Source organism: Moschus berezovskii, chromosome 12 (assembly GCF_049115385.1).
Source record: "Moschus berezovskii isolate FMDL1 chromosome 12, NW_MosBer_1.0, whole genome shotgun sequence".
NCBI classification, from domain to species: domain Eukaryota; kingdom Metazoa; phylum Chordata; class Mammalia; order Artiodactyla; family Moschidae; genus Moschus; species Moschus berezovskii.
In genome coordinates this window covers 96,682,430-96,751,965 of record NC_142471.1, presented here as the reverse complement: position 1 = coordinate 96,751,965, position 69,536 = coordinate 96,682,430, and the positions used below count along the sequence as shown (strand labels likewise).

At 55.4% G+C, this 69,536-nt stretch overlaps 2 protein-coding genes across 2 annotated transcripts; one reads left to right on the top strand and one right to left on the bottom strand.

Annotated features, from left to right (window-relative positions):
• Nucleotides 1-31,901: 31,901 nt before the first annotated feature.
• On the top strand, nucleotides 31,902-42,759 carry BNIP3 (BCL2 interacting protein 3). Its single transcript, XM_055424383.2, has 6 exons — nucleotides 31,902-32,086; nucleotides 38,388-38,538; nucleotides 38,835-38,919; nucleotides 40,295-40,404; nucleotides 40,557-40,712; nucleotides 41,829-42,759. Exons 1-6 carry the CDS (start codon nucleotides 32,041-32,043, stop codon nucleotides 41,872-41,874), a joined length of 594 nt encoding a protein of 197 aa, XP_055280358.2. The 5' UTR covers nucleotides 31,902-32,040; the 3' UTR covers nucleotides 41,875-42,759.
• Nucleotides 42,760-44,964: 2,205 nt separating this feature from the next.
• Nucleotides 44,965-61,644, bottom strand: LOC129555930 (uncharacterized). Its single transcript, XM_088842020.1, has 5 exons — nucleotides 61,474-61,644; nucleotides 52,227-52,836; nucleotides 50,610-50,929; nucleotides 48,773-48,877; nucleotides 44,965-48,402 (listed from the first exon to the last, which is right to left on the bottom strand). The coding sequence occupies exons 1-3, from the start codon at nucleotides 61,642-61,644 to the stop codon at nucleotides 50,703-50,705; spliced, it is 1,008 nt and encodes a 335-aa protein (XP_088698146.1). The 3' UTR covers nucleotides 44,965-48,402; nucleotides 48,773-48,877; nucleotides 50,610-50,702.
• Between the last annotated feature and the right edge of the window lie 7,892 nt (nucleotides 61,645-69,536).

Here is a 69,536-nt window from a genome sequence, read left to right as displayed (position 1 = left end):
ATGCCATCCAGCCATCTCATCCTCTGTCGTCCCCTTCTCCTCCTGCCCTCAATTTTCCCCAGCATCAGGGTCTTTTCCAATGAGTCAGCACTTCGCATCAGGTGGCCAAAGTATTGGAGTTTCAGCTTCAACATCAGTCCTTCCAGTGAACACCCAGGACTGGTCTCCTTTAGGATGGACTTGTTGGATCTCCTTGCTGTTCCCTCTCCGTAGACGCCAAAGAACACCGCAGAAAACTGTACCGACCAGCCTAACACTAAGATGTGTGTTCATCCCGCTGAACCACCTGGTCACACCTGCGGAGAGGTCCTTGGGCATGGAAGGGCTTCTGTCCCATCCTGCCATCACCTGTCTCCTCACCCACCCCCACCTCAGTCTGGGAAACCTTCCATCTGTGGGCAGCTCTGCTGAAGCCCCACAGTTTCAGGCAAAATTCGGTGGAGGTGGTGTCCCGAAGGAGGCATGAAATAGGTCCCTGGACAGTGCTCCTGCCTGAGGAGCCCCTCCAGCAGTGCCCCCTCCACACATGCGAGGCTCAACCAGTGTCTCCTCTGGGGCAGAAGCTCCATGAAACCCTGGTGCCCTCTTGGGTGCACCCCACTAGCTCCTGGCTGCACATGGTCTGGGGGTCCCGGCTCAGGGGCCGAGGCCCAGAGGGGACACATGCTGCATGGAGGGACTTCCCCCAATTAGGAGCATTTTCACCTAGAGGAACTGCTGTGCAGCAAAACCCTTGGAGTGAGCTGGTTTCGACCTGGAACATCCGCTCTCGCGCCGGCGAGCGGCGGGGATCAGCCCGGGGATCCGAGAGTGGGCTCTAGTCCAGCCGTGGGCGTCGGCCTCGAGGTTGGTCCTCCAGGAGACATGTGGCAGAGGAGACGGGAGGGTCAGGAGTGGCTCCTGGTGAAAACCCACCAGCAGACTCTCATTTCTTTTGTTTTAATAGATACAGAGAATCGTGCTGATTCATCTAATTAGACCGTGCTGGGTCTTCCTTGCTGTGCAGGCTTTTCTCCAGCTGGGGTGAGCGGGGTCGCCCTCCAGCTGGGGTGAGCAGGGTCGCCCTCCGGCTGGGGTGAGCGGGGTTTCCCTCTAGCCACAGTGGCTTCTCTTGCTGTGAAGCAAGGGCCTAGGGCGCTCAGGCTTCAGTGTCTTCAGCTCGTGGGCTCAGCAGTTGAGGTTCCTGGGCTTTAGAGCCAAAGCTCAACAGCTGTGGTGCCCGGGCTTAGCCGCCCCATGGTCGGTGGGATCTTCCTGGACCAGGGATCGAACCTGTGTCTCCTGCATTGGCAAGCAGATTCCGTACCACTCAGCCTTCTGGGGAGCCCCAGACTTTAATTTCTGACTTTATCTGCTGCTTTTAGAAAACAGTCCCTCTGTTCCTTCAAGGTTTTTTTAAAAGGCCCTCCTCTCCCCTACTACACAGAACAAGAGAGAGGGCAGACCTGGTGGGCAGAGAACCAGGAAGCAGCTGGTTTGCCCCTGCTGACCAGGGTCCCAAGTTTAGATGGAATTAAAAAAGAGAGAGAGAGAGAGAGAGAGAGAGAAAGACAGTGAAGCCGGAGCAGGCATTAATTAAAACTCAGGCGGCCGGTTCACAGGGCTGGGACCCACCAGCGGTGCGCCAGCTTGCTGACGGCAGGCGCACTGACTCGTCCTTCGGTCTCCTTCCAAACCTGACTTCATCGCGGCCTGCAGGCTTCTTGGCAAAGCTTTGCTTTAATCTCCTCCCAAATGTTGCCAGGAAAAAAAAAAAAAAAAGATGTTGGATTTTAATTGATTCACGCCGTTTCTCAAGCCAAATGCTCTGAGCAGCGCTTCTCAAGACGAGTCACCCACACGTGCGAGCAGCCGTGTGACCTCCCCACGGCGTCCTGGGGACGTGCTCGCTAGCACAGCACTCCAGCTTGAGCAAGAACGTGTGCTACCTCCCAGGGAAGAAGCCGCCCTTCCCAACTGCTGCTCTGGCTCCAGGAGGAAGAACGGAAAAGTAAATAGCTGCGGTCCCAAAGGAGCCGACACCCTGCAACCCAGGTGGAGGGCTTGCCTGCCTCCTCAGTGAAGGTGGGGGTTCAGGACTCTGGAGGGCCTGGTTTGGAAGCGGGGCCAGAGGGGGGGGGCGCGGGAGTGTGTGTGTGTGTGTGTGTGTGTGTGTGTGGTGCTGAGCTCTCCCACCTCTTCTCAACCTCACTCCCCGACCACGCCCAGGGGTGAGGTGACCCCACCCGAGTGGATGCTGCAGTCAGCACCGCTGGTCCCTGACTCACACCTGGCTTTGCATGTCAGCCTCGCAGTGGCTCTGCCTGGATTCGTCCACAGCCCGCCTGCCCGCCCAGTCAGCCCAATAGCTCTCCCACCCTGTGTCTGCCAGCGCCCAACCTCTGGCTGGGCCTCCTGGTTGGTCTGCGCCTGTGGGTTGAGAGGCAACAGGAGCATTAACCCAGAAACTGCTCGCTGAGCTTGTCCACGTGGGGAGCTCCCTGATGGCTCTCACATAACCACCCCCCTTTCTAAAACTCTTGGTGGACAGCCCCTCCCAGGCATGCCTTTCATATTAACCGAACTCTTCCCAGAAGCCCTGCTGGTTTCTCCAAGCCGTGGCTGACACCAGCGCTGGCACTGGGGTAAGGAGCTGTTTCAGGGTGCAGACACCACACCCCCTTCCAAGCTGACAGGGTAAGGTCTCCTGGTCCACGCAAGGTCGTTACAAGTGTGACCTTGAAGCCGTGACAACATGACCTCAAGTTTGAGCCCCACTCCATGCCAGCTTTCTGTTCATGGCTCCAGCCTAGACAGAAACCATCATCTCCAAACTCTGCAACACTCCACAGGGGCAAAAGAGGGTGTCCGGACCTTTCCCAGGTAATGGTGGGCTGGTTAGGTGAGAACTCACTCACGTCCCATCTAGAGGCAACAAAGATCGTGAGAGGCCAAATTCCAGGGCCCGTCTGGACAGAGAGACAACACGTTATGGAAAGACCAAGGCAGCTTTCACTTACAGCCAACAGCTTCCAGGAGGAGAAGGAGAGAGGACCTGCTCCAGGCCCGGCGGGCTGGGGTCTCCCTGGATACCCTCCCAGGGCTAAGAGAGGGCCAAGGGCTAGTCATCGGGGGCAACTGTCGGGGGCCGTTGAAGAACTGTGCTCACCCCACTGCCCGCCCATCCCATTCCACGGGGCTCAGAGGGTGTGCCGTGGATGGAGAAGCAGCTACAGCAGAAGGCCCAGCCCTGAGGACCCCGGACAGCAGAGGCCTCACACGACACGTGACCAGTGGGCAGGGGCCTCCAGTGGGCAAGCAGTCCCTCTGAGAAGGGTTTGCTGACCTGAGGCCTCAGGGGGACCCACGAGCCGACTCAGGGGCAGTGACGAACATGCAGCTCGTGACGCCAGGGAAGCCAGGGGCAGATGAGCAAGAACCAAGTTTAAAAAAGAGCAAGAGACCCACACCACCTTCAGACAAAGAATTAACAACTCTGATTACAGAGCACCAAGTCTTTCTACGTTTTAAATAGGTTTCAATTTTTGGAGCAGCTTTGGGTTCACAGCACAACTGAGCAGATCAGCGTCCCAGACACCCCGCCCCTACGAAAGTCTCGTTCTTTTCTTTTCTCCCCATCGTGCAGGATCTCAGTTCCCTGACCAGGGACTGAACTCAGCCCATGGCAGTGAGAACTCTGAGTCCTAACCACTGGGCAGCCAGGGAATTCCACGGTTCCATTTATGCTTTTTTTTAAAGAAATAAGTTAGAACCTTGAAACCAACTGCATGGAGTATAAAACAATGAGACATGAGGTCCCAAACCTGAGTAAAACAGAGAGCACGCTCAAAAAACAAGTATAAGGCTGGACTTTAAACCCAACGGACACCTGATGGCACAGGAATGAACAGGTGATGGAAGGTGACCCAGAAATGAGCACAGAGAAGGAGAACCCACAAGAGGAGGGCGAGGCAGAGCCGGGAGGGGAAGGCCTCTCAGGAGGGGAAGCGGGGAGGCCTCGGACGCAAAATCTGTGCAGGTGTGACTGAGAAGCCTCTGAACTGATGAAGACGACGATCCGAAGACTCAACGCATGTCAAAATCTAGACACATCACGATGAAACGTGAGGAAGAAAGAAACAAAGAGAAAATAATAAAATCTGCCAGAGGAAAAGCTTATGTTCAAAGGAAGGACACTTAGACAACTGACCCAGTTCTCATCAGAACAGCAGAAGCCATAAAACAATGGAATAAAGGAGTAAATGTGCTTTTTTAAAAAAACAAAACCTGCCGAACAAGAATTCTATCCCCAGTAAAAATGCGCTTCGCCCGCATTCTTTTTTTTTAATGTTTTGGCCGTGCTGCACAGCATGTGGATGTCAGCTCCCCAACCAGGGATCACACCCGGGCCTCGTGCGTCGGAATCACAGAGTCTTAAACACTGGACTGCCAGGGAAGCCCTTTCACACTCATTCTTGAAAGAAAATAATTTTCAGACAAAACAAAAAGAGAAAAGAGAAATTGAGAGTGGATACCAATGCTGAAGAAAGGAAAGGAAAGGATTAGCCTCAGGATGCCTGGTCCCAAATGGACCTTTGAGAGGCCAGCAGAACAGAAAGGCAGCACAGTTCTAACTACCCGAGGAGCTGTAGAAACTAGCAATGATTTCCAGGGCTGCTTCAAAGCAGACAGTAAAAGCTAAATGCCAGACAACAAAACATCAAAGCTGCTAGAGGGAGAAACTGAGGTGAAGTGAGTATTCCAAGTCCTTGCATGACCTGGGAGGAGGTGCTGGCTCACTGCAGCCTTGGGAAGGTAACAGTGCTGCTAGACTTCTCTGGTCACTCAGTGGTAAAGAACCTGCCTCCCAATGCGGGAGACCCGGGTTTGATCCCCGGGTTGGGAAGCTCCCCTGGAGAAGGAAATGGCAACCCACTCCAGTATTCTTGCCTGGAGAATCCCATGGACAGAGGAGCCTGGCGAGCTGCAGTCCACGGGGTCGCAGAGTCAGACATGACTGAGCACACGTGCTCATGAAAATAATAGAAAGCAGAATATACAAGGTTTAAAGAGGAGATGGAAAAAAAACCCAGTCACTGCAAATAAAGGGAAGAAGGGAGAAAACAGGCGAAGCAAATAGAACACAGGACATAAAAGAGACGTCAACGCAAATACGTCAATAGCGCCAGTAAGGGGACACGGAGAAACACATTTCTGAGCTGGAGGCAGAGTGGCAGTGACGATGTCATCATTTTTGAAGCTCCTCAAGTCTCCTCTCAACACAAAATATATCGACCAGAAAAGCAAAACAATAAAACATCTTCCGCAAAAAGATGACAAAGCGCTGCCTCTCTTATGATCGCTGCTGTTGCCTTAACAAGGGCTTCCCAGGTGGCTCAGAGGGTAAAGCATCTTCCTGCCATGCGGGAGACCTGGGTTCGATCCCCGGGTCGGGAAGAGGCCCTGGAGAAGGAAAATGGCAACCCACTCCAGTATTCTTCTCTGGAAAATTCTATGGGCAAAGGAGCCTGGCGGACTACAGTCCATGGGATTGCAAAGAGTTGGACATGACTGAGCAACTTCTCTTCACATTGCCCGAACAAGGTGCCAGAACACCCCTGGCTTAGGACAGCCTTCTTACTTCCCAGGGGCCACGTGGTGAGGCATGAGGACAAAGCTCAGCGGGGTGGGGGTCGTTCCTGCCCCCGGCAGTGTCTGAAGCGGATGCACCCCCACCAGCCGCCCGCTCCCACTGCCTAGGCTCTGAGGGGTCTGCTTTGGGCAGAGATGAGAGCTCAGGGTCCCTCGCCTGCTACCCGTGAGGTGCCTGTGCCTCAGGGTGGGCACCCCCGGAGCAAGCCTGCCGAGAGGGCTCTGCAGAGGCTGCTGGCTCCCTGACACCCAGCCCGGCATCTTGCCGCATCACCACGACACCCTACAAGGGGCCCAGACTGAGCTTCAATCCGCCGCCCTTATCTCCAAACCACCCCCACTAAGAAACTGCACAGGAGCCAGTGAGGGTGGGAGAGAGCCTTAGGACTGGGCACTCGGAAACCACCAGCGAGTGTGAACCTTGAGATGGAGCGGGACCCCTGGGGGCGGAGGCCGGGTGGGACAGTCAGCCGGGACCAGAGGATAAACACGTTTGCAGTTTCGCACGAGAAAAACAGCAACCAGACAAAAGCCTGCCATAAGCAGAGGTCAGTGATAAACGGCAGAGCAGAGAAGATACACACACCTGCGTGTTCACTCGCTCAGTCGTGTCCGACGCTGTGCGACCCCACGGACGGCAGCCCGCCAGGCTCCTCTGTCCACGGGATTCTCCAGGCAAGAACACTGGAGCGGGGAGCCATGTCACCCTCCTGGGGATCTTCCCTGCATCCCCCGCATCCCCTGCATTAGCAGGCAGGTTCTTTTACCACTGAGCCACCTGGGAAGCCTATACATGCAGCTTACATCATAGGTCAAAAGCTAACATATAAGGAACTTCAGAAAATTGAGAAGAAAAATCCAAACAGGCCCAGAGGGAAAAAGGGGGAAAATAGGCAAGAGCTTTGAATAAACTGCTCACATAAAATGAAATGCAAATAGTCTTTAAATGCATGAAAAGATGCTCAACTTCACTCATGGTAAGAGAAATGCAAATAAAATACACTGACATCACCATTTCTCCCCTACCTGGCAAGCCCCCAGAAGTTTGACAACGCTGTCTGTTTCGAGGCTGTGAGAACCGGACTGGCAGAATGCCACACGACACTGGGACTCCTGGGGAGGGGGTTTTGGCAACATGTAGCAAAAGTACACAGTCATTTTACTTTTGGCCTAGAAATTCCACTTCTAAGAATCTAGTTAAGATATACTCAAAAATGTATGAAAACCACATGCGCACAAGGATACTCACAGAAGCACTGTTTCTAGCAGCAAAAGACAGGAAACAACGCAAATATTCAGGGACTGCGCGCTCACTGGTGAGGCTAAGATCCAGCCCCTTGGGGAGTATTGCACAGCGGAGAACACGGATCAGGCAGTGGCGCTGAGGTCTGGGGCAGACTGAGCACAGCAACAGCACAGCAGGGCACAGCGGGTCACTTCTCCCCTCAAACAGGACAGGGGAACCAGGAAGACACACGCACGGCCTGTATGATTGCCAAGCGGAAACATTAGTTAAAAACGACTCAAGGACTCCCCTGGTGGACTGGTGGTTAAGAATCAGCCTGCCAATGTCGGGGGCACGGGTTTGACCCCGCAGAAGTCATGAGCTCCCCTGCACCCCACTGCCTGTGGTTTTAGGCATTCCGCTGAAAAGACCAGGAGCGCCCAGGGATAGCAGTGATTCCAGCCTCTGCAGCACACGGGCCAGGTGAGCCCCTCAGACCAGAGCTGGAGGAGACAGTCCAGGACCACAGGGGTCTGGTCAGAAGGGTGCAGGGAGAACACGCAGGAAAAGATGCTTGGACGTGGAGGCCGGCAATTCTCTTAGAAAAGATACAAAAGGAAAGAACCACACACACACATATACAACACACACACACAAAACCTGATCAATCACACTTTATGAAATGTAAAACTTTTGCTCATGAAAGGTCCTCTTAAGAAAACTGGGAATTCCCTGGCCGTCCAGGGGTTAGCACTTGGTGCTTTCACTGCTGAGGTGCAGGTTCAACTCCTGCTCGGGGAACTAAGATCCCACAAGCTGTGTGGCACAGACAGAAGAAGGAAAAAGAGTCAGGGGAAAGCAATGGCGCAGAGCTAATATTTAAAGCTGAAATCCAGGGACACTTTCCACGCACAGAAAAAGACCTGAAATCTGCACATCTCAAGGTGGGGACTGTGTGCCTGGAAAAATAAACCTAGACCAGTCAGCTTTGAAACATTTCTAGTAAAACTGCTAGACTTCAAAGCCAAAGACAAAATCCTCAAGGCCTCCAGGCAGCGAGATCGGAGTTGACTGTGACCAATGTCACGTAAAACCAACTCAGAAACAAAGAAACAATGGAAAATGTTTTTTGAAAAGTTAAAACACCACACACACAAAACCTCACTGAAAGAAATCATGAACCAAGGACTTTGGAACGAGCCAAGCCGAGAGCATCTTGTTGTTCCAGGAAGCAAGAGAGGAATGAGAGGGGAAAAAAAGTAACTTTAAAAAAAGGAAAAAAGAAAAAGATGGGGCTGTTGGGAGCCCAGCAGCAGCCTGAGGCTGCCCCTGAAGCCAGGGTTGGATCATCTTGTCCGGATCCTAACCCACAGAGCAAAGCCGTCCCTGTGTGCCCACAGATGGGGACAGACAACCAGGTAACCGGGCGAGGCCAGGACAAGGCTTCCCCCGAGGAGAATCCCACCGGCGAGGAGAAAGGGAAGCAGGGCCTGGGGGCCCCGCGGCAAACAGCGCGGCCACAGCTCAGCCGCAGGACGTGAGGTGCTGCGCTGGTGAGTCAGGGTCCAGGGACCAGGGTTTGCGCATCTCAGAGCATCTCCCCAAGGTGCGCACCGACCAAGAAAGGAAACCAGCATGGCAGCCCAACACCACTGTCAATGGGCCGAGAGGACACGGCAGTTCGTGAAGCCCGGCGCGCAGGCACCGAAGGGGGTGGGGCGGGGGTGCAGTGGGAGGTGTCTGGCTAAAAATGCACATCACACTCCCGCCCCAAGAAGGAGCAGAGAGACTCAAATCGAGGAGCCCAGTGACTCAGACAGTAAAGAGTCTGCCTGCCGTGCAGGAGATCCGTTTGATCCCCAGGTCGGGAAGATCTACTGGAGAAGGGAATGGCAACCCACTCCAGTATTCTTGCCTGGAGAATCCCATGGACGGAGGAGCCTGGCGGGCTACAGTCCCCGAGGTTGCAGAGTCAGACACGACTGAGGCACTTTCACTTTACAAAACAGCTAGTCGGTACACAGTTCAGAAAAGTATCAACCTTTGTAAGAGACAAGGCAAGGTCTGGAGGCTCACAGACTGTAAGATACCAGGCGACAGAACGGGGCGGGGGTCCTTGTAGACCCTGGGACAGAAAACGGGGTCAGTGGGGAGCTGGGGCCGCGTAGAAGGCCCGTCTCCCGGTGGCCCGTGCGGGAGTGCCCGTGCCTGTCCGGTTCTGAGCACACGCCACGTGCAGACGCCAGCGCCAGGGGAGCCTGAGGAACTTGGTGCTATTCTTGCCACTTTTCAGTGAGTCCAAAATTAGTTACATGTAAAACTTCAAAAAAATATATCTGGAACATGTACACCATGGGAGGCTCCTCAGAGAAGGGGTGAACTCCGCTCAGTTGCGTCTCCGAACCCCTGCGAGGCAGACGCAGGCAGAAAGTTCCCTGACCTTACCCTCCCCAATCACCTCCCAAAGACCCCATCTCCACAGATCATCCCCTTAGGGGGCAAGGCTTCAAATATGCACTTGGGGGGATGTCACTCAGTTCACAGCAGTGCAGGTGTTAACTGGGAGCAGTATTGATTGTCTTGATCACCCTTATCTCTGATTTCAGAACTGCCTTTCTAATCAGGGACGGGGGAGCCAAGGGGGTCCAAGCGCTCACCTGGTATACCTGTGAAGACATGGGAGGGGCCCACCACACATGGGGAGACTTGCACAGAGGGTCCCCGAGATCCTGCAGGAGCCGAGGGGACCCAGTGCTCATCTGAGTCCCGGAGGAGGCCAGGAAGGAAGGCCCTGGCCTGCGGGGTCTTCGCTGGACGCTGCTGTAGGGGACCTGGCCGGCCTGACGGCCCAGCATCACAGAGGGAGCGGGGCCCAGGGCTGCTTGCACAGAGCACACCTGTGTGGCGGCCTGAAGACACCTATTCCAGGGGCCGGTGGGCTGGGAGGCTTGACCCTATCACTGAGGTCAGCGACAGGCAGGTCACCCTCAACAGGAAATGCTGGCTGGGCCTTAAGGACAAGCCCTCACACCTTTGCCCTGGACTATGCCTGGCACAGCATGGTACTGGGGCTAAGTCCAGCTCACAGCCGACCGAGCCCTGATAGGAAGGGTCCAGGCCCAGGGCCCTGCTGGGTGGCAGGGGGAGCATGCAGGCCAGGCAGCTCTGCTGGGAGAGGGGGTCTTCAGAGCCCCAGGCTGGGCAGGGCAGAGGGGAGGGCGCAGGCCGGGGGAGTGTGGAGGCCCAGGTGGAGGTCCCGTCTCTGGACTGTGCCTGAGAGACTCGAGGCGCACTGCTTGTCTGTGACTCGGATAAGGCCTCCCAGCCCCAGGCTCAGGTCCCTCGCTTCCAGAAGGTTCACTGTGAGACCATCCCTCTGCACGTTCCAGCTCCTGAGGACGCGCCCCGAGCCTGGCTTCCTGGCCGCAGCCCCCTCGGGCCTCGCCTGAGCCCGGCAGTGCCCTGCTCTCCGGGTGGCAGCTGTGCACAGGGTGAGGGCCGGGGCGGCGCCTGGCGCGCGGCAGGCTGTGCACCGCGCGACGTTTGGTCACCATGCTCTTTTTCTCAGTTTTCTTTAACGGTGTTTACTGTTGCGCCATGGTCACAGTTGCTTTGACCTTGCAAGTATCATGAACGCAAACTCAGGGTTTCTAAATTCCAGACCCAGAGACTTGCTGGTGGTGATGCCACCAACCGCCTCCTGAAGGCGCACCAACCTTCTGGTGACGTGTTCTGGAAACGCTCAGAGGAGAAAGTGAGTGTTAGTTGCTCAGCCATGTCTGACTCTTCGCGACCCCATGGACCACATACCCCGCCTGGCTCCTCTGTCCATGCGATTCTCCAGGCAAGAACACTGGAGTGGGTTGCCATGCCCTCCTCCAGGGGATCTTCCCCCTCCCAGAGATGGAATCCGGGTCTCCCACATTGTAGGCAGATTCTCCACCGTTTGAGCTACCCGGAAAACACTCCTTAATACAAAGGAGAAACGTTGCTCTTTAATACAAGAAGGTCTACCTGCCATAACTGTGCGGGAAATACTGCAGGTATTAATAGTTGCCGAATGAGTCTTAATTCACGGACACAAATCAGCTTTCAGAGGCGCGCAAAGGGCTAGGAGGGTCCCAAGACCCCGTGTTTACTCCACTCTGGGCCGAGCAGACACCCTGCCAGGCAACCTTTCCCTCCCCTCCCCAGGTGGGCTGTGGTCCTCCCAGCCCGACAGCCCTGCTTCGTGGCGGCTGGAGGTCGAGCGGCACTTCCCACTCCCGCTGTCCTGCAGCTCAGAGCCAGGACCTGCGGCGTCATCCAGGCCCCGATAGCTGCAGACAACAAGCGGTAGGGAAGCTCCCGCGCGCTCGGCAGCGCAGGAAGAGGAAAATGAATCAGAACCTAAGATGCGCAGCAGGAAGGCGCTGCCGAGAAGCGCATCCGCTTCTCCCAAGACGCAAGGTCAAAGGGAGGGGCAGGTGTTTCTAGGAAAACGGGAGGCCGCGCCTCCTCTCTGGCTCCTGACAACCAATCAAACCCTTCATCCCGTAGCTTCCGATTCTGTGAGCATCCGACAGCTGCGTCGCCACCCCCGGAAACGGGAATGCAAGAGGTTAAAAACTGGACAAAAAAAAAAAAAATCGCCAGGGCCGCGCCTTCCTGAGGTGGGCGACGCATAAACGCCGGAGTCGAGGCCCCCAGCGACCACCTGCGCGCCTACCCAGGCCCCGAGGCCGCGGCGCAGTGGGGCCTGTGCGCCCGCCGCCGCGCCCCGCCGGGTCCCGGGAGACAAGCACGGCCCAGAGCGGTGGCCGAGAGCCCGCGAGGGCGCCTGGAGACGCAGAAAGGACCCCTGCCCCCGGCGAGGGCGCCTCGGGGGCGCAGGGCCTCGGCCCGCGGGATGTCACCCCGCCACCTGCCAACTTCGGGCCACCCCCGGACCCCCTCCGGGTCACCCCCAGGCCACCCCCGACCAACCCTGGGCCACCTTACGGCCACCTGCAGACCACTCCCATCCCAGCCCTGGTCCACCTCCGGGCTGTCTCCCGGCCGCGGGCGGGGACGAGCGTGCGCTGCCGGCCTGCCACCCCGCAGCCGCCCTGCCGCGCAAGGCGCGGGGGACGCACGGTGCCAGGCGCGGGCGCTTCGCGGAGGCCGGGCCGGGTCGCGGCGGCGCGCGGGGCCGGGGGCGGCCGGGGCTGCTCACCGAGGCTCCCCGCAGGCGGGCGGCTCCGGGGCTCCGGGCGGCGGCGTCCGACGGCCCGGCTCAGCCATTGCAGTGGCGCTGCGGCGGGCTGGGGGCGCGCGTCACCGCGGGCGGGCGCCCCGAACCCCGGCGCTCCCCGCCCTCCCCGCCCCGGCGCGGCCCCGCCACACCCCCTCGCCTCCGTTTCTGCCCCTCCGAGTCCTTTCAGGGGCAGGTCTGCGGTCTGTTAAAATCCGGAGACCTCGTGGCCGAAAATAACCCGGCTGCGGCGGGGAGGGCTCCGTGCGGCCCGCACGCCGCAGCCGGGCGCGCGGGTTCTTGGGGACGGTCGGGGGGGATCGCTCACCCGCACTTCAGTCGGAGAGCAGCCGCACGGGATGGTCGCACGTGTGTGTCTCACCGTTAACTCTCTCGGCAGCCCGTCTCCAAATGCTGCCTGTCTCCGCTCGGGGGAGAAGTGGTTTTTGGAGCCTCGCGGGGAGCAAATGAGCCCTGGCTCCGGATACACGGTTAGGCCGCGCCTCCGGGCCCCCTGGCTCCAGGACGCCCCGCCGCCGCCGCTCCATCCTCCGGGGGCCCCTCTGCAGAGCGGGGAGCGGCCTCACCCCCCCTTCTTGAAGTTGCTGGAGAAAGCACAGTTAGCAAACGTTGGCAGGAAGGAGGAGTGAATCCTGTTTACCAAAACCTGTGTGCAGGGGGAGCTTCCCGGCGGGACGCGTTCCTTCCCCGATACCAGGACGTCCAAACGGCCGATGCCAGCATCAGGAGCTCTGACGGCAAATGCGGGCCCTAAAGTGTGCGGGAGACGGGTCCTCGCCCTCGGCGTCCCGGCCGTGCTTTCTGGGCACAGGACCGCCGGTGCGGTTTATCGGCTGCCGGCTGAGAACACGTCTGAGAGACAGCAGCTTGGGCCCTCAGGTCGCCCGTCTGAATGACGCATCCCAGGGAGGCTGGGGCGGCCTGGGTGTCGGGCCCCTTGGCCCCTTGGTGGGCGGCGGTCGTGGGTGGTTACTGTGAACTGAAGAGAACACTCAGGAAGGCTCGCCACGGGAGGGAAAACCGCGGCCACCACAAGCGTACCCTCGGGGAGGCCCCTGGAGGAGGCAGCGACAACCCACTCCAGTATTCTTGCCTGGAGAATCCCATGGACCGAGGAGCCTGGTGGGCTGCAGTCTGTGGGGCCACAGAGAGTTGGAATGACTGAGTGACTAACACACACATGCAGGAAGGTCCCATGGGGTGGAGCGGGCTGGAGCCCAGGGTGGGACCCCACACCACCCACTGCTCCTTGTGGGTCTCACAGCCCACAGACTGTGCCCTGGGCGGCAGCAGCAGCCAGACTGCCCTCGGTGGGGAGAGACCCAGGTTGGTAACCTGCAGATGGCATGCATCTGTGCCTCCACTGGCCCTTCTGTCATGGGCTTTTTGTGCAAATAGTGGGCTGGCTGGACAAGGCAGCTGGCCGACACGGGCAGAAAGGGCCATCTTCTCCACCTGACTGTCCAGCACGTCCTGCGCAGCAGGACATGCAGTGAGATGCGTGTGGGATGCCTGAAGGCCATCCGTTCCCATACTTCTTCCCCAGACCCCCTTCACCCTGACCCCCCAAACCCATTCCTTCAGTCCCTGACCATCAGTGTAGGCAAATATCTCAGTCACTTCTCCCCCCGCCCCCAAGGAAAAGCAGGTGACACAACCAAATCGACCACTTGAAAGTGGCCCACTGGGTAGACCTCCCGTCCCTGCCATCACCGGGGCCAGTCAAGTCAGGCTGTGACACCATCAGTCCAGCTCAGCGTGATTACAGCAGACTCTATTTTCATTGGTCAGCAGACTGTTTTAGGGAACTCCCCATAAAACCAGGGGCTTCTCTCGTTCAGTCGGCAAAGAATCCGCCCGCAATGCAGGAGACCTGGGTTTGATCCCTGAGTGGGGACTATCCCCGGAATGGCAACCCACTCCTGTATTCTTGCCTGGAAAAGCCCATGGACAGAAGAGCCTGGCGGGATACAGTCCATGGGGTCCCCAGAGTCGGACACGATAAACCACCACCACCGTCATAAAACCAGAGGTGCAAGAGGAGGGCAGGGAGAGGGTGCCCCCAGGGGAAGCCGCCTGCTCCTGCAGCTTACCTGGGCGTTAGGTGAGCTTGAGGGCAAACTCAGGTTAGTCTGCAGGGGCTACCGCCCACAGACAGGGTCTTAAACAACAGAAATGTGTTTTCTCACAGTGCTGGAGCTTGGAAGCCCAAGGTCAGGATGCCCGCAGGGTTGGTTTCTGGCGGGGCCTCTCTGGTGAGGGTTAGTGTTGGCTAGGGTCAGCGTCTAGTGATTCCCTGAAGGTCAGACTATCTTCCTCTCCCCGGGGCTCAGTTTGGGGACGTGGCTGCAGGTCTTTCCAGAAAGGCTGAAAGGAAGGTTGCTGCTGTGTTTTTTTTTAACACCCTGGGGCTAGCACAGGATCCTTCCCCGGGAATGCCCAACTTTTCCTTAATTAGGACTATGGGTCTGTGAGCTGATTCAGGTCTGACCACTGAGCAAGGGCTGTGACTTCTACACAGTGACCCAGGGCTGGCTGTGTTCACTGAGAATCCAGTTTGTTGCTTCAGTTAAGTGGATCAAGTTGACCCTTAGTGCGTTTCCCGTCGACTTCAGCCCTGGGAACCGCGTCTCATTCACTGCTGCCCCAGGTTCCTGTGGGTCACGTCTCTCTAATGACCACCCAGCTCTTCTGCTAGCCGAGGGAACTGCAGCTCATTCTGCACTTGGCAGGGAAGAGCTGGCGGGGGTCCTCTGAACTGCAAGGTCCAAACTGTTCCCTGGAGTCAGGAAGCCCCTGCCTCGCTGACCCGCAGAGAACAGCCCCTACCTGCCCCGCTTCCCCCAGAGTCGGGCATTTGTCTCACCAATGTCTGCACGTGGCAAGTTCATCCAACACACCTGGCTCCTAAAGGAATTGCTGTCATCTCAACTTCATTCCACACTGAGTTTGGATTTTGCTTAAACCAAAGGACCAGATGCTGAGACCCACTCAGATTGCTTCAGCTGGCCCAGGGAATTCAGAATCTGCTTATTCATGAGCAAGCAAATCCATGTTGAGAAATTAAGCCAAATTTAGCAAATGTATTTTTTAAAGGGCTGGAAGCTGAAAGTCTGCTGGAAAATAGCAGCTGTAGGGTAGATAAGCAGGTTCAACGTATCTGCTCGTAGATCCTTAGTAATAGCACAGCGGAAAGAGTGTGCCTACAGTAGAGGAGCCAGGCAGACACCAAATCAGCCTGAAAAGGGAAGTCACATCTGCCGTGGGACACAGCAAAATCGGGTGCCTCAACATAGGAGAACTGAGAAAAGCAGTTTCATTTCCGCAGTACACTTACCCAGATTCACACCTGAATCCAACTGTGAGCAAACATCCGACAAACCCAAACTGAGGGACGTTTCCGCAAACCAAGTGCTAGCCTCTAATTCAAGGTCATGAACCCCAGAGGCTGAGGGACTATGCCGAACAGGGAGGCCTGGCGTGCTCTGATTCACGGTGTTGCGGAGTCGACACGACTGAGCGCCTGAACTGAGCTGAGCTGAAAGGGTAACGACTGCCGCTCAGGGTCCAGGGTTTTCCCCAAAAAAGCGTTTTTAGGAGAGTGAGGGATTGGAGTAGCAGTGCCTTTTCCAGCGAAGCCCCTGCGTTTGGCCGTCACACTGCGGTCGTGTGAGAGCCTGTCTTTGTTTTCAGGAAACACACACTGAAGTACTGGGGTGGAGGGGTTATGCTTACAAATTACTCAGAAATAATTTGTGTATATGCACATACACATGTGTATACATGGAGAAAGATAATGCTAATGCGGGGAAATAGTAACATCTGGGGATCTAAGGCTGCCGCAATTTTTTGTAATATTAGTGCAATTCTCAGTAAGTCTAAAGCTATGTCAAATTCAAAAGATTTATATATATATGGAAAACGGATTCACTTTTCTGTACACCTGGGCTAACACAGCTTTGTAAGTCAACTATACATCAGTAAATTTTTTAAAATAGCATAAATGAAAGTTTCTTTTTAAAGTTATATTGCTCCCACCATGACCCAATACCCTTAGATTACATTTCCACACACATTCCCCACAACTTTGCCAAAATATATTAGCAAATTCTGCAATTTCTTTAATGTGCAAACCTAACTCTTCTCAGGTTTGGCTTTGTTTTTCGATTTATTTTATGGAAATGCAGTTGATTTACAATAGCGTGTTAGTTTCTGGTTACAGCAAAGTGACTGAGCAAAGCACATTATATGCACTAGCTTGAATCTGCTAACCGCAGACTCGCGACCCGCCCTTCCTGGCCACCGCAGGCCTGTTCTCCAGCTCTCTGTCTGTGAGTCTGCCTCAGTTTTGTGAACAAGCTCGTCTGGGTCGTGTTTTGGACTCTGAATGTATGTGACGGCGTATAATACTTGTTTTTCTCTGTGACCGCCTTCACTCGTGTGGTCATCTCTAGTTTCATCCACATTGTTGCAAACGCCACTATTTCATTATTTTTTGGCTGAGTATTATTCCATCAGGCCTTCCCAGGGGGCGCTAGTGGTAAAGAATCCACCTGCCAACACAGGAGACATAAGAGACATGGGTTTGATCCCTGGGTCAGGAAGATCTGGAGAGGGCGTGGCACCCACTGCAGTATTCTTGCCCGGAGAATCCCAGGGACAGAGGGGCCTGGCGGGGCTCAGCATGCACACACACGCGCGTTATTCCACTGAGGGGCCTGGCGGGGCTCAGCATGCACACACACGCGCGTTATTCCACTGAGGGGCCTGGCGGGACTCAGCATGCACACACACGCGCGTTATTCCACTGAGGGGCCTGGCGGGGCTCAGCATGCACACACACGCGCGTTATTCCACTGAGGGGCCTGGCGGGGCTCAGCATGCACACACACGCGCGTTATTCCACTGAGGGGCCTGGCGGGACTCAGCATGCACACACACGCGCGTTATTCCACTGAGGGGCCTGGCGGGGCTCAGCATGCACACACACGCGCGTTATTCCACTGAGGGGCCTGGCGGGACGCAGCATGCACACACACGCGCGTTATTCCACTGAGGGGCCGGGCGGGGCTCAGCATGCACACACACGCGCGTTATTCTACTGTGCATGTGCGCCACGTCTCTATCCAGTCATCTGCTGACGGCCGTTTAGGCTGTCTCCGTGTCTTGTTTATTGTGACTAGTGCTGCTGTGAACATAAAGATGCACGTGTCTTTCTGAATTGCAGTATTTATTTATTTTTGGCTGTGCTGGGACTTTGTGGCTGCATTGGGCTTTCTCTAGCTGTGATGAGTGGGGGCTACTCTCTGGGTGCGGTGTTTTCACTGCAGTGAGAAAACTGACTTAGAAAAAACCGAATTTTTTACAACATGAATGAAAAAAGTCTTCCCCCAAATAAAACCCTGAGCGCAGGTGGCTTTATTGGCAATTTCCACCTAATGTGAAAGTAACAAAAGATGAAACCTTATACAAGCTCTTTCAGAGAATAGGAGAAAGGCCAACCATCCCTGCTGTTTCCATGAGAGTAGCAAAGCCTGATAAGAACAGTGGGAGGCATGCCCTGGCGGTCCAGCGGCTGGGACTTGGTGCCTTCACGGCCGCAGGCCTGGGTTCAATCCCCGGTTGGGGAACGAAGACCCCACAGGCCGAGACGTGCTTCAGAAGCAGACGAAACAAGAACGGTGAGAGGAAGGGAGGCCGCGAGTCAGCGCTGCGTCGGCGAGCGAGTGGCTGCGAGTGGGACAGCGGGCGCAGGAGAGGCAGGTGGGTGAAATGCAACACTGACTCGTAATTTTAAAACCTCAGCAAATTTGGATTTGAAACGAGTTTTTGAAGCTGGTGAGGACTATATCAAAAAAAAGAAGAAAGAAAAGCAGAAGCCACCTTGCAGACCATCACAGTGGAGTGGCCATCGCAATAAAATGATGGATGAGAAGTGAGACAAGCACGCGCGCAGCCATGGGTCCTGTTCTGCGTTCACGTCACGGTCCTGGGAAACGATAGTAGCGCCCACGAGGTTCAAAAGAAAGAAAGGCTCTTTCTTTTCTCCAACACCGTGTGTGCACTCTGGCTTCTCTTCAGATCATATAAACCCTTCGCCTTTTACAGTGTATCACACAAAACTCAAAACCAAGCCGGATGAAGCGTCGCTTAGGTGTCTAAGGTGATGCAAGTGCAGACAGAGTGAGGTGCTCGCCGTCAGAGTCGGGGCAGCGGGCGCCGTTGCGGGAGGGGCCCGCAGAGGGCTCGCGGGGAGGCGCTGACCAGGCCGCGATCTCGGGCGTGTTTACAATTATTCTCTACGTTTCACACACATGACCTTGCGGGGAGGTGCCTTCCCTTCCGACTGGGGTCGCGATCTCAGGCATGTTTATAATTATTCTTTATGTTTCACACATACGACCTATAGATTTTCCCATTTTGCATGAAATATTCTGGTTTTTGAAAATGCCAGTGGAAAACCAGGGATCTCCCACACGAGCAAATAATCACCAGAGTGGCGGGAAGCGAACGAACGCCCCCCTCCCTCACTTTTCCGACACTGAACTGAGTCCAGAGAGAGGGGGTGCCCTGCTTCCAGCCGCACCCCTGTGCCTTCCTGAGTCCCAGCCCAGAGTCCTTTCAACGTAGGAAGTACTGATGTGTTGTTGTGGAGAATTCGCTGCCTGAAACCCAGTAGTTCAGACGCCAGCATCTTCAGACGGATGACCACGCCCTAGAAGCGGCACCTGAAGGCAGAGGTTCTCGCCTCCTGTGGGTCCAGGCGGGGCTGTGGGAGGCGGGCTCTGTGCCCAAGGCCGCTGGAGTGCTTCATCCCCACTGGGCCCCGGATGCGGGCCCTGGGCTTCGACAGCTGGCCCGGGCAGCTGCTGCTGGTGGGTGGGAAGCTTTCAGGGCTAATGTGCTGGCTGCGCGCTATCCAGCAAGACGGATCGTGGCTGAATCCAGGCACCCAGGATGCGGTCCCTGGCCCATCCTCATGGCTCTGTGCTCCGTCTGGCGTCTGCCCATGTGGGGGTTCTTCCAGGTGTCAGGAGGTCAGTCACTGCAGCCCCTGGATGCCCGCCACCCTGGGACTTCTCCCCAGGGGGCTGGGGCAATGCCTGCGAACTCGGCTGAGCCACTCAGACGGAGAGCAGAGAGCGTTTCCAGAAGAAAGCCAGGAGGGGCAAGGTCAGCGGGGAGGCCAAGACAGCAGCCGTCCACCGGGACGACTTGGAAGGAGCCCCGTCTGCTCCAACTCCACACTTCAGGGGCTCTGGGCGACCCGTTCTTCTGCATAACTCAATAAAGGTGACACAGACTTGGTGAGTCAGCCCCTTGGGGGCCCTGGGGGCCCCACCACAGCATCACACACATGAGACCCCGTTTTTGAGTGAAAAACACCAGGCTGTCCGGTTGTTCCAATGTTCAGCAGGTGCTCGTGGAGGATGGACGAGGTATTGGAGGTCCAGCCTCTGACCTCAGGGAGCTCATGTTCCAGGGGGAGGAACAGGGAGACGTTACGTCATCAGCTGGTAGGCTTTGGAGAGAGGTTCACGCAAGTAAAGCAGATGAGGAAACCCAGCGATGGCGGTGGGGGGTGGGGTGGGTGGTGTTCCCGTTTCACTAAGGAGGTCGGCTGGCCTGACGAGGCCACATCTGCGTGAGCAGGAAGAAAGAGGGAGCCGGGCAGGGCTCTGGGGGGAGAGCATCCCAATAGTGGCAGCCAGTGCGGACACCTGAGTGCGGCCGCTGTGCGCCGGGATGGCTGCAGTTACCGGAGCCGACCTGCGGGAGCACCACCGAGGCACCGTGGGCCTGCCAAGAGCTCGTGGTGAGACTGAACACCCCGGGGCGCCCTGGACGCCCGCCAGGGCCGGGACCAGGTGGGCAGCAGCCTCACATGTGTGAGTCCCAGGTAGAGCTGCCGCTCCCGGCTTCCACTTCCTCACCCGGACGTGGACCTGCTGCTGCTCGCTCCTCCCAACGGCGGCAGGGGCCTGCCTGCACCTGCCATCTGTGGGCCCCAGGCCACCAGCAGCGGGGCCTTCCCTCCCCACCCAGCACCTGTGGGCCCATCACTCAGCCTTTAGCCAGCTCGGTCTGTCACTGCGACCCTTCCCCCGCTGCACCGTCCGTCCGTCCATCCCAGCCTGGACGCCCAGGGCTGAGTCGTGCAGACCTCAAACTTGACCAGGCCCACCCCCAGCTCCTCCCAGCCTGTTTTCTGATGGTCTTTCCTGCAACAGTAAACTCCCCTTGCTGCGCAGACTATAAGCTTGTGGTCCTGGGAAATTCCCTTCTTTTCTCATCCCTGTGTATAATCCATCAAGGAATCCCATTGACTCTGCCTTCGAACCACTGTGCCTTCAGGTCTGACAGTTTCTACCTTTCCACCCAGCCCAGGGCCAGGCCACCGTCCTGGACTCTTGCCGCTCCCTGAGGAGTGGCCTGCTCCCACCCTGCCCCTGAAGTGTGTTCACGCCACACCTCTGCCCAGCAGCTTCCTCTGGTCTCCGAAGCCCCACCCACCCACCTGTTTGGTCTCCACCCGCCTCTGCCCAGCGTGCCCAGGCGGCCCCCCCAGGGCCTCTGCGCCAGCTGTCCCTTCCCCCGACAGCAGCTAACTGGCTCCCTCCCTTGCTTCCTTCACACCTCTAAGAACCCCCAGCCGTGTCCTTACCGCACTGTGTCTGTCTCCGCTGCACAGTTCAGCCCCTGAGCCGTGATGTGTCCACTTGAGCGTGTGTCTTGCTGTGTCCCCCCCACGAGGGCACAGGCTGTCTTGATCCAGCTCATGCTGTGTCCGCAGACCTAGGACAGTGCCCACCACGGAGCAGGACAGACCCGCGCGAGGACCGCTACAAACAGTGGCCACCTTTTCCACGTCCTCTCCAGCATGTGGTCCTTTAGCACCATGTGCATCTTCTACAAACGCAGATCTGATCACACCCATGCCCTAGGGCAGGCTCTATAAGCATCTCCCGGACATCTTACTATGAAAATTTCCAAACACACAGGAACGGTGAAAGAAGTGCCTGTGAGCCTGCACACGCTCACCGTCTGCAATCACCTCCCCAGAGTGCTCCAGGGTCATGTCCCAGAGACAGTGTCCTCCGACCCTGCTCGCCATAGACTAGTTCAGCCTGGAACGTCACATAGACCATCTTTCGGGTAAGGCTCCCAAAGGGCTGCACGGACCCACAGTCTGTTCCCGCTTGCGTGCATCCACCGCGGTTTGCCTCTCGTCTCCTGTGGAGGGCCAGCTGGGCTCCTCCCACCTTGGGTCTGTTGTGAATAAACCGCTGTCAACATCCTTGCACCTTGCAAGGGTTGACAGGTTGCTTGCCGGATTCTGCGTCTTGGACAGCAGGGGGCGTCCGTGAGCCAGTGCATGGAAACCCGATTCTCCCCCGGAGGAGGAAGCCCCCTTGGTACCACCATCCCTCGAAGGGGATCACAGGGGGAAGTCAAACCCTAGACTTGTCAGACCTAAGTCATCAGAAGCCAGTTGTCCAACAGATGTCACGGGTGCCCCACGCATGGAGGGGTCCTCACGGTGCAGGGAGGGAGGCTGCCAGGGAGGATCGGACCAGGGGAAGAGGCCCCGCAGCACCTCCCCGGGGCCTGGCGTGGATGTGCCCACGGGCGTCCTCACGCCAGGCCCGGGGACGGGCATCCTCCCTGCCTGCTCTGTGGCGGGGGTCCTCGGGGAGTCCCCACGGGGCCCCCGGAGCTCCCGCGACCTCTGTATTTCTGGGTGAGCACCGGTCTCTCCTGAGGCATGTCCTGGGCTAGAAGCCCCTGGAGAAGCTCCATCTGGACGAGAAAAGTTAGGCTTGAAGGGGTGTGACCCAGGAAGGATGTTTTCTGAAAACTATTTATTTCTGGCTGCCCTGGATCTTCATGGCTGTGTTCGTGGAAACACGCTGACTAAAACTGCCCACCCTGGCCAAGCACCATCGTGACTATTTGCAAGAGTGATTTTATGACAGGAGGTCCTAGTAAGGAACACGGAACTAACAAGCCACTAGAACTGGAAGAGCTTGGGAAAGGTCAGAAGGAGATGCTACATGTCCTACCACCTCCCAGAACCCTCCTCACTGGCGTCCACCTTGGCTAAGCGAGGCGTGTGCCACCAGGACGGACAGAGTCAGATTGACTGGCGGAGGACAGCCCGGAAACTGACCCCATCCCCAGAAACCCCGAGACTGCGAGCCACGTGGCAGAGCAGCCCTCCTGGGCTCCCTCACCTGCTGCTCTCCACCTGGCGCCCCCGCCCAATAAAGGCTCTTGCTTTGTCAGCATGGGTGTCTCCTCAGACAACTCATTTCTGAGTGTTAGACAAGAGCCCACTCTCAGGCTCTGGAAGGGGTCTCCCTCCCAGTAACAGCAGGATGTGGCTTTTCCGTAGCTGTGGCAAGCAGGGGCCACTCTCTAGCTTCAACAGTATGTGAACCGAGAACTTCCAGGTGGACAAGCTGGATTTAGAAAAGGCAGAAGAACCAGAGATCAAATTGCCAACATCTGTTGGATCAGAGCAAAAAGCAAGCAAATTCCAGAAAAACATCTTCTGCTTCATTGACTATGTGAAAACCTTTGACTGTGTGGATCACAACAAACTGTGGAAAATTCTGAAAGAGATGGGAATACCAGACCACCTGACCTGCCTCTTGAGAACCTGTATGCAGGTCAGGAAGCAACAGTCAGAACTGGACATGGAACAACAGACTGGTTCCAAATTGGGCAAGGAGTACATCAAGGCTGTATATTGTCACCCTGCTTATTTAACTTATATGCAGAGTACATCATGAGGAACACTGGGCTGGAAGAAGCACAAGCTGGAATCAAGATTGCCGGGAGAAATATCAATAACCTCAGATACGCAGATGACACCACCCTTATGGCAGAAAGTGAAGAGGAACTAAAGAGCCTCTTGATGAAAGTGAAAGAGGCGAGTGAAAAAGTTGGCTTAAAGCTCAACTTTCAGAAAACTAAGATCATGGCATCCTGTCCCACCACTTCATGGCAAATAAATGGGGAAACAGTGACAAATGTTATTTTTTTGGGCTCCAAAATCACTGCAGATGGTGACTGCAGCCATGAAATACAAAGGTGCTCACTCCTTAGAAGAAAATCTATGACCAACCTAGATAGCATGTTAAAAAGCAGAAATTACTTTGCCGAAAAAGGTCTGTCTAGTCAAAGCTATGGTTTTTCCAGTAGTCACGTATGGATGTGAGAGTTGGACGTAAAGAAGGCTGAGCACAGAAGAACTGATGCTTTTGAACTGTGGTGTTGGAGAAGACTCTTGAGAGTCCCTTGATCCTAACAAGGGTTGGGATCGTGAAATCAGTTCCTGAAAGTATTTAGCTCTCTACAGACCAGTCCCACCAGACTCCCTGGAGCACAGAGCGCCTCCCTCCACCCTGCAGTCCCTTGGGGGTTGAGTTTGGCAGCCCCAGCAGCACAGGCCGCAGTCTCTGCAGAGGCAGACAGCAAACGCCCTTGTTGTTCAGTCGCTGGCAATGCTCTTGGCAAGTGCCGATTTTGGTAAATGGATAGCGAGAAAGTGGAAACTGTGGCTGATTTTATTTCTTGGGCTCCAAAATCACTGCAGACGCTGACTGCAGTCTGTGACAAACAAGAGACATCACTTTGTTGACAAAGGTCTGTCTAGTCAGGGCTTTCCTCGTAGCTCAGTTGGTAGAGAAATCGCCTGGGGTGCAGGAGACCTGGTTCAATCCCTGAGTCAGGAAGATCCTGGAAAAGGAAATAGCAACACACTCCAGTATCCTTGCCTGGAGAATCCCATGGTCAGAGGAGCCTGGTGGGCTGCAGTCCATGAAGTGGCAAAGAGTTGGGCATGACTGAGGGACTGACACGCCGTCTAGTCAAGGCTGTTTTTCCCGTGGTCATGTGTGGATGTGAGAGTTGGACTACAAAGAGAGCTGAGAGCCGAAGAATGGATGCTTTTGAACTGTGGTGCTGGAGAAGACTCGTTAGAGTCCCTTGGACTGCAAGGAGATCCAACCAGTCCATTCTAAAGGAGATCAGTCCTGGGTGTTCATTGGAAGGACTGATGCTGAAGCTGAAACTCCAATACTTTGGCCACCTAATGAGAGCTGACTCATTGGAAGAGACCATGATGCTGGGAAAATTGAGGGCAGAAGGGGACAACAGAGGGTGAGACGGTTGGATGGCATCACCGACTTGATAGACATTGAGTTTTAGTAACTCCGGAAGTTGCTAATGGACAGGTAAGCCTGGTGTGCTGCAGTCCATGTGGTTGCAAAGAGTCAGACACGGCTGAGTGACTGAACTGAACTGTCTTTGGGGCAAACCTGGCAACTTGTCCCAGAGGCCACCAGGGAGGGGCCCACCCCCCCGGGGCCAAAGGCAGTTGGGTGGGGCATCCTGGGAGTCCACTCCATTTCCTGTGGGCAGATGGCACATCTGGGGTGAAATGGGAAAGTTCCAGGCCGTCAGGGTTCTGGAGTGATTCTGCTGGTTGTCCAAGCCTAGCGCTTATTGGTGGCTCCCATTCCCGGCCTCGGGCTGCAGGCCGTGAGCCTTGCTGGAGCTCTGGGCTGGCTGTGGGTGGCGGTGGCCCCGGGCTGCCCTCCTCCCCCTGCGGCGCCTGGCTGTGGCTCAGGCCTCTCACTCTCTTCCGGGTCCTGGCCTCTCGCGCACGTGGCCGCTGCTGCCCACGTGCCGCCGGGACCAGTCGTGTCCAGGTGCTGTGCCCTCTGCCTGCTGCCTCCCGGTGGCCCCCAAGTGTGCGCCCAGCCTGCACTGGCACGTGTGCACCAAGCCTCCTCCAGCACCAGCCCTCTGCCCACCCACCTCCTGCTCGGTGGGCTCCTGAGCCGCGCTCCAGACTCCGCAAATAGCCTCGCCCCACCTGACCCGGGCCCCGAGTCAGCCCTGTCCTCTGCGACTCAGGCTCGATGTCCGCTGCTGAAAAAGGTCCTTGTGGCCTTCCCTGCGCAGCCCCACCAGGCCCCTCGGGGTGCCCCAGAGGCAGCTCCAGGCCTCCCCACTCCCCCGGGGGCAGGGAGCCAGCTGGGCTGAGGAGGAGGGCTCCGGGGCCGTGTCTCCGAGCTCTGGCTGAGGGCTCTGCCCCGCTGGTGCGCCCAGGGGCTCCCACGGCGGGGCTGGGCCCTGCCTGCTGCTCTGGGACTGTCCAGCTCTGGCCCCTGGTCTCACTGATGCGGCTCCACTGCCCCGGGCCGTGGTCCCCAGGCCTTTCAGACTGGTCCCCTTGGCTGCACCGCTGCCCACACAGGCCCTGTCTTTTTAGGGATGACAGTGTGGTAAGACCAGGTCTTGAAGTAGGAAGGCCTGTTCTCAAACTCGGGCTCATTCCTAGGCCTCTCCAGGCCTCAGTCTCCTTGTAACACTGTGTTCCCCTCGGCCAGCAGCCAGCGAAGGGCATTACCCTGCAGACCTCTGCCTTCAAGGGAAGTCTAAGCATTTTTCACGCACACGAGAGCCTGACCCTGGGGCTGCGCCAAGCCGAGCCTTTCGGGCACTTGAGAGTCATTAGTCCAGCCCCTCACGGGTCCCCCTGACCCACAGCCTCTCCCTCTGCACTCCTGGCATGCTTCGGGCACCGGAAGGTTTGGGGGCTGACTCCTGTTGGAGGCCACCTGCTGGGCCTGCGGGCGGGGTGTGTGTGTGCGCGCGTGTGTATGCCCCTGCCCTATGCTCAGGAGCAGCTGCACCAGTGCTTCAGAAAAGAGGCAGACAAACAGCCCCGCTGAGCCCCCGGGACCTCGATCCAGGCTTGGCAGGGATGCAGCTCCACTCCGGGCACCCTTTCCTGTTTTGAATTTCATGCCAGGGCAGGCGGGGCTCCTAATCAAGGCACAGCCTCTCCTTGGAAAGGACCCCATTCCTCAACTGCCTGGAAGGGAGCTGGGACACGCCGGACCCTGTGAGGGCACGCTGTTTACAGCTCCTAATGTTTCATCACGCTGGCCGTTCCTAAAAGCAGCCTGGCATGGCACACGGACATCACTGGGACCTCGTGGAAAAGCCCAGGTTTTCCTGGAAGAGGATGGGAAACAGAACACAGTCAGAGAGCAGTTCTGAGCCCCAGGGCGGCATCTCCGTGAGGACACCTGGCAGGAATCCTAGAAGGTGAAGGATAAACCCTCTCCAAAGGCCCCCACGGTCAGGGTCAACCACGTCCACCTGGCCTCCTCCCCTCTGGCAGCACCCAGGGCCCTAGGGGAACCAGTGACTTGTGTATCCTTTCCTGGGGCAGCTCCTCCCTGCCCTGGTGAAGCCACACCTGAGGCTTTTTCATCATTTCCAGGTTACACAGAATGTCCTCCACTGGCCTTGGCCAGTTCAGTTCAGTTCAGTCACTCAGTCGTGTCTGATTCTTTGCGACCCTATGGACTGCAGCACGTCAGGCCTCCCTGTCCATCACCAACTCCTGGAGTTTGCTCAAACTCATGTCCATCAAGTCAGTGATGCCAACCAACCATCTCATCCTCTGTCATCCCCTTCTCCCACCTCAATCTTTCCCAGTATCAGGGTCTTTTCCAATGAATCAGTTCTTCGCATCAGATGGCCAAAGCATTGGAGTTTCAGCTTCAGCATCAGTCCTTCCAATGAATATTCAGGACTGATCTCCTTTAGGATGGACTGGTTGGATCTCCTTGCAGTCCAAGGGACTCTCAAGAGTCTTCTCCAACACCACAATTCAAAAGCATCAACTCTTCCGTGCTCAGCTTTCTTTATGGTCCAGCTCTCACATCCATACATGACTTCTGGAAAAACCATAGCTTTGAGTAGATGACCTTTGTCGGCAAAGTAATGTCTCTGCTTTTTAATATGCTGTCTAGGTCAGTCATAGCTTTTCTTCCAAGGAGCAAGCATCGTTTAATTTCATGGCTGCAGTAACCATCTGTAGTGATTTTGAGCCCAAGAAAATAGTCTCTGTTTCCCCATCTATTTGCCATGAAGTGATGAGATTGGATGCCATGATCTTAGTATTCTGAATGTTGAGTTTTCAGCCAGCTTTGTCACTCTCCTCTTTCATCAAGAGGCTCTTTAGTTCCTCTTCACTTTCTGCCATAAGGGTGGTGTCTTCTGCATATCTGAGGCTGTTGATTTTTATTTTAGGTTTTCTTTTTAGGTCTTTTTAAAAATAATAAAGTATCTATTTCTGATTCCATAAACTTTAGGTAGCACCTCTGGCGTCCACTGCCCTAGAAGGGAAAACAGAGCCTCAACACTTCCTGTTGCCCTTCTCCCAGCCCCCTAGTCTGCCACACTTGTCAGGGTGCCTGACTGCGGAGGCCTGCCCTGCCCACCTCTGCCCCTCCCCTTCACCGAGACCAGCTTGAGAAGGGCTTTCGTTAACATCCTGAGCCGTGCTCTCAAGCTGGGGTGCAGCTGGGTATGTGTGAAGACTTATCAAGGAGGGAGAGGCAGAGAGTTTGAAGAAAGTCCATTTCTTTCCAAAAACTGATCTGCCTTTGAACAGTTTCTGCCCACCCACTGCGCCATCATCTCTTCCCACTCCAATCCATTAGATGCTGTGGGGTTTTGCCCTGAGCTGTGCAAACTTTCAGGAGCTCCCGAGGGACAATTTGAAATGTGTTCCTTTTTGCTGACAACGCGAATGTTTGTAGGAGCTGATGACTCCTTCAGCAAGTCAGAGAATTAAGTTTCAACAGACTTGAAGAGAGCTCAATTTGTCACCAGCTTAGCGTAATTTTTTGGTGAAAGATCAACATGTGACCTTTGGTGTATAACTCACGGGGTTCAGAGAACTGAGCTTCAGGACAATGAACTCACGCACAAGCCCACGGGGCTTTCTGCTTTCATTTGTTTATTTATGTGACGAAGGCCTCTCAGGCTCTACAGCTGCAAAAAGGAAAACTCTAAACTGAATGCTGCTGTACCTGTCTCACTCTTAATAATTACTTACCAAGATTTGAGATTTGTTATTATGTTGAACTGTGAAATGCTGTCCATCAGAATGACAAGCTTATCAAAAAGAAATTTTTAAAGAGCCTCAGGGTCCTAAGAAATATTTTTTATTTAAATGTACATCCATGGTCATCTGACAGAAAAATGATACGGTGATCAATGAAAGACTTTCAAAAATAAAAAGGTATTGTGTGTGTGCTCAGCTGTGTCCAACTCTTTTTGACCCTATAGACTGTTGCCTGCCAGGCTCCTCTGTTCATGAGATTTAATAGGCAAGAATACTGGAGTGGGATCTTCCTAACCCAGGGATCGAACCCACATTTCCTGCATTGGCAGGTGGGTTCTTTACCATAGAGCCTCAAGGGAAGCACTGAAAAGATTACATTATGATAAATTTTTAAGGAGAAAGTGAAATTGATATACAAGTTCAAGAGGAAAAATAAAAGATATAAAATTTCCTGTTAAAGAAGGATAATTACCAGCGCATATTTAAATTGGGTGATGAGAAAATCAAATTGTTTTGGTAGTTAGTAGACACTGTATATCTTTAAAAGTGTGATGAGTAACTTCCCTAGTGGTCCAGTGGCTAAGATTCCGCACTCCCAACGCAGAGGGCCCTGGTTCGAGCCCTGATGAGGGAACTAGATCCCATGTGCCACAACTAAGAGTTCACGTGCTGCAAATAAAGCTCTCTCATGCTCCAACTAAGACCCAGTGCAGCCAAATAAATATTTTTCAAAAAGTGTTATAACTTGACCTGCCTCTTGAGAAATCTGTATGCAGGTCAGGAAGCAACAGTTAGAACTGGACATGGAACAACAGACTGGTTCCAAATAGGAAAAGGAGTACATCAAGGCTGTATATGGTCACCCTGCTTATTTAACTTCCATGCAGAGTACATCATGAGGAACGCTGGGCTGGAAGAAGCACAAGCTGGAATCAAGATTGCCGGGAGAAATACCAATAATCTCAGATATGCAGATGACACCACCCTTATGGCAGAAAGCGAAGAACTAGAGACCTTTGGTGAAAGAGGAGAGTGAAAAAGTTGGCTTAAAACTCAACATTCAGAAAATAGATCATGGCATCCAGTCCCATCAATTCATGGCAAATAGATGGGGAAACATTAAAAACAGTGACAGACTTTATTTTTTTGGGCTCCAAAATCACTGCAGATGGTGACTGCGGCCATGAAATTAAAAGATGCTTCTTCCTGGGAAGGAAAGTTATGATCTAGACAGCGTATGAAAAAGCAGAGACATTACTTTGCAAAACAAAGGTCCGTCTAGTCAAAACTATGGTTTTTCCAGTCATGTATGTATGGATGTGGGGCTTGGACTATAAAGAAAGCTGACTGCCGAAGAATTGATGCTTTTGAACTGTGGTGTTGAAGAAGACTCTTGAGAGTGTCTTGAATAGCAAGGAGATCCAACTAGTCCATCCTAAAGGAAATCAGTCCTGAGCACTGGAAGGACTGATGCTGAAGCTGAAACTCCAATACTCTGGCCACCTGATGTGAAGAACTGACTCACTGGAAAAGACCCTGATGCTGGGAAAGATTGAAGGCAGGAGGAGAAGGGGACGACGGAGGATGAGATGGTTGGATGGCATCACCGCCTCAATGGACATAAGTAACCTCTGGGAGTTGGTGACGGACAGGGAGGCCTGGTGTGCTCAAGTCCATGGCGTCATAAAGAGTCGGACACGACTCAGTGACTGAACTGATAAAAAGTTTGATTAAAAATACAGTATGTCAGAAATAACATCCTTCAAAAGCATTTACATTTATGATGCAAAACTTAGATGTCCACTTGAAGTAAGAAAGGAAGAATTTTTCAGTTTTTTAGGAACTATAGGAGCAAAAAGTTTGATGAACGTTGTCTCAAAAGCCAGAATGCTTTTTCAGGGCAGGGAAGTGAGAACAGAACAGGTAAACATCTTCAATCACTGAGTTTGCTTTTCCATTCCCCACTTCTGTTTTTCTTGAGCCACCAACTCTGACTTGGGGCTCCTTGGGATTCCCCAGGGCAGACTGTACTGTGCTTTGCTCAGTCACTTCAGTCGTGTCCGACTCTTTGTGACCCTGTGGATTGTAGCCCACCAGGCTCCTCTGTCCATGGGATTCTCCAGGCAAGAAGACTGGAGTGGGTTGCCATGCCCTCCTTCAGGGAATCCTCCCGACCCAGGGATGGAACCCATGTCTCTTAAGCCTGGAATGGCAGGCAGGTTCTTTGCCACCCGGGAAACTACCCCACCCCTAACTTTAACCTTGGCAAAGGCAGGTTACTTTACAGGGATACTATCAATCTCTAGGCCTCAGGCCTCTCCCTCCCTCTCATGGCAGCCTCCAAGTGACAGAACTTGGTGGGAGTTGTGGAGGGCTCCACACTGGGAGCGAAAACCAGGTGCAATAAGAAACCTTTTCATTTGGACACTTCCAGGTGATTGCCTATGAAGACTTCAGAGGACTTAGAAAATGTGTAGATTTCAGTGAGCTTATGAGGTTGCGACAATACACACACAGTTTCTATACCAGAGGCTTCCCTCATAGCTCAGTCAATGGAGAATCGACCTGCAGTGCGGGGGACCCGGGTTCGATCCCTGGGTCGGGAAGCTCCCCTGGAGAAGGAAATGGCAACCCACTCCGGTATTCTTACCTGGAGAATCCCATGGACAGAGGAGCCTGACGGGCTACAGTCCATGGGGTCAGAGTCGGACACGACTGCGGGACTAAGCACACATCAGTAAGCAACCGAACAAAATATAACAATGGTAATCACAACATTATAAAAATATGAATATGGGTACATCTGAAAAAAGACGAGCAAGCCGTGTAAACTGAAGAAGGCTTGAGTCAGCAAACAGAAGGTGTCCAGGGACTGAAAGGCTCCACATGGGCAGCTTTCGAGGGCAGGCAGCTCCCTGGGGCGGAGGACCGGGCGCTGGGAGGGGCGCTGCAGGGGAGGCGGGGGTGGGAGCCGGAGGTCCGGAGGGGGCTTTTTAATTTGTCCTCTGCGGGGTGCTGCTTGCTGCCACCCAGGCCGCCCCTCTGGCATAGCGCAGCGCTGGGGCAGGGTTTGGTGAACGCACGGTGAGCAGGCAGGACTGAGGGTCCAGCTGAAAGAGGCCGGCGCTCCCCCATTCGGAGAGGGAGCCGGGAAGACAAAGGAGCGTCCTCAGCCAGCACGGGGACCCCCCGAGGGAAGGCGGGCGCCGCGCGTTCGCGCAGACCCGGGGCGGGCCCTCGGAGGCGCGGCTGGGGCTGCGACTGGTGCCGCCGGGCTCCCTCGGGCCGGTCCCGGGGGGCGGCGGGCTGGCGGGCGTCCGTCGAGCCCCGGCCGCGGGGCCGTCCTTCGGGGCCGTCCTTCGGCGCCGGATGCGGGGCGGCGGGCGTGCCCGCAGCTGAGGGCCGGCCGCGCCCGGCCTCGCGTCTGAGGGGCGCGGGCCACAGCCACCGGCCCGGCTCGACCGGCAGCGCTGCGGTCAGCAGGACGGCCCCTCCCCGGCAGCCAGGCCTCAGGCCGCCCCGCCCGCCGCAGCTCCAGGCGGCTCCCGCACGTCCCGCGCGTACCTGCCGGACTCCCGCGCCGCGCCCGGCTGCGCACGCGCGCACCCCCTCCCCCCGCGCCCCGGCTGCGCACGCGCGGCCCGCTCCCCGGCCCCCCCGCCGCGCTCCGCCCCCTCCTCGCGCACGCGCGGTCCGCTCCTCAGGCGCCCCCCCGCCGCGCCCCGCCCCCGCCTCGCGCACGCGCGGCCCGCTCCTCAGGCGCCGCGCCCCAGCCTCGCGCACGCGTCGCACGCGCCGCACGCGCCCCGCGCTTCGCGCACGCGCAGGCCCCGCCCCGCGGCCAATGGGCGGGGCCGCCGCTTATCTGCCGCGAGGCGGCCGCCGGCGTCAGTCAGTCGGGGCCGCGGGCCGACGGCGCTTCGTCCGCCGCCCGAGGTGCTCAGGCCCTGCGCTCCCTTGGCACGCCCGCAGACCCCGAGCCGCCGGCCGCGGCGCCCGCGCCCCGCCGCCATGTCGCAGAGCGAGAGCCCCGGGCTGCAGGAGGAGAGCCTGCACGGTGAGCGGGCGCCGGGCCCGGGCTGGGGGCCGGCCTGCGGAGACGCCCGCCGGGCGGCCGGGGCGCGGCTGGTTCCGGGGACACTGCGGAGGCCGCGCCGCGGGGCTCGGGGCAGGGCGGCCGGCCGCGCCCTGCTCACGGTCGCTCGTCCGGGGTCGCGGGTGGGCCGGCCGCGCCGCAGACCCCCGAGCGGGTTCCCGCCCCCGGAACCGGACGGGGGGCGGCCTGGCCCCCGGCTCTGGCCGCGGCCGGGGGAGCGGCCCGCGCCGGCCTTTCTTCTCCGAAGCAAGAGTTAAGTGGGCCGCGCGAGCGCGTCGATAAGGTTTGGGGAGGACCGAGGACACCGTCGAGAATTTTAAAGGTTCATTAAGATTTAAAAACCTTCACGCTGCCTGAATTTGAGCCACTACTTTTCTGTATTCGTTTAAACAGCCAAGACTTGGCCAAAATCCTCCTATATTGTGAAACCGCAGTCACAGCCTAAAAATCCTAAAACCTTTTCTTAAATTTCGAAATGGGCTGTTTTCTTTGAGGTAGATTAAGGGACTGAATCTGCCTTAAAAAAGATCTAAAGCGTGTTTGATGAACCGCCTTCAAGTCGGTCCTGTTAGCAGACCGCTCTGCTCCTGCCTTGGTGTGTCCCTTAGTGGCCACATTGGTCCGAAGAGTCCGCAGTGTCCAGAGCGGCTTCATCGCCAGTCCTTGGTTGGCAGACCCAACTGCTGAGTCATTGGCAACGCAGAGTGCCAGCTCATGGGTTAACGGGTTTGCTCCTCTGTTTTCTGTATTCTATAAAAAGACGGTTACACGGCGAGTGGCGACCATCGAGGAGTCTTTGGGCCGCGGTCTGCGGTACGTGCAGCCGGGCACTCGCGCCCCTGGCCAGTGTGGGAGGGGTCACGTGGTCCCAGCCGCCCTGGGAAACCGAATCCGGGCCGGGATTGGTGGCTGGGCCGACACTTGTCCTGGGCTCAGTTTTGATTTGATTACCTCTTGTTTACCTCGGAAAGAACTGAGCGCAGTTGGTCAGTGAGGCCGAAGACAAAGGCCAACTCTCTCCTCTCTGCTTGTCTCCTCCGGCCAGATGCTTTCCCTGAGTCTTGCTGCCTTTGCTCCCTGGTCCATTCTAGTTAAAGCTGTTGACGAGCAGCAAGATGTCCTAGATGCCTCTCCTGTCACAGATAAACAACCCCTAACTTGCAGGGGGGAAGGTGGAGTTTTGTAATATTATCTCGCAGCATCGTGGGAGGGGGTGCGAGACTTAACTTCCCGGAGGCGCCCCCCTCTGCCCCGGACCCAGTGCTATGCTGAGTGGGGATTGGTGCCGTCAGGTGGCACCGGCTTACCCCGAGATGGCCCCCACTGCTTCACCTGCTGGTTGTCTGCAGCCAGTCAGAGGGTTGTGTCGTCACAGGCCCCCACTGTGGATGAAGGTGCAGTGCGTGAAGAGGCATGGAACGTGCAGGTCTCGGGTCCTGCCCTTTGAGAGGGAAGGGGTTTCTGGCATTGAGATCCTGGCCCACCCTGTGCATTTCAGACGGCCACAGTGAGGCCGAGAGGTGAGGCAAAGCACAGGGCAGGCAGGTGACAGTAGTCAGGGCTCTAAGGGTGCCGGACTCCTCGGGCTTCGGTGACAGAGGCCTCAGACAGGCAGAAGGAAGGGGGGTCCACCAGTTCCTGTGCAGATGTCAAGCCTCTTGTTCCTGTACTGCCTCACTCAAGAAACTCTTAAAAACTGGGATTTCTTAAGTTCCACCTTTCCTAGGGAAGAAGCCTTCTGATGCGGGTGGTCCTTGCCTCCAGGCTTAGCACCTGCGCTGCCCCAGGGCTGTCCTCAGGGTCCCACCTGTCTCCAGGCTTAGCTCCTGTGCTGCCCCAGGGCTGTCCTCAGGGTCCCACCTGTCCCAAAGGCCCCAGGACATTGACCCCAGTGTCTTGTAGGTCATGCCCCTGTAGTTTTCAACCCTGGCTGCCCACCGTCACCATTGTGGTTTTTTCGAAGTAAAGGTACCAGGGTTCTGTTGTAGCGTTCCAGATCAGGATTTTCCGGCTGGTGGGTGTGAGTGCTGGAGAGCAGGGGAAGCACCAGAGGTGGGCCTCCATAGCCGGCTTGTGACCTGTTGCCCCAGACTGGGGTGCTGGGGGTGCTGAAGAGGATGTTGGCCTAGGGCCAGGAGCGGGCTGTCTCACAGTGCAGGCAGGGACTGTGAGAAGCTCTGTGCAAAATACTCAGGATAGAAAGCGTGGGTGCTGTGTTGAGGTTAGTTGACAGGGTAAGGCTCCACAGGTTAAAAAAGACAATTGTCATTATCTGTTTTCAGGCTGGGGTAAACTGGAAGCTTTAGTCAACCACCCGGCCTGCCGAGCAGTGGCTCAGGGAACTGTTTTAACACTCTACATGTGATCACAGCTTGTGCCCAGTTACTAGCAGTTGAGGTCAGCTGAATTAATGGCCAAGGTGTGAGCTTTCCTTCTTTTGTGACCTGGGGGTCACAGGAGGCTTTTTTAAACAGAAGTAGGAAATAGCTTTTAGTGTAGGCTTGTAATACTCCTCTGCAATGATAGGGTATTGACCTAGTCTCTCCACCCATCTCAGCTGCCCAGTCCACCTGCCCTGTGTCTCGTTAGTGTGAATTACAGGTCACTGTGGCCAGTGGCCTGAGTCAGGGCGAGACTCACCTGGATCGGCACCACCACCCCTTTTCCCGTGGCCCGATTATCTCCAGGCTGTTTGGGGTTCTGAGGAAATGATCTGAAGTTGTAAAGCAACTCGAGGGCTTCCCTGGCGGCTCAGAGGTAAAGAACCCGCCTGCTGTGCAGGAGAAGTGGGTCAGGAAGATCCCCGGAGAAGGAAATGGCAATCCACTCCAGTATTCTTGCCTGGGAAATCCCATGGACAGAGGAGCCTGGCGGGCTACAGTCCATGGTGTCGCAAAGAGTGGAACACGACCTGGCGACTAAATAACAACAAAGCAACCTGAAACCCCTCTTCCTTGGAAAGGGGAGTGATCTTAACTGCAGGTGAAAGAAGATGATTGGCCCCTTGTCCTCACTCTCCAGGGGGCTGCGCCCCTGTGCAGTTGCTGCAGATTGATCACAAACTCTGGTCCGTTAGTGAAGCGCAGCCTCTGAGCTCCGCTGTAGACAGCCTGGGCACAGGTCTTTCTGAAGGGTTCCCGACACTGTCAGTGAGATGGCGCTGAGAGGCATGCTTATCTCCATGGAGTCTGGAGTGGAATCTAAACATACGCCTGAAACTCATCCTGTTGTTATTTTTTTTAAAGGATGTTCTGTCTTGTGGCTGTGCGGGGTCTTTGTTGCTGCACTCGGGTTTTCTCTAGTTGCAGCGAGCAGGGCTCCTCCTCCCTGCGGTGTGTGGACTCCTCCCTGTGGTGACTTCTGTGGTGGCGCGTGGACCCCAGGCCTTGAGGGCTTCAGGAGCCGAGGCTCCTGGGCTCTGGTGCACAGGCTTGGTAGTTGAGGCCTGTGGGCTTAGTTGCTTTGCGGGCATGTGGGATTGAACCTGTGTCCCTTGCATTTCTGAGTGGCTCTTAACCACTGGACCACCAGGGAAGTCCTGAAAATGACAGTGTTGTATGTCCATTATAGTTTAATTTGAAAAATACATTTAATCTTTGTCCCTGGTTCCAGATCCAGAGCTCAGCTCTAAGAACCCTTGGACTTTCTTGAGATCTTTGGAAAACACTTGAGTCTGTGCTAGTGAGGTGACTCCCGAGGCCCTCGGTAGCCTCAGAGTGGGGCTGGAACCTCAGCACTTGCCCTTCCCAAGCCTGCCCGGGGAGGGGCGCTGAGGTTGGGTTACAGGACGTACTGGGAGAGGGCATAGAACTGCCCTCGCCCACCGCTGCCTGTGTACCTGCCCTTCTGAGAAGGCGTTTGTGTAAGCACGGTATTGTCCTGATTCTGTGACTTTTCCCAGGGGATTGTTGAAGAGGGAGGGTGTAGGAACCTCTGAATTCTTGGTCTGTCAGGCCTTTGAGGTGTCCACTGTAGGGACACTCTTGTGGGACTGAGATCTTTAACTTGTGGGATCTGAAACTACTACAGGTAGTGTCAAAACCAAATTGCTGGATAGGCCGTTGGAGCTGGAAAACTGGTTATTGATATAAAAGCCCCCCCCACCCCCCAAAGTTCATGTCAGGTGGTGTCAGACGCCATATGTAAAGGTGGTCTGGGCAGCCGGGGCCCGAATCGGGCCCCACAGAACCCAGGAGAGGGGCCCTGTGCCTGGAGCAGGGCCTGGGGCTCTGGCCCCATCGTGGGGCGAGCGCGGGCTGGCTGTGTCCCCTTGCCCCGGGAAGGAGGGGGCTGTGAAGGCGTCCAATTGGAGACGCTTTCAGTGAGCTTCAGGGCTTTCCTCCCCCGGGATCGCCACCACTTCCAAGCTGGGCTGTTGTCCGGGTGACGCAGAGTCCTCGTCGCTTCTGCTGACCTGCGGAGGCTGGAGGCGGGCAGTGTCCAGGGTGCCCCGGGCTCCAGGACACACCCTGGCCCACCTGGTGTGAGGAAGCTGGAGAGGCTGAAGAGAGGATGGTGTGGAAACTGGTGACCGTCTGGTGGGCAGCTCAGTGGAGGCTGCCTGTGCTGCGCGTCTGCATTTTAGTCCTGTGATCTGCCTTGTTTGATGACTGTGACCTGTTTGCAGTAGGCGGCTGTCGGGGCAGGCAGGACTGTCAGAGTAGGGGGTGAGGCGGGGGTCTGGGCCGGGGTGTCAGGTGGTGCCCTGGTAGGTGCAGAGCAGCCTTGGGGCAGGGCCCTGGAGGGCCGGGGTCTGCCGCCGGCCTGGGCGCTCCTGTCCTGCACCCACCTGGGGAGGCTGGACCGTGACCCGCAGTGGACAGTCATGGGCCCGGAAGAGACCTGTGCGAGCGGCCAGCTCGGGAGAGGCCGGGGTGGGGACGGCAGTGTTGTCAGTGAACCGGCCAGCGGAGGGCTGCCTGGAATAACCTCCCTGGCGTCAGCTCACACGTGCGGGGGCCAGGTCCCGGGGCGAGGCGGTGCAGTGGACCTTCGTGGCCTCAGACTTGATGGAATTAAAAGCACGAACGTGTTGTCTGCTCACTGGAAGGCCTGAGTGGAAGGGCAGCCTCTCCAGTGACCAGCATCACACGGGAACGGAGAAGGGCTTGTGCCAGCGGCCCCCGGTGGTCCAGTGGTCAGGGTGGATTCAGTCCTGCAAGCCTTCCAGTGTGGCCAATAAAAGGAAAGGCGCATGTCTTGAATATTGAGCTAGATGGAAAAAGACGGACCGCTCAGCAGAAGAGAGGCGTGGGTTTCAACAGCTGATTCAGAAAAGCAGCTCTCCCCACGGCCGGCGAGCCTGTGCAAAAACGCCTAGGCCGGGAGAAGGCAGCGGCGCTGAATAAGCTGGCAGGCCCGCCGTGATGACCCACCCCCGCGGGGGCCGCGTCTCAGGCTGGTCCCCAGGCTGAGGCGCGGGGGCCGGCTCTCCTGCTCGGGGCCGCGGTGGTCCCACACTGGATGTGCAGCAGGGCTCCCCGCCCCACACCCAGCGCCCCGCGTGGTTCAGACGTGAGCGCCTGTGGCAGCCAGCCACACAGCTGAGCATGGAGAAGCAGGCAGCGGCGCCTTGTGGGGCCACCGGGCTGGGCCTCCCGTCTGCAGCACAGGTGGACCCTCCTACCTCAGGAGCTCTCTAGTGTCCACCCTGCCTCCCGTGGACTCGCCACGCTGCTCTCCTCCTGAGTTCGCCCCCATGTCAGCCCTCACAGCACCCAGCTGGGAGCAGCAGCGCCGCCTCTCCCCCGGGACCTCGGCGGTGCCTGGACTGGGGACCCCTCCCCTCACCGGGGCCTGGAGGGGCTCGGCCCGGTGTGTGGAGGGCCCGCTGGCTCAGCTGCCATTGCCCCGGTGAATTTATCAAGTGCTAAGCCTTGGTAATCGGTCACTGATCTCTGGGACCTCAGGGTCAGAACGTGTGGCTGGAATGTGGAAATTTTAAAGCTCTCCTTAATATCTAAGTCCCCAAGGCGCTGGTTGAGCCCTTTTTCTTCTGAGAGTTGAGTGTGGGCGAGTCCTGGCCACAGGGCCTCTGCTGATGGGGCAGATGGTCTGGGGTGCGGCTCCCGAGGCTCCCTGCGGAGGCTCACTGTGCACAGGGCCTAAGCCGGGTCTGGGGGCGCTACAGCCAGAGTCCCTGCGGAGGGCCCGTGGGAGTCTCCGGCACGTCTGGAAACAGACGGGGCTAGCTGGGTATCTTAGCCCCAGACTCCGGGGTGGGTGGAAAATTGCAACCCCGTCCTTCTCTCGTCCCCGTCAGGCTCCTGGGTAGAGTTACACTTTGGCGGTAACGGGAACGGGAGCAGCGTTCCTGACTCTGTTTCTATTTATAACGGCGACATGGAAAAGATACTGCTGGACGCGCAGCACGAGTCCGGACGGAGCAGCTCCAAGAGCTCCCACTGCGACAGGTGGGCAAACACGCCTGTGCCGGCACGGCTCTGCGGGCCCGCCTGGCCTGTCCGTGCCCAGACGGTGGGCCCTCTGCCCTCGAGTTGGGGGACATGCCCGTGGGGTCCTGCCCTGCTGCTGCTTGCTGGGCAGAAGTTCAGCTGAGAAGGCAGGGGGCCGCTGTGACTCTTCGGCCCTGGTCCCCCCCAGGGCTGGCGGGAGCGCTTCCTTCTCCCGGGATGCCGTCCCCTGTGTGTGTGTGTGTGGGGGTCTCTGTGTCCTGATGGAAAGGTGAACATGTGCTGTTTTCCCCAAGCCCGCCCCGCTCACAGACCCCACAGGACACTAACAGAGCTTCTGAGACAGACACGCACAGCCTTGGAGAGAAGAACAGCTCCCAGGTAAGGTGCGCACGGTCCGCCTTCGTGGTCTGTGCGTACAGGGTGCGGGTGACCTGGCCCGAAAGCCGGACGTCTGCTTCCTCAGACCTTCTCTCAGCTGTGGGGGGTGGGGCCTCTCCAGCACTTCACAGAGTGGGCTGGAGGTGGCGGGGCCGTTCGGTTCAGGGTGTGTGCCCAGGGCCCCCTCTGCCCCACACGCCCTCCCGGGGGATGCGGGGCGGGTGGCGGGAGTGGCGGGGAGCCGTGGGGGGCCCGTGGGGGTCTGGAGGCCTGCCTAGGGCCTCCCCATTGGGACGGCACTGCTGCTGTCCCTTCCTCGATGGCACTAGTTGCTTCTGGAAACCGTGCCTCAGGCTTCACTGACTGGCGCTTGTGTGGTTTGGGATAGGAGCTGACCAGGCTGGCGGAGGCTGAGCTCAGTTTTCTGACTTTCCTTTAAGAATCTCTGAGTTTGGTGGGGCCGTAGCCCCTGCTGGGGGAGGTCCATGAGAGCAGGGTGGGCTGTGGCCCCAAGCTGCCTTTCCGCAGACCTGGGTTGGGCCAGTGGCCAGTGCGTCCTTGCCAGGCCGTCTCCCTGCCTGCTGTCTCTTGTGATGCTCACGGGTGTTGGGATCTAGGAACCTGGGCCCTGCTTTCCTGGGGGCTCAGCTGGTAAAGAATCCGCCTACAGTGCAGGAGATGCTGCTTCCGTTCTTGGGTTGGAAAGATCCCCTGGAGGAGGGAAGTGCTGCCCACTTCCTTACTCACCGTGAGCTGTGGGAACCGAGCTTCCGGCCAACGTCACTGAGTCCCCCTGCTGCCTGCCGGTCGCCCCTCAGGCTCTCCCTCCCGGGGACTCAGCCGTCCTTGTGCTTGGGCTTCTCCAGGGTGCTGCCTGCCTGCTCCCAGATGCGTGAGGCCAGCCCAGTTTTGTGTCCAGGTGTCTGGTTGGTCTTGATACCGTGTTCTAGAGTATTTCCATAATTTCCCCCTCTGAATTTAAAGGGGAATTCTATGGTCAAGTACAGAGTTTTTAAAATTCTAAGAAATGCAACTTCTTAAAGCTCTTTAATTAGCGTAGTATTAATGATGTGTATTTTCAAGGTCACTGAAACCAGGGGTGTTCGTGGGTTTCCGGTTTTCCCCTCTCCCGCCAGACGCGGACACGCATCTGCTCTCACGGATGTGCAGCGTGCGTCAGCTCGGGAACATCCCTGTTGGGGGCCTTTTCGGGGGTTTCTGTTTTTCCTTTTACACCCAGAACCACTGCCGGCGTCTCGATGTCTGTCCCCACTGGCCGGTGCCTCCCTGGGCAGTGCCTGCAGCTCAGGGCCGCGGGCCCTCCGCGGGGTGCGGGGGGCTGGGCCGTGGGCTCACCGACCTTGTCTGCCTGCAGTCCGAGGAAGACTATATGGAGAGGAAAAAAGAGGTGGAGAGCGTCCTGAAGAAAAACTCAGACTGGATCTGGGATTGGTCCAGTCGGCCGGAGAACGTCCCCCCAGCCAAGTGAGTCTGCGCCCGCGGGGCCTCGGGGCCGGGGGCCGGCGCAGACTGGATCTGGGATTGGTCCAGTCGGCCGGAGAACGTCCCCCCAGCCAAGTGAGTCTGCGCCCGCGGGGCCTCGGGGCCGGCGCCCGCTGACCGCCCTCTCCCCACAGGGAGTTCCTGCTCTTCAAGCACCCGACGAAGCGCGCGCCCACGCTCAGCATGCGCAACACCAGCGTCATGAAGAAGGGCGGCATCTTCTCCGCCGAGTTCCTCAAGGTTTTCTTGCCGTCGCTGCTGCTGTCCCACCTGCTGGCCATCGGGCTGGGGTGAGTGACGGCCACGCGGGGCTATGCTGGCCTCGGGCACAGGCGGGGGAGCCCCCAGGGCAGCTCACTCGGCGCGCACCTGGAGGGCGCTGGTCGGGTGCCGGCCTGGATGGTGAGCTGCGGGTGCAGGTGCAGAGCAGCCCCTCCTCGGGGGCGGCTGCAGGCGGGAGTCCACCACTCGGGCTGCGTGTGTGCCCGTCGGAGCCACTTGGCAGCGAGACCAGCCAGGGCTCCCATCCCTGTGGCGCAGACACCTGAGCCCGGAGCTGCTCCTGGCGCTCACCATGGCCTCTGTCAAGGAGGGCGCTGGTCTTCCCGGTTCTGATGTGGTTGGAGGGGCTTCTCCTGGGCAGCCTACTGTGCCGCCGGATGTCAGGATGGGCTTCTGACATGGGCTGGTGCCACCCGGGCTCTGAGAACGGGGCAGAGGAGATGCCCAGCTCGCCCCCCTACTCCTGAGCCCCAGCCCCCGCTCTGGTCTCTGCCCTGCCTTCCCCTCTCAGCACAGTGCTTCTGAGTCGGGCTGTCAGAGTCCTGCAGGGAGCTTTGTCCAGAACCAGCATTTGGGTCCTCTGGGGCCTGGCGGGGTTAGGCTTCAGCCTTTACTTCGGGATGGATTTCTGTAGGTGTGTCTGCCCCCCCAGACTTCATGGGGGTCAGGATCAAGCCCTCCTGTTGCATTGCTCTGCGGATAGTCCCCACTGGCCTGCAGGCCCTTGATGTCCTCCCAGACAGCCCCCGACGCCCCTCAGTTCTGGGCTCCCTGGGGCATCCCGTGCAGCAGCGGTTTCTGTGAGATGTGCTGATAAACCTGGGGCCATCAGCTGTCCCGTGGGCGACTGTCTGATCAGAAAGTGAGGAGAGGGAGCCTCTCAGCTCAGAGGAGCCGTCCTTCGTGTGTGCCGAATGTGTGCATTGCACAGCTATTAGAGCACAACTGGATTTTTCTGAATTGGATGCTGAAATTCATGTTGATAAGAGGGAAACACAGTGTCCAGCGAGTGTTGACAGCCAGCCCCCTTCCGGAAATAAGCTGGGCCAGTCAGCTGCTGTCTCAGCGGTGCGCTTCGCTGGGGGACACGATGCTGCTTAACGACTGCCTCCTTTCTCTGTCAGGATCTACATCGGAAGGCGTCTGACAACGTCCACCAGCACGTTCTGATGCCGGCTTTAGCCCAGCATCCGCACGCCGGGGGGCCCATGCCCCGCTCGGCGCACAGAAGCAGCCGTCTCGGTCCTGGGTGGCCGTCCCACGTGTCATTTCTTCTGTCGGCGCTGCCCTCCTAACTCAGCAAGACACAGACAGTGAACTGCGCCCTCCCGCAGCCACACTTAGGGATCGAGCGTCAGCATGGCATTGATTAATACCTACTGTAATAATTCGGTAGTGACCTTCTTCCGATATTATAAATATCAAAGTATAAATAATTTTAAAATATCTAGTTATGTTGTATGTAGTATTTTAACAAATTACCTGCGACCTTGATTGAGTTAAACACTATTTTGAGGGAAGGAATACTGCTGATACTAGAAGGACTGAGGGGTTTACCTGAAGAAACACGTGGCCTTACTCCCTGCTGCAGACCTCTCGGTGGATGCATCTGTCCGCTGCAGAGCCCTTAGTGCTGCGTGTCTGCTGGCTTTGGTACGCGGCGTATAGAATCCAGGCCGCGACACGGGCGGCGCCGAGCGGTCCCCACCCCGGGCGGCTGGGCAGCACTGGACGGACCCGAGACTGTCGGCGCTACCCCGGACAGCAGCCACTGGACAACCACTGTCTCCTCGCGTCTCTGGGTTGCGGATTTAGTCTGTGTTCAGATTTTTGTGCTCTTAGTATCAGCTTCACTCTAACCTATTCTGTCTACTTTAAAAGGCTGGAAATAGAAAAAAATATAAATCTCTGCCAAATCCTTGGTTATGGTATTAACATATGGTTTAAAACCAAACGGCATACAAGCTTCTTGGTGAAGCCAGGAGTATCCCCACTGCCTGGGGGTTAAAGGATGTCCTTTCCCACACTGTATAAATAAACACTGTTGTATCTGCTTCACTTTTCCACACTAAATTTCAGTTGTGTTCAATAAATGTAACATTCTAATTTTTAAAACCTTGGTTTATATTTAAACAATGACCTCGGAGGTAGCCCGCAGGCCTTCCATCTGCAGGCGAGGTGTCAGCTTCTTTACACGACTGACCCTGAAGAGGCGGAGCCTGCGTCCCGCTGACCTGCCCTGGCCAGGGGCACATCTCACCGCGATGGGCCTCCCGCGAGGCCAGGGGTCCCCAGGGCCAGCGTGCCTTGGAGTGCACGGGTGAGTTGGGCCATGACGGAGAATGAGGCGGCTTCGTGCAGCCAGGCTGCGAGGAGGTGCCCCAGGCTGGGGAGTTGTAAGCTCTTGAGGGTATGCTCCCTTTCTTCTCTGGAACACCAGTTTTAATTCATGATTGATTCCGCTAACTTACTTTTGGTTTCACTTTTTAAAACCTTGGTTCTCTCTTGTTTTCTGGCGGGATTATTTCTCTGTTCCCAGCCTCCCAGGTTGCATGTCCTTTCTCCCAGCTCAGCCCACTGACTGATGCTGTTGCGGGCACAGCTGAGCTGCCAAAACGATCACCAGGCCCGCTGAAGCTTCTCTCCCATCACTGTGATGTTACAGTGGACGTCTGATCCATTTAAGGTGTGGGACTGCGTGTGTAGGAGTGTTTTCACTTTTTTGGGCAAGAGGACAGCATGGTGACATCTTCCATACACCCTGCTGTTAACACAGATCTCACTGTTGTCTTTTACTGACTGAATAGCAAGTTCGCAAAATATTTAACATCCTCCAGAAGATTCTCAAGCCTGTGCTTGGCTGTTTCCTGACCAGACTCTTGCCTGCCGCGCCTGCAGACTGGGGTCACGCTGGGGAGGAGGCAAGCAGGCCCACCTTGGTGGGAAGCAGGCTGCACCTTCAGGGACACGTGTCTGGGCCACTTTGGTTTAGCACTTGGCGACGCGTGTGCAGATGGTGACGGGAAAACACAACAGGGTCCCTGAACCAGGACCATGTGGTCTGCAGCGTAAAATAAAAAACGGCGGGGAAGCTCCCCGTGTCTCCAGTTTCATAAGCAGCTGCCAGGTTTTCTGAGGCCTGGCCTTTAACCCCACCCCCCCCGGTGGGTTAACGCCTGGAGAGCTCGGGCAGCCGTGTGGCCCGTCCATACCCGCTGAGCTGCCCCAGGGGAAGGGCTGAGGAACAACGTGTGTGCAAGTGAACCAGTTTAGCATCGCTCATGCAGAAGAACCGATGCGTTTGGATTGTGCTGGAGAAGACCCTGGATGGTGAGGAGATCCAACCAGTCCGTCCTAAAGGAAATCAACCCTGGAGGGACTGATGCTGAAGCTGAAGCTCCAATACTTTGGCCACCTGATGAGAAGAGTTGACTAGTTGGAAGAGACTGATGCCGGGAAATTTTGAAGGCAAAGGAGGGTGGCAGGGGATGAGATGGTTAGATAGCATCACTGATCGCATGGAAATGAATCTGGACAAACTCTGTGAGACAGTGAAGGACAGAAGGCTGGCACGCTGCAGTTTCACAGGGTCGCAGAGTCGGACAGGACTGAACGACCACAGCAGAAAACAGCCAGAGCGTGTGCGTCCGCTCCTCTGCGCCAGAACTTGGGGTGGATCTGCCAGGAACAAGTGAGCCTGGCTGTCCCCACAGATGGGCTGCAGCTAGGAGCGGGTGGGGACCCTCTGAATAACCTGCTCCTATGCCCACAGTGCTGCAGTGCCAAAGTCATTCATTCAAGTGGGAGATAACAAGGGGAGCTGACTATTCAAATGGGAACTTTCCTACCAGTCCAGTGGTTAAGAACCTGCCTGCCAACGCAGGGGCCATGGGTTTGATCCTGGGTCTGGGAAGATCCTACATGCTGTGGAGTGACGAAGCCTGTGGGCCACAACTCCTGAGCCCATGTTCCACACATGTAGAGAAAGCTCACGCTCAGCAACTAACGCAGTGCAGCCGAAAATAAACACGAGAACTGAAGTCCGACAAACTCATCAGGAGGGGAGGAGGCTTAAATGGCATCAGAAGTGTCAACTGGCAAAGAACACCGGCGAAAGTGCTGGACATCTCTTAGATTACATATTTCTCAAGAGCACTTTTGAGGGCCGTCAGCCCAAAACAGGGACCCCTTGCCTGGCCATGCACACCCCAGCTCAGGGCCCTCTGAGAGGCAGAAAGCTGGTTTCTTGTTCGGTGGGAAATATGTCTTGAAGGAAATATGGAAAAAACTGTCCAATTACACAGGACAAATCCAGCTAAACATTTGAAATTTATTAAACTTTTGGCGAAAATAGCTAAACAAATACATACAACCCCACCTTTCCATTAATGCTTAAGGACCAGGGCTGACTTGATACTTAGACAACTGTTCAGTGTCTCAGGTTTGTGAGCTGCATCGCAACCAACACGGAGTAAAAGAATCGCCTTTAAAGTAAGTGTGTTAGGGTTGGTGCAAAAGTAACTGATCTCAGACCATGAATCTCAAATCGCTATCGGTCACTTCAGTCACTCTTTGCAACCCCACGGACTGCAGCACGCCAGGCCGCCCTGTCCATCACCAACTCCTGGAGCTTGCTTAAACTCATGTCCATTGAGTCGGTGATGCCATCCAACCATCTCATCCTCTGTCGTCCCCTTCTCCCGCCTTCAATCTTTCCCAGCATCAGGGGCTTTTCCAATGACTCAGTTCTTTGCATCAGGTGGCCAAAGTACTGGAGCTTCAGCTTCAGCATCAGTCCTTCCAATGAATATTCAGGACTGATTTCCTTTAGGATGGACTGATTAGATCTCCTTGCAGTCCAAGGGGCTCTCAAGAATCTTCTCCAACACCACAGTTCAAAAGCATCAATTCTTCAGCGCTCAGCTTTCTTTCGGAGAAGGCAATGGCACCCCACTCCAGTACTCTTGCCTGGAAAATCCCATGGATGGAGGAGCCTGGTAGGCTGCAATCCATGGGATTGCTAGGAGTCGGACATGACTGAGCAGCTTTCACTTTTCACTTTCATGCACTGGAGAAGGAAATGGCAACCCACTCCAGTGTTCTTGCCTGGAGAATAACAGGGATGGGGGAGCCTGGTGGGCTGCCGTCTCTGGGGTCGCACAGAGTTGGACACGACTGAAGCGACTCAGCAGCAGCAACAGCAGCTTTCTTTATGGTCCAACTCTCACATCCATACATGAAGACTGGAAAAACCATAGCTTTGACTAGACGGACCTTTGTTGGCAAAGTAACGTCTCTGCTTTTGAATATGCTGTCTAGGTTGGTCATAGCTTTTCTTCCAAGGAGCAATAAGTTGTTATAATTAATTGCTGTAGCATAAAAATCCATGTTTTGGGATTTGATGAACGCTTGAAAACTATCTTCTGCCTCCTGCTGGTTGTGGAAATGCTTTCCCTGCAAAAAGTCATTGAGCTGCTTGAAGAGGTAGTCTGTGGGTGAGAGGTCAGGTGAATATGGTGGGTGAGGCGAAACTTCATAGCCCAATCCGTTCAACTTCTGAAGCGTTGGTTGTGCAACATGCGGTTGGGCGTTGTTGTGGAGAATTGGGCCCTTTCTGTTGACCGATGCTGGCTTGTGTTGCAGTTTCTGGTATATTTCCTTGATCTGCTAAGCCTGCTTCTCAGATGTGATGGTGTCACTGGGATTCTGAAAGCGGTTGTGACTCAGAAGGGCAGCAGACCACCGGTGACCTGACCTTTTTCTGGTGCAGGTGTGACTTTGCAAAGTGCTCTGGAGCTTTTTCTCAGTCCAGTCACTGAGCTGGTCATTGCCAGTTGTATAAAATCCGCTTTTCATTGCATGTCACCGTCCAACTGAGAAGTGGTTCGTAGGTTTTCATACAGTAAGAGAGGAAAGGCAACACTTAAAAAACGACCATTTTTTAAACATTTTCGGTCACCTCACGAGGTGCCCACTTAGTGAGCTTTTTCACCTTTGCAATTTGCTTCAGATGCACACGACCGTCGAATAGCGGACCCTGAGCTCTGTGGCAGGTTCTTGTGCAGTTGTTCGCGGGTCAGCTTGGGTGATGGTGCTCAGCTGCTCACTGTCAACTGCTGACGGTCGGCCACTGCACTCCGCATCTTCAAGGCTCTCATCTCCTTTGCAAGCCTTGTGAGCCCCCGCTGCCCTGTGTGTTCGTAGGCCGTTCCTGGCCCAAATGTGCTGCAGATGTTGCGTGCTGTCACCTCTGCCTTCTGACCCATTTTGAACCTGAGAAAGAAAATTGCCTGAATTTGCTTTTTGTCTAACATCATTTCCCTAGTCTCAAACAAATATAAAATACACAGCAGGTCAGTCATTAGCAAAAAAACATGGAGCAAGAAATGATATGTAACATAACCACATGAAGGATGTATTCCAGTATCAAATGACAAATTTCAACAATGCTGCTGCTGCTAAGTTGCTTCAGTCGTGTCCGACTCTGTGTGACCCCATAGACGGCAGCCCACCAGGCTCCCCTGTCCCTGGGATTCTCCAGGCGAGAGTACTGGAGTTGGTTGCCATTTCCTTCTCCAATGTACGACAGCGAAAGTGAAGTTGCTCAGTCGTGTCTGACTCTGTGTGACCCCATGAACTGTAGCCCACCAGGCTCCCCGTGCCTGGGATTCTCCGGGTGAGAGTGCTGGAGTGGGCGCCGTCACCGTCTCCGTTTCAACAATGCAGAAACCGCAATTATGTTTGCACCCTGCTAATACGTTTTGGTTCTCAGTTTGCAACTGAAATGTGCGCTGATGGGGCCTCCGCCACCACAGTGAGTCCACGAGCAGGGCGTTGGCCCTGCCGCCTGTCCCCCAGAGGACTGGGGCCCCGGTTCCAGTGTGGAATTCCACAGATCTAGCTCCAGTGACTTACTGTTACCTCTGTATTTTTTTTGGGGGGGAGGGGAAATCTTGATTTCTGATACCAAAGATCCTACTGTTAAACCATCAAGGGATAGAAATTAAAACGGTTTAATTTTTGCTGCCTTTAAGTGTGAAATCCAGGGTATAATTTTAGCCTTTTAAAAATGTATGTTATCCCCCCACTCCGCACCTTGCACTTGTAAAAAAGGTTTAGAAAAAGCACGAACGTTTCCAACGGCAGTGCACCTGCGGCGTGCTCCAAACCACGCGTGGGCTTCTCAGTGGCGGTTCTGTTACTACTTCCTGTGATTTTCTCTCTCAGTTAAGGCTTCGACCCGTCCTTACCTGGTGGGTCGGGGTACCAGTTCTACAGAAACAAAGGTTGCAGAAGTTTGGGGATACATACACTCAGAGCCTCAAGCACTACACACGTCCCTCCGTTCTGTCCACGAAGGGGGAAAGAATTTTAAAGTCTTAGTTCTGCATAATTTCATTACGTGCAGTGAAAGCAAATAAAAGATGATGCTGATTTGGACTTAAAGCACTCTTGGCAGTGCGCTGCTTTCATTAAGCGGTTGACCCAGAAGGGGTGACGGTGGACACAGGAGTCGGGGGGTGCAGCTGTCCGGGGTGCGATGGGCGCAGAGCCGCCGAGGCTGGCGGGTGGGAGGCAGATGCAGCCGCGTGGGCGGAGGCCCGGGTGCCGGCAGGGGGAGGCTGGCAGGAGAGGCTGCACCTGACGGTGTCTCTGGGTGTGGGCGTCTGCTCTCCAATCTGGAAGGCAGGCTCAGACCTAGAGACATCTATGTTAGTCACGGCCTCGAGGCCTGCTTCCAGCTGTCTCTCCGCTTCCAGCTGGCTTCTCACCTGAGCAGCGACACCCAAGGCCCCCTCCCCGGAGAAGAAGCCGGGGTCCCCGCTCGGAGACCCAGGCAGTCTGCGCTGAGGCAGAAGGGCATCCCTGCCTTCTCAGAGGTGAGGCGGCCACCGTGCTCCGAGAGTGAGCAGGCGCGATTCTGCACAGATGTGGGGCCCTCTGCCACCATAGCTGACCTCATCCTGGAAGGTATACAGGTGGCTGGTGGCGGCCACGGCAATGACACTCTTGGCCAGGTGCCTGCGTGTGCAGGGTCTTCCTGCTGGTCCAGGCTACCCACACTCACCTCGCCCTTCCGCTGCAGGCTGGCCCGAGGCCTGCTGTTCACCCTGGAGGCCTCTAGCGTCTCGACCCTCTGGAAGGAGTTGTTGTAGGGCCCGTCAGGACGGTGCTGCGTGAAAGACGACGACCTATAAGCTACGAGGAGCCCTCCACCCAGCCCCGCCGGCCCCGGATGAAGCGGCTCACTGCCCAACCCAGCTCTGCACAGGTCAGCTTCAGGGCGTCAGACAGGAAAGCTCGTAATGGCCGGGAGAGAGCCGTGGTGAGACTGTCTCAGTCATATCAGTAAACGCAAGTACAACGGAATCAGAGGAAAAGTGACGAAGTCACACTTGTAATTACATTAATGTGGTTTTGGAAAACTTTCTCCTTAGAATGTTTCCCATCTTCAGTGAATTCAAGAGCTCTTCAGCTGCACTCTGCGCTGAATCCACAGTGGGTTTTCAGGACGCAGCTCCTGTCCCGAGCAGTGGCCGGGGCCCCCTCCCAGTGTGGGGGCCGCGTGAGCGCTCTGCGCGTGGGCCCGGCCCCTTCCTGCACCCTGTGTGCCTGGCTGCGCGGGGCTCTGGAAGCTGGATGCTCGGGGCTCCACGTTCTTGTTTCCGGTGACACGTGTACACCGCCTTTCCTAGGTGTGCCTGCCCCTCTGTGCCCATGAGCTCTGGTTTCAGGGGTTTTAACCTGGAGAAATCCTGGGCCCTGGTGCCCTGGGAAGGGCAGATCCTCCGTGGCCCTGCATGCCTTCAGCGGGTCTGCTGAGAAAGCGTTTCGTGGGGGTTCTGGACCTGGGCCTGTCGCAGGCCGCAGCTGTGTTTTCCACCTTCTGAAGCTGGGGGGACACCGAGCCCGCCACGAGGGCGCCCCGCCTGGCCCAGGGCCGTGCCGAGGCCTGAGGGCAGAGTCCTATCTCTGCCCCAGGCAGCACACCTTCCACCCGCCACGGACCCCACGCGGGGCGCATCAGCCTGTGAAGAGCGGGCACCCAGACCCGACACGTCTGCTCCCCACATGCCTGGAGCGGCCTGCTGGGCGTGCTCCCCACATCAACACGCACACACACACACAGCCGAGCTCATGCTCACAAATCTCAGGGGACATGATCCACCCCAGCCCAAGGTCTCACACACACATCTCCCTTGGGGCCCGTCTAATGCAGATGGGTGCCTTCTACAGATTCTGAGGGTCTCTGTCTCAAGAGCCAATCTCTGCGGGTCCAGAGTCACGGCCCCCACCACCCCCCGCTTCCCCAGGCTCTGGCTCCTGTGTCCAGCCGAGGCCCTGAGGCCAGGGCCCCACACTCTTCACTCTGACTCCCTCTTCACGCGCAAAGGATGGTGGCACCACCGCGGCTGGCAGTCCCCCACGGCAGCGTCTCCTCCCACCTCACGACAGGAGGTGTGTCAAACATTGTTAACACAGACCTCTAGGCAGAATCAGTGCGGTCACTTCTAAGGCACGTGCCCACAGATGACCAGAGGCATCGAAATGGCCATAGCCCTGGCAGGGCGGGGCATCCTGCCAGCCCTGCACTGCCATCCACGCAAAGCACATTCTGGGGTCTTGTCCTCCACTCGTTCCAAAAACAAAGGCCATCCCACCCACCCACATGAACTTCCTCACCTCCTTCCTTCACTCCTCTTGGAAATAATATAAAATAAGAAACTGTCATCCACTAAGCATTTCAGACACAGCCAGTGTGAATCCAGCACTGTGCTTGCTGTTCGGACATGGATGGAATCACAAGCAAGGTGAGAAGTGTGCCCAGACACCCTGTTTCCACCTCAGGCAGCCGGCCCGTGCCAGCCCTGCCCCGGAGGGCCGGGTCCCCACGCAGGCCTCACCTGTCGGAGCCACTCCAGCAGCACTCAGAGTTGTCAAAGACGCGGTCATTTTCATAGAGCGGACACAGCTTGCTTCGAAGGTACTCATGGATCTTAATGGAAGCATGGGAAGGTCAGGGCGGTGGCGCCCGAGGCCTCACCCGGTGGGTCTCGATGGGCCAGCACTCCGTGTCGAGGTCCCACACCTCCACTGACAGGTAGTCCCGGCTCATCCCCTATCAACCGGTGTGGCTGAATTTCACGTCGGACATAGAGGAGATAATTTCTGAGAAGGACGTACTGCTGGGCTCTTCCAAAACCGGAAAACACTGTTTCCACTTCTGTTTAAAAACCAGAGAACAACCCACCTTGCAGTGCAAGCGAGGCCCCCAGGCTCACCGGGCCCTGGCCCGAAACCTGGAGAGCCTCCGGGGCGCCCTGCAGATGCCCTGCACAGCCTGTGGCTCCACGGGGGCTGGGGTCTGGTGCACCCCAGCCAGCAGGCTCCACACCAGACACCATAAAGGGCACCATGAGAGACCAACACGGCCCCAGGGCCCTCTGACACCCGCGTCATGGGTGCTGCAGGGCCAGCCCTCAGCTGAGGATGACTGGACTCCAGCCTCAGTGGTCCCGTCAGGAGAGGGGTTTTCCTTCGGTATTCAATGGGCAAGACTTATTGCAGCAAAACCATTACTGTCTTCAGAAAGGTTCTGAAGACTTCCTGGGCAGACCTTTCTTTCCCCAGTGCCTCTGCTTTATCAGCAATAACTCAAGGGCATGTCTTATCCCCCGCCCACCTGTGCGCCAGACCCCAGAGCCTGTCCTGGTTTGGGGAACTGTGGGCAAGGAGGTCTGTAGTTCCTTTCGTTTTCAGCTGCTGCTTTTTTAAAAAATACATGTTATTACAAGGAGCCTGTACGTTAATCGACGCCGCATCTGACGCCGATCCTCAGCAACCTCGTGGCAGTGCTGAGCGTGTACCCACAGGAGTAACGTGGCTGACAAACAAAACCATTCTTGGAATCCAAGCCTGCTTACTCAAGAGTGCTGTCTGGAAAACAGGCCAGATGTGCAGGCTCTGCCTGAGCTGCCCCCACTTTACAGCGGGGGACGTTCTGGACGGACTGACCGGTACACTGTCTTCACTGCAGGACAAAGTGTCCAGAACAGGACAAGCCACGGCACTCTGGGCCAGGATGCCGTCAGCGCTCAGTGTCCAGGGGCACGCTGGCAGAGTTCCCAGGACACACAGACTTCTTCGTTTTCTACAAAGCAGGGCCTGTTACTTATGAGTAAAAATAACAAACCGAAAGCTCTCCTCCCCCAGAATGACCTCAAGGCTCAGTGGGCTAAAGCCTGGACTTTCCTGAGGGAACTGGCTTCCAGGCCAGCAAAGCTCTGCACGGACAGAGCCCATCCGGAGAGGGGAGATGGCCTCCGGCCTCATCAGAGGTCGCCGTGCACAGAGGGGCTGACCGGGATTACCTGCAGGCCCCACCGCGGGCACTCAGGAAGCAGGGCCTCCACGCAGGCAGGCATGAGGGTGACAGGAGGCGCCACGAGGTCTCTGGAGGTGGTGAGTGCGCTGGCAAGGCTGGCTCTGCACGGGAGGTGCGTGAGCTTGCCAGCACTTACCCTTGGTGTGCCGGCAGCGCAGAGTGGAGGACCGCATGTCCCAGGGGTGGATGGCCCTGTGCTGCTGCTGTGGATGGGCACGCTGCCCTGGAGGGGGTACGGCTCCACTGTGGATGGGCACGCAGCACTGGAGGGGGTCGGGCTCCACTGTGGACGAGCACGCTGCCCTGGAGGGGGTCGGGCTCCGCTGTGGACGAGCACGCTGCCCTGGAGGGGGTCGCGCTCCGCTGTGGATGGGCACGCAGCACTGGTGGGGATCGGGTTCCGCTGTGGATGAGCATGCTGCCCTGGAGGGGGTCGGGCTCCGCTGTGGACGAGCACGCTGCCCTGGATGGGGTCGGGCTCCACTGTGGACGAGCACGCTGCCCTGGAGGGGGTCGGGATCCACTGTAGATGAGCACGCTGCCCTGGAGGGGGTCGGGATCCACTGTAGATGGGTTCGCAGCACTGCAGGGGGTCGGGCTCTGCCACTGTGACCATCTCCGTCAGCTCCTCCGTGTTGGCTGGCTTCTGTCCACGATGTCTGGAAGCGCATGGTTAAGGCAGGGATCGCAGGCAGGAGGTTTAGGAGCTTAGGTGTGAAGGAGGCGATTACAGGCATGGTAACCTGCTGGGTAAGGAGAGGTCCGTTAATGTACTAACGCGACCCAGCAACGCCCGGGGAGAGGGGGCTGCTTTCACCTCACTGTGACTGCTAGCCTTCTATGAAAGACTTTCAAAGCAACATAACACACGTTAAAAGATAAGGAAGAAGAGCAGGCAAGTGCCCACGGCACTCGAGTCCCACACGGACAGCCACGAAACGGCGCAGGTCCAGGAGTGCTGCCCGACTCCAGAGGAGCCCGACAGGGTTGAAGTATCTGAAGTCAAGAGGGTGTTCTAAGCTATCAGAGCAAGGTCACACGGCAGGCTGCCAAACACAGACATTGCTTGACTGAAAACATGAGGAAGAGTGGAATCTGGCTGTGAGCCCAGCCAGGAGAGCAGGAACGGATGACAAGGAGGCTTACAAACCCGGTGACCCCACAGCAGAGTCTGTAGCCATCAGCATGCGCAGGGCCCCGAAGCGCTGGAGCTCGACACTGCCCAGCACGTGGTCATGGGTATCGCCAGGGCCGAGCAGGCTGGGGACCAGGCCAGCCCAGAGTCAGGGAAGCACACCGGGCACACAGGGCCGAGCGGCCAACGGGTTCCAGAGGACTGGTCAGCACAGGCCTTCGAGGACGTCCCCCCCGGCTGGGGGAGGGACCACACCAAAAAGAGAGAATGGTGACCCAGCTCAGGAGAGAGCTTGCCAAGGGGCATGGTTGGGCAATGGTGAAAGGCAAGCGGGAGGTGAGGAGCCACAGGGCGCCGGCTCGCCCGCGAGTGGATTCGAGCCACAGGGCGCCGGCTCGCCCGCGAGTGGACTCGAGGCACAGGACGCCGGCTCGCCCGCGAGTGGATTCGAGGCACAGGACGCCGGCTCGCCCGCGCGTGGACTCGAGGCACAGAGGCGCCAACAGACCCCAGGAGGCACATGGCAGTTCCCAGGCTTTATGAGCTCGGTCACAAGACGGTATCTGCATCCTGATGGGGGGACAGAATCTTTACAACCACCACGACAGATGCAACGGAACTCCAGGCGCCCCCTCCCCCTCGGGCCCTCCTGTCGAACACTCCAGGTCCTGCTTCCCAGAATGCACGCACCTCACCCTCTCCGATTTCCACTCCGAGCCCTCACCCTGGACGCTCTCCTCCTTCTGCCGACACCCAGACTCCCTTTCACTCCCCGCCCGAGTCTGTGTACCGGGCACACAGGCACCTTCCCTCTGCACACCCTGCCCTCACTGTGGGGCAAGGGCCCGTCTGCTGGCCTGTCCCTGTCTAAGCGGAGGTCCTGAGGCAGACGCTGGGTCTCTCCACCCAACACGAGCAGCCCTTCAGGACCCCGCCGCGAGCTGTGCAGCTGAACCGAGCTGGACGTCGGCCCCGTAACAGCCGTGGTCCTCCCAGCTCCCGGGGTAAGTGATTACGCAACAGAGTAAGTTATGGGGGAGGCGTGGCCACCCGCTCCAGCACTCTTGCCTGGAGAGTCCCATGGACAGAGGAGCCTGGCGGGCTACAGTCCGTGGGGTTCTAAGAGTCGGATATGACTTAGCAACGAAAGCACCACCAGAGTAAGTTATTCTCCTATGCAAGAGGTTCTCTCAGAAAAACAAAAGACAACATTTTCCTGTCATCAAAGAGAAGACAACAAATGTCCAGGGTGTGCAGAAAAGGGAACCCCCAGGCACTGTTGGGTATGAATGTAGATTGGGGCAGCCACTGTGGAAAACAGCATGGAGGTGTCTCAGAAAACTAAAAATGCGCTCACCATATGGTCCAGCAATTCCACCACTGTATATATCTGAAAAGAACAAAGGCATTGGTTTGAAAAGATGTATGCACCCCAATACTCACGGCAGCGTCGTTTACAACAGAGAAGACACGGAAGCAACCTCAGTGTCCACTCATGGGTGAGCGGACAAAGACGACGTGGTGCACACACAGTGGTGACGACCGCGCCGCAAAGATGGGACTGTGCGTCTGCAGCAGCACAGACGGCCTTGCGGGGTACTGGCTGAGTGAAGTGCGCCAGACAGTCACTGTACGCGATCAGTATATATGGAATCGAGACACGACAACAACTAAAGAACGGAACAAATGAAGGGGACTCACAGAACAAACCAGAGGTTACGGGGGGTCTGGGGGATGAGAGGCACAAGCGGGGCGGTGTGAAAGCCTCAAGGACTGTCCAGTAAGAGGAACACGGCGGACGTTCTGTGACGGCTGAAAACGCAAGGGACCTTTAAAGACTGTGTAAAGCGTTTGTTTTAAAGACACCAACATCCTAACAGTTACCAGTTACTGTGAGCCAGTTTGCCGAAGCTTTCCCTGCATTATCTGGAACCTAACAAACCTGTCAGGGTCACAGGAAACAGCACCCCTGTGTTACACATGAGGAGCAGATGGTAAGCAACCTGTCAGGTTAACACAAAGCTAGTAAGAAAGCTGAAAGGATTTGTACCAAAGTCTGTATCTCGATTAACACCAAGTTGACGAGCAAGCCTAACCTATAAGACAAAACTGGAGAACAAGCAGGATACAGCCAATGCTAAACACCATGGCCTGCTCAGTGGCAGGAAGGTCAGGTTCCGAGACAGAACACTGGATGTGAGGAGTGGCTGAGCAGCGATTCACAACGTGGAATCTGAGAGGGACTCACACGGATGAGCAGGTATGGAAGGAAGCTAAAGCAGCACGGAAATCCGCCACTTCGGGTTTTAATTTTGGCCACTCCACTTGGCTTGCAGGGTCTTAGTTCCCCGACCAGGGATTGAACCTGAGCCCCCAGAAGTGAGAGCCTGGAACGTTAACCACTAGACCACCACGGAATTCCCGAGAAATCCTCCACTTTTTGAAAGCTTGCTGTATGTCATTTCACTTTAACAAAAACCCTGCATCATAACCTGTCCTTGCTAACTGAAAGATATCCAGAGTTTCACTTTAGCAAAAAAAAAAAAAAAAAGCCTTCAGCGACTGTTCTGCAGGAAGGGATCACACAGGTAGTGCACCCTGAGCAGAGGGGGCTCAGCATGCTCCGTCTCCAGGAACTACACTCAGCACCCCAGTGTCAGGCCGGCGGAGCTCTGGACTGTGTCTGAGTGTCTGGGTTCTACCTCGGCTCCTCTGTGCCTCCGGCAGCAACATGTGTCTCAAGCAACTGCCTCTGCCCTTCACACCACTTCAGCTTACGCAAGGCTCTGCAGATAGGATGGACTCTGCAGACAGGCTCTTCCAGGGAGGCTGGCAGGGGAAACAGGTGTTCTACGCTGGGAAAGAAACAGGAGCCAAGAGCAAGGGATGGGAAAGATCATTAAATGATAACAGAAAAACCGAGAGCTCAGGCCCCATGGAAGGGACCTGGGTGAGTGGAGGGGGAGGTCAGGACAAAATAAGAAACTGCTCCTTTCACATTTAGAAACAGGTACAACCTTAAAATACACGAGAGTGAATGAACAGCTGGGCCTAACACTCCAACAACACCTTACAGGTTCAAAAGCACTGCACTGTTTATCTCAACAAAAATCTCATTATGTGATTTCCAGATTTAGAAAGGGCCTTCAAACTGATAAACAGCAGACACAAACTGAACCCAGAACTTCCCATCAAAACAACAGATTTTAAAAGTCAAGAGGTATGACCCTACCGTGAACCCTGTAAACCTGAACCCGATTATACAACTAGAATCAGTCCAGCTCCCTGACTGCAGACACGGACAACGGAGCTGGGCTCAGCAGGCGCGGGGAACGCATCCATCTTACGGAAGCCACCTCTCTCTGATTTCCTCAAGGCGGAGTCTCCTGAATGAAACTGCAAGAATGGTACCAGATCGTTCACTTGTTTGATGGCTTTTCCCACGAGATGCTTTCCTGAAGGCCCTTTTTAGTGACATAAGTATAAATATTAAGTAAATGAGAATTCTAAAACAGAAGGTAGACACCAGACTGAAAACGATTCAAATACTCAGATAAGGTGTCCCACTGTGACTTAAAAAAAAAGATCAATGATAAACACTACATCTCTGTTTTCTTTTCACAGGAAACAACTCAATACTCCAGAAATAATGACCTTGACTGAAATTCACAAATATGGTATTTCACTGATTCTAAAGAGCCCACTTCCTCTCATTTTAATGTCTGTGAAATCACATTTACCTAACAGTCAATGAAACATACTGAACATTCCTGATATTGATGCCTGATGCTGCTGCTGCTGCTAAGTCACTTCAGTCGTGTCCGACTCTGTGTGACCCCATAGACGGAAGCCCACCAGGCTCCCCCGTCCCTGGGATTCTCCAGGCAAGAACACTGGAGTGAGTTGCCATTTCCTTCTCCAATGTGTGTGCTCTTAATTTTTGTTATCCTTCCCCAATTTAAATGTTCCTTTCTTTCATAACATCTATGCAAACCCATTTAGGAAGGCTGGCCATACCAGATTACCCAGATACCCTATATGACTTATACAACTTCCCAGACTCAAGCTTGAGTTTAGCAGATGAACCTTTAATTTTGTTAAGCACTATTTCATTAGAAAAAGATTAATGACTAATTCAAAGGAAGAGATTAGATTAGATTATGGATTAAGAAACTGATTATACAAAAAAACTATTTAAATCTGGGTAACAGTTCATAGACTTTTGCCAACAGAACACACTGGTCATAGCAAACACCCTCTTCCAACAACACAAGAGAAGACTCTACACATGGATACCACCAGAAGGTCAACACAGAAATCAGACTGATTATATTCTTTGCAGCCAAAGATGGAGAAGCTCTATACAGTCAGCAAAAACAAGACTGGGAATTGACTGTGGCCCAGATCATGAACTTTTTATTGCCAAATTCAGACTTAAATTGAAGAAAGTGGGAAAAACTACTAGACCATTCAGGTATGACCTAAATCAAATCCCTTACAGTGGAGGTGAGAAATAGATTTAAGGGACTAGATCTGATAGACAGAGTGCCTGGTGAACTATGGACGGACGTTCATATGGACAGAGGTTCATGACATTGTACAGGAGACAGGGATCAAGACCATCCCCAAGAAAAAGAAATGCAAAAAAGCAAAATGGGTGTCTGAGGAGGCCTTACAAATAGCTGTGAAAAGAAGAGCATCGAAAAGCAAAGGAGGAAAGGAAAGATACACCCATTTGAATGCAGAGTTCCAAAGAATAGCAAGGAGAGATAAGAAAGCCTTCCTCAGTGATCAATGCAAAGATATAGAGGAAAACAATAGAATGGGAAAGACTAGAGACCTCTTCAAGAAAAGTAGAGATATCAAGGGAACATTTCATGCAAAGATGGGCTCAATAAAGGACAGAAATGGTATGGACCTAACAGAAGCAGAAGATATTAAGAAGAGGTGGCAAGAATACACAGAATAACTGTACAAAAAGGATCTTCACAACCCAGGTAATCACGATGGTGTGATCACTCACCTAGAGCCAGACATCCTGGAAGTCAAGTGGGCCTTAGGAAGCATCACTACGAACAAAGCTAGTGGAGGTGATGGAATTCCAGTTGAGCTATTCCAAATCCTAAAAGATGATGCTGTGAAAGGGCTGCAATCAACGTGCCAGCAAATGTGGAAAACTCAGCAGTGGCCACAGGACTGGAAAAGGTCAGTTTTCATTCCAATCCCTAAGAAAGGCAATGCCAAAGAATGCTCAAACTACCGCACAATTGTACTCATCTCACACGCTAGTAAAGTAATGCTCAAAATTCTCCAAGCCAGGCTTCAACAATATGTGCACTGTGAACTTCCAGATGTTCAAGCTTGTTTTAGAGAAGGCAGAGGAACCAGAGATCAAATTGCCAACACTCAGTGGATCATCAAAAAAGCAAGAGAGTTCCAGAACAACATCTATTTCTGCTTTACTGACTATCCCAAAGCCTTTGACTGTGTGGATCACAATAAACTGAAAATTCTGAAAGAGATGGGAATACCAGACCACCTGACCTGCCTCTTGAGAAATCTATATGCCGGTCTGGAAGCAACAGTTAGAACTGGACATGGAACAACAGACTGGTACTAAATCGGGAAAGGAGTACGTCAAGGCTGTATATTGTCATCCTGCTTATTTAACTTATATGCAGAGTACATGATGAGAAATGCTGGGCTGGATGAAGCAAAAGCTGGAATCAAGATTGCCAGGAGAAATATCAACAACCTCAGATATTTGGACAATACCACTCTAATGGCAGAAAGCAAAGAGGAACTAAAGAGCCTCTTGATGAGTGTGAAGGAAGACAGTGAAAAGGCCAATTTAAAACTCAATATTAAAAAAAACAAAGATCATGGCATCTGGTCTCATCACTTCATAGCAAATTGGAGAAAAGGTGGAAGCGGTGACAGATTTCCTCCTGGGCTCTAAAATCACCTCAGACGGTGACTGTAGCCATGAAAATTAGAAGATGACTGCTTCTTGGCAGGAAAGCTATGACAAACCTAGACGGTGTGTTAAAAAGCAAAGCTACTGCTTTGCCAACAAAGACCCATATAGTCAACGCTATGGTCTTTCCATTAGTCATGTATGGATATGACAGCTGGACAATAAAGAAGGCAAAGCACCAAAGAATGGATGCTTCTGAACTCTAGTGCTGGAGAAGTCTCTTGAGAGTCCCCTGGACAGCAAGGAGATCAAACCAGTCAATCTTAAAGGAAATCAACCTCGAATACTCTTTGAAAGGGCTGAAGCAGAAGCTCCAACATTTTGGCCACCTGATGCGAAGAGCTGACTCACTGGAAAAGACCCTGATGCTGGGAAAACTGGAAGGCAGAAGGAGAAGAGGGCGACTGAGCATGAGATGGCTGGATGGCATCACTGATTCATTGGACACGAACTTGGGCAGACTCTGGGAGATGGTGAGGGGCAGAGAAGCCGAGCACGCTCTGAACAACAGTCAACACCGTCTCCACCGAGGCTGAGTCTGGGCACGACCAGCTTCAGGACGACTCGGCTTCTTGATTCTGGTTGCTTAACAATCACTACACGCTACTGTTTCTTCCTTTTTCATGGACTTTCAAGATAATGATACAATTTAAACAGTGTCACACCTATTTGATAAATGAATGTTATCAATGTTAACCCTGCTGCTGCTGCTAAGTCACTTCAGTCGTGTCCGACTCTCTGAGACCCCACAGACGGCAGCCCACTATGCTCCCCCGTCCCTGGGATTCTCCAGGCAAGAACACTGGACTGGGTTGCCATTTCCTTCTCCAATGCATGAAAGTGAAAAGAGAAAGTGAAGTCGCTCAGTCGTGTCTGACTCTTAACGACCCCACGGACTGTAGCCCTGAAGGATCACGAACACCAAAGTATTATGTGGAGTAAAACAGAAGGCTTTGAATACATATGACAACCAAAAATTACCACAAAGTGATCTAAGAAAATAGATAACTCAAATTATCTAACTTTTAGATATAGTCAAAATTTTAGTTAAAGTAGGGATTTAAAATTGGGGGGAAAAGTCTGAGTTTAGTTCAGAGGACAAAATATTTTTGTCAAGATTTTTAAAAGTAAAAATACCATTTTCAAAGTATAACATCAACACTTAAAATAGACCGTTTTAGTTAGACTTAATTAAATTTTAATTCACTCAGGTTATCAACTAAACCTTCTTATAAAAAGGGAAGAAACCAGAAGACAGACAGTAAGCCCTCCCACCTCTCTAGCCATAAACAAACGGGTTTTGCTTTACTCCCAAAAGCAATTTTTCAGTAAGTTGAAGTTACCCATTTGAGACTGCAAATGAAAAATCTGTTAAATGAACACAAAGAAACAGTTCGATCTCAAATGATATACATCTGCACAAACGTCCCAGGCACAGTTTTACCTGCTTAGTAATCTGGGCACCGTTTCACTCCCTGGCCAAGGGTGTCCAGATGTCCCTACCAGGGAGAGGTGCAGAGTGAGAGGGACGCAGCCAAAGGTCATGGAGGGGGCGAGGTGGAGGAAAGACACCGGACACCCGAACAGAGGCTGTTAGTTCCTTGGGGCAAGGAAGGTATACATCACAGAAAGACAAACAGTTTTTAAAGAGAGGCTTAAAGGTTGGACTCTATAGAAAGCTGAGAGCCGAAGAATCGATGCTTTTGAACTGTGGTGTTGGAGAAGACTCCCTTGGACCGCAAGGAGATCCAACGAGTCCATCTTAGAGGAAATCAGTCCTGAACGGTCACTGGAAGGACTGATGCTGAAGCTGAAGCTCCAATACTCACTCTGGACACGTGATGCGAAGAACTGACTCATTTGAAAGGACCCTGATGCTGGGAAAGATTGAGGGCAGGAGAAGGGGGCGACAGAGGATGAGATGCACAGGAGTCTGAGTGGACGCCGGGGGGTGGGGACGGACAGGGAGACCGGGCGTGCTGCCGTCCAGGGGGCCGCGGAGTCGGACACGGCTGAGCGGCTGAGCTGAGCTCAGCTGAAGGCTCCCGAGGCTGAGGAGCGCGCTCGCACGCAGCAGTCGCCGCGCGACGCCAGTCAACCGCGGCCCTGCGCACAGCGCGGGTCTGAGACGCACACGGGCTGCGCGCAGCGCCGGGCCTCCGGGAAAGGCCGCCCGGCTGCAAGTGAGCCCACGAGCCCGGCGGGGCTCCCTGCGGCGGGAACTCTGCACGGCGCCGCCGAGGAGGGGGCGGCCGGCGCGGGCGCCCTCACCTTCCGCCACGCCCAGCCCGCGGCCCGCGGGACCCGCGCGAAGCTCGCCGGCAGGCCGCTGCCGCCCGCCGGGCCGCCGCCGCGGACACGCCGGGCGCGCCCCCAAGGCGCTCCCGCCCCGCGCCGCGGGACTATCGCGCTCCAGAACGGCGCCCGGCGCGGTGACGTCATCGCCCGCCCCTCAGGCCCCGGGCGGGGGCGGATCCGCCGGGAGGCTCGCCTGCGCGGGGCGGGGCTCAGCGCCTCCAGGGCCGCGGGCGCTCCGACTGCGCCTGCGCGCTCGCCGCGCCCCGCCCCCCCGAGTGGGGAGGACCCTGGGCCGCGGGTGCTCCGACTGCGCCTGCGCGCTCGCCGCGCCCCGCCCCCGAGGGGAGGACCTAGGGCCGTGCGCTGGAGCTGGCTTGCGCCGGGGGCCCCGAGCCTGGCGCTGCGCGGAAGGTCCGCAGCGACCCTGCTGCTGGCCCTCCGCCCCCTGGGCAGCCTTGGAGGCCGCGAGACGGCCCTGGGCCCGCCAGGCCCACCTGAGGCATGCCTCACCTGAGGGCCTCTTGCCGGCCCGCTGACTCTGGCCGTACCGCGGGTCACTCCACGCGCCCCCGGCTCCGGCGCCCGGGGGTCGGTGTCACCTTTGACGGCAGCCTGGTCAGCCTGGGTTCCTGCCGCCTGCGCGCCCCGTCAGTGTACGATCTTGGGGAAGGGGTGTTGCAGTGCAGCGTGGCCCAGCCTTCCTTCACTCGTGGGTGTGTTTTCTGTGGCCTGCGAGAGATTATTCATTTGTGGGGTTCATGTGTTCGAGGTCTTAACTTTCAGTGATATTGTAAAGCTGGTGGTGACCGTGTGGCGCCGCTAGAAGATGGTCCTCCTACATCAGGAACATTTGTCCACAAATAGTACTTTTTGGTTAGTTCAGGCTGTGCGCCACACTGCTCACGGCCCAGAAGGCCTGCGGGTAAACAGAACAAATGCCTGCCCTCAGGGTTTGAGTGAGTGAAGGTCCCTCAGTCGTCTCCGACTCTGTGACCCCATGGACTATACGGTCCATAGAATTCTCCAGGCCAGAATACTGGAGTGGGTAGCCTTCTCCCTTCTCCAGGGGATCTTCCCAACTCAGGGATCAAACTCAGGTCTCCTGCATTGCAGGCAGATTCTCTACCAGCTGAGCCATCAGGGAAGCCCAAGAATACTGGAGTGGGTAGCCTATCCCTGCTCCAGCAGATCTTCCTGACCCAGGAATTGAACTGGGGTCTCCTGCATTGCAGGCTGATGCATCCTGGTTTAGGGATACAGAAAATAACAGGAATATAGCAAATCATGTAGATCAGATGGAGTTGGACAGAAAAATAGAGGGAAGGAGCGCGAGGGAGTGCCTTTTGGGAGGGTGGTGGTTTTAAACAGCGTGCCTGAAGAAGACCTCAGGAGGATAAGGGAGCAAGCCACGCCGACGTGGGAGGAGAGTGTGCGGGAGGTGGGATGGAGTCCAGGCAAGATAGGAAGCTGTGGGGCCATGAGCAGAGAAGGGTCATGGATGACTTGGCATTTAACAGGGCCACCGTGACTGCTCTGCTGAGAATACACTGGGGGGAGCCAAGGTCGTCCAGGCAGAGGAATGAGGGTTGAGCCATCGTGGATGTGGTGATTGTACAGAGAGGACTTGAGAACTGGTCTGGTGTCAGAGAGCAGCATTTTGAAGGCGCAGCGCTTGGGGCCGTGGTGAAGTAGGTGTGGTGTGAGAGAGAAGGGACTCAGGGACCTGGCCCTCCTTGGTCTGAACACCCGGTGCGAGGGAGTGTCCTGGCCCCGAGATGGCAGTGCCTGGGCCGGTGCAGGTGTGCAGACTGGTTGAGAGACTGGTCGTGAACTTGCGGAGTGGTCGCAAAGGTTGCAGGTACAGATCTGGAGCCTTGGGGAAGGAGGCCCTAGAGGTGTAGGTCCCGGAGGGACTGGCAGGTAGAGGCATCTCAAGCCAGAAGAGCCCGGTGAGCTCCTCACCCTTGGAGGGAGGGAAGATGGAGGAGAGGACTGGGGACAGAACCCAGGAGGAGGCTGAGGAGGAGCCTTGTGGGAGGACCAGGAGCGCAGACAGGGCGGGGAGGGGGCTGCTCGCAAACGCCTCAGGAGGGGCTCTGCTGGAGGGCCGTGTGGTTGTGGCAGCTTGAATGCTCTCACTGACCTGAGAGCCCACACATTAGGGTGGCCGGTGCGGCCTGCTGTGAGAGGGTTGAAGGGAAGTCAGAGAAGAGCGAAGGCCGTGAGGAGCAGCAGCCCTTTGCGAGGCGGAGTGGAGAAGTGCGGTGACCTCCTCTGTAACTGATAGGTTTAGCTGATCTTTCCCTGGGCAGTGGAAACCCAGGTTCACTCTCAGACTCTCCTATTTGCAGTTGCTTTAGTGTGTGTTGAAGGGAAGTCTTTTGAAGTGACCACAAGAGAATTAGTTTTAGTTTAGACTGTATTTTTTGGTTAATTAGTTGCCACTAAATTAAAATCCTAAAACAACAAAAACAACACAAAATGAATGTTTTCCTGAAAGGGGTGCGCCGCCTCCTTTGTGTCCCGTTGGGTTTCAGCTGATATTAAGAGATTTTAAACCGTTCTGTTGTATAATGCCAGTGAACTTTAAATATCCAGCGAGTTACTCTGGTGGATTCTAACTGGTGTTTACAAGTCCCTGGGCATCACAAAGCAATTTTCTTTTTTTATTATTTGTAGATCTCTTGGCTAAATTGTGAAATGCCTGGTGTGTATTAGAAGCTAGCTTACTGTATTCATACTGGAGAATACCGATAATGGGGAACCTACTGCTGAGACAAACAACAGGGATGACTCAGAAATTTTACATGGAAGGAAAGGACCCCGACACAGAAGAGCACATGCTGTGTGACTCTATCTGCAGGATGATTGGAGTCTTATGTATCCGCTTCACTAGGGCGTGGGACTAGGATTAAGTCACACGGGAACCTCAGTGTTGCTGTGAAGGTATTCCGTAGGCATGGTTAACACCTGGGATCAGCTGACTTTAAGGGAAGAAGGTGACCCCTGATGATGTAGGTGGACCTCACCCCATCAGCTGAAAACCTTATGAACAAATACTGAGGTTTCTCAGGGAAGAAATTCTGCCTCAAGACTGCAACATCCCCTGCTGTGTGAGTTTCCAGCCTGCCATACAGATTTCATACGTGTGAGCTCCTGTGATCAAGTGATTTGTTTCCTTAAGATAAGTCTCTTAATGGGTCTCGTATATCCAATTGGCTCTGTGTCTCTGGAGAACCCTGAAGTTCTAAAACAGGCTAAACCTACAGGGAGCTCTGCTCAGTGTTGTGTGGCAGCCTGGATAGGAGCGGGAAAGAACTGATACAAGTGTTTGTGTGGCTGAGTTCCTTCTCTGTTCACCTGAACCTATCATGGCATTGTTTGTTAATTGCTACAATTGTGTTGTTCAGTCGCTCAGTTGTTCAGTCGCTCAGTTGTTCAGTCGCTCAGTCGTGTCCGACTCTTGTGACCCCGTGGTCTGTAGCCCACCTGGCTCTTCTGTCCATGGAATTTTCCAGGCAAGAGTATACTGGAGTGGGTTGCCATTTCTTCCTCCAGTTAATTGGCTATACCCCAATACAAAATAAAAAGTTGAAAAATAAAACAGGCTAAACAGCCGTCTGGTGATAGGGGTGGTAGTTGCAGAGCAGGAAGGGGGTTGACTGGGAAAGAGCAAGAGAGAACTTTCCAGGGTCATGGAGATGTTCCAGGTCTTACTGGAGAAGAGATTACACACGTGTACGCAGCTGTCGAAATTCATCAAACACCGAACCATGCACTGCAGGTGGGTCTGTTTTGTTGTATGTGAGTTATATCTCAATAAAATAGATTTTTAAAATTATAACTTACCATATGTCTATTTTTTCTCCAAGCCTAAAGAGGACTTTATATCTTAAAAGTTTGGAAGAAATCATGGAGAAACATGCCCTGTTAATTGTTCTTCCCTGTGTGCTTATATTTTTTTTAAAACAATTTCTTTGAGCTATTAAGAGGTCAGGGACTAAATGCCATTTAACAAGCTAAATGAGGGTTGTTTTCCAGTTGAAACACAGTAGCCAGCCCAGAGATACATCCTCCTGGAGGAGTGCAGCCTGATTCAGAAACTCATTGGGGTTGGGTGTTCTGGTCCCTCCCCTGGGCTGCGCCTCCCCTGGGCCCTTCACCTCCTCCTGTGGTCCTGGGGTGGTGTCCGGTTCAGAGTGCAGCTGCTGGGTCGTGGCTCTGACTCTTAAGACAGCTTTTTAAGAGCAGCTTTAGGTTCACAATAAAATTGAGAAGGAAGTGCCGAGGTTTCCCCTGTACCCTGGGTTCCCACACCTGTACAGCCTCCCTCTGTCAGCATCTCTCAGCTGGGCGCGGGGGGCTGCGCTGACTCCGCCTGCCGGGCTTGCAGCGGGGGCGTTGGTCTTGACCTGCCTCTGACTCGGACCGATGGCTCTCCTGCGACTCAGGTCTCCAGACGGCAGGTCTCAGGGCTTCTCTCTGTACGTGTACACATACGTGTGCATGCGTGCTCGGGCACTTCAGTCGAGTCCAACTCTGCGACCTCATGGACTTCAGTCTGCCAAGCTCCTCTGTCCATGGGATTGTCCCAGCAAGAATACTGGAGTGGGTTGCCGTGCCCTCTTCCAGGGGATCTCCCCAACCCAGGGGTCAAACCTCAGTCTCCTGAGTTGCTGGCAGATTCTTGACTGCTGAACCACAAGGGAAGCCATATATACACACACACACACGGCTATCTATCTGGTTCAGTTCAGTTGCTCAGTCGTGTCTGACTCTTTGTGACCCCACGGACTGCATCACGTCAGGCCTCCCTGTCCATCATCAACTCCCGGAGCTCACTCAGACTCTTGTCCAGCGAGTCGGTGATGCGATCCAACCACCTCATCCTCTGTCATCCCCTTCTCCTGCCTTTGTTAGGGTCCGGACTTGCCCTTCCCTCAAAGGAACAGAGGACACTCACGATAATGCAAGACACACAGCGAGGTTTATTTCCAGCTAGCTGGGGTCCAAGTGTCTGCCCGACGCAGCGGGTTTCAACAAGGACCCCGAGCACTCAGAGCCAAGGGGTTATATAGCATTTTCAAATCATGATATTTCTAAATTACCTAACTCACAGGAATTTTTCACACACACACACACACAGCTGTGCATATCTCTCTCCTGGTGTCTTAACGAGCTAAGTTTATCAGACCTGTTTACCTAATTTTCAGTGTCGCAGCCACCCACATTCTTGGTACTTAAGATTAACTTGTCTCCCAGGTTTTATCTAGTTCTTCTTCCCTCAAGTCACATACTCAGTAAAAATGGTTTTTCTGGCCTCTAAGATGGCTGTTCTTAGGCTAACCCATTCTTACACCTTCAATCTTTCCCAGCGGCAGGGGCTTTTCCAATGAGCCAACTCTTCGCATGAGGTGGCCAAAGTACTGGAGCTTCAGCTTCAGCATCAGTCCTCCCAATGAACACCCAGGATTGATCTCCTTTAGGATGGACTGGTTGGATCTCCTGGCAGTCCAAGGGACTCTCACGAGTCTTCTTACCTATCTATCTGATAGCCTCACTATCTGATAACCTCACCGATACTGTGACCTGCTGTCCTACTTTTCCTGGGAGGCAGGACTCTCAGGGCTAGAACCAGGACAGCCCCAGGCAAGCAGGGTCGTCACCTATCTTAGGAAGAGTGGAGACAGCCAAAGGGAAGGTTACCAAATGGCTGAACCTGGAGGAGCAGGTCTGGGATGTGGCCGAAAGATTCTGTGAGGACGAAGCCCAGAGGAGGCAACCGAAGGACTTCCTTGGCGGCTGTATGGAATGACCACAGCCCGACGGGCACACGCGACTGACTCTTGTGCTCACGGCCTGAGGCTGGGTGTGAGCAGGGCCGTGTTGCCTGCAAAGGCTCCAGGGGAGGGTCCTTGCTGCCTCCCTGGCTCTGGAGGCCCCGGTGTACCTGGGTTGTGGGGCATCCTCCCAGCCTCTGCCTCCATCATCACATGCCTCCTCCCCCCTCCCCCCAACCATTCTGTCTGATCTCCCTCTGTCTCTCTTTGGTAAGGGCACTTGTCACTGGATTTAGGGCTACTCGGGAGACAGGATGACCTCATCTTAGATCTGCAATGTAATCCCTTCTGCAAAGACCCTTTTCCCAAACAAGGTCACACTCGCAGTTCCTGGGTCTGGGGCATGGACGCCTCTTCGGGCTTCCCCACCCGGCCCTCCAGCAGTGCATCAGGCCGTGCCCTCAGGGGCTGGCAGGAGCAGACGTGTTTGTGTTTAGCAGGTGATGTGTTTCGTGGTCCAGACTGATGGGAGACAGAGTCATAACTGGTCCTGACTCTGGGGCGGTTTAGGTGTGTCCCAGACATGAGTGAGTCCCGGGTCAGCACAGCTGCTTCCTGGAGCAATAGGACAGGCTGAGGGTCCCAGCATCTCGGCAACACTGCAGGCAGGTCACAGAAAGTGTGACGTTTGGAGAGACATGCACGTCACTGGCGAGTCAGAGGTCACCAAGCCCTTCCCCTGAGCCAGGGGCTCACATCCGTCTCCCCGCCTCACCCACAGCGTCCTGCTCACAGCCGGCATCAATTGCTCTCTTCTCTTCCTCCGGTTCTTTAACTTTTTCAGGACGCCCGTGACAAAGGCTCACAGGAGGAAACACTCTCTTGTAGCTTAACCTGCCTGGTAGCCCCCAGCCCTGCGGGTTCCCCTGAGGTGATGAGCTCAGGCCAAGGGAGGAGCCAGAGCCCAGCGCCTGCGCCCTGTGACCCCCGGGGGTAGCTGGGCCAGTCCTGCCTATGCAGAGGGACCCGGCACGGCCGGCAGACCCCCAGACCCGGAGGCGGCCGGGGATTTCCCAACGTGGTCTTGTCCAGAAATACTCGGGCTTCTCTGCCCTTTGTGTTTTTTGGAGCAACAGACTAAGGTCATGGGTGTGAGATGATCAGACCCTCCATCTCCAAGTGTCCCTGAGCAGCGGGGTCTGGGAGAAACTTCATACATTTTCCTGGGAAAAAAAAAAATCTCTCTCTAAATTAGACACCCAGCTGCACCTGCGTGCTTCTCAGTGTTCTGGAACACCGTCAGTCATGTGGCTTATCTCTGAATCAGATATTTAAAATTGAGAAAACACTTGCTCATTTTAAGTGTTTTTTTCTTTTAAAGAAATAATTCACAATGGGGATAACTTCCTTTCAAAAGCAAAAACATGAACATCATGATATTCTGCAACGTTGTTTTTGTTCTCTAGATTATAAAAATTAAGGCAGATCTAAGGCGACATGGATCCCTCCTGTCAGCAGAAGGATCAGACTCCAAAGCACGCAGTTGAGAATATCTGGTGATTTTCCTTTGCTGGGAGCCGTTTTGGATTTTAAATTATGCGCAGTAAATGTCAAATCTCCCCCCATTTATCTCAGTAACTTAGGAATTCTGTATATTGAGAAAGATCTTTGTTCTTCAAAGGCTCCTTGACAATCTGAGTCTCCTGGTCTCCTGTGGGAGCCAGTCTGCCTGATTGATGGGGTGGCTGGAGCCTGCAGGAGGCCCCAGAGGAGGGCCGCCTGCCCTGGCATCTCAGACTCCGTGCCCAGACCCTGCACCCCAGACCCTGCAGCCAGACCCTGCACCCCAGACCCTGCACCCCAGACCCTGCAGCCAGACCCTGCACCCCAGACCCTGTACCCAGACCCTGCAGCCAGACCCTGCACCCCATACCCTGCAGCCAGACCCTGCACCCCAGACCCTGCAGCCAGACCCTGCAGCTAGACCCTGCACCCCAGACCCTGCAGCCAGACCCTGCAGCCAGACCCCATGCCCACACTCCATGCCCACACTCTCTGCCCAGATCCCACACCCAGACCCCACACCCAGACCCTGTACCCCAGACCCTGTGCCCAGATCCTGTACCCCAGACCCCGTGCCCAGACCCTGCACCCCAGACCATGCACCCCAGACCCCACATCTCTTCCTCCGTCTCCTGCGTCAGCTCCCGTCTGCCTCCTGATGGACCCTTTTCCTGGCCGCTTTCTTTCTGCTGT

Excerpts from the sequence above, each read along its gene's own strand:
- LOC129555930 (XM_088842020.1), bottom strand. The coding sequence starts at position 61,644 with ATGACGTCACCGCGCCGGGCGCCGTTCTGGAGCGCGATAGTCCCGCGG. Across the intron at positions 52,837-61,473 it reads CGGGCTGGGCGTGGCGGAAG|CAGGTTACCATGCCTGTAAT; the intron begins GTGAGGGCGCCC and ends CTCCTTACCCAG. Across the intron at positions 50,930-52,226 it reads GCGCTGCCGGCACACCAAGG|AAGTGGAAACAGTGTTTTCC; the intron begins GTAAGTGCTGGC and ends GTTTTTAAACAG.
- BNIP3 (XM_055424383.2), top strand. The coding sequence starts at position 32,041 with ATGTCGCAGAGCGAGAGCCCCGGGCTGCAGGAGGAGAGCCTGCACG. Across the intron at positions 32,087-38,387 it reads GCAGGAGGAGAGCCTGCACG|GCTCCTGGGTAGAGTTACAC; the intron begins GTGAGCGGGCGC and ends CGTCCCCGTCAG. Across the intron at positions 38,920-40,294 it reads GAGAGAAGAACAGCTCCCAG|TCCGAGGAAGACTATATGGA; the intron begins GTAAGGTGCGCA and ends GTCTGCCTGCAG.